Source organism: Prinia subflava, chromosome 1 (genome assembly GCF_021018805.1).
Source record: "Prinia subflava isolate CZ2003 ecotype Zambia chromosome 1, Cam_Psub_1.2, whole genome shotgun sequence".
NCBI lineage: Eukaryota > Metazoa > Chordata > Aves > Passeriformes > Cisticolidae > Prinia > Prinia subflava.
Window position 1 is genome coordinate 121,622,716 of NC_086247.1, and position 72,089 is coordinate 121,694,804.

Sequence of the window (72,089 nt, forward strand, 5' to 3'; positions counted from 1 at the left end):
CACCCAGAAGGTGACACAAACCACCATGGAAAACACTGGATTGCTGCACCTGAAACTTGGTATTTATTTGCCAGCTACCAGGGAAATCTCACCTCACCCCAACACAGTGCCATGTTTGGGCAGCACTGCACACACTGGAGTACATGATGGAGGGTCTTTTTGGCACAGAGAAGTTCAGGGCTGAAAGCATAACAGTGGGCTAGGTTTGTAGGGATGGAGAGAGAAGAAGATAGACAGAATTTCCTGTCCTGGAAGAGAAGATAGGTGAGATCATCCAGATCTCCTCTTTGGTTAAATCAAAGTTGGGCATAACTATGATGTATGTTACAGAAATTGCCAAAGGTAAAGGTGGACAGTCTTTTAAATGTTTGACACCTATTTATGTACATTTCTCATGATTTCAAACCCACAATAAATAAAGGAGAAAATATTATTACCTACTTTTATGGTTATTACTTCTCATTTTTCCTTGTGCTTCCTGAGATTCTAACATAAATTTCAGCCTTTGTTTCAGCAACAAGACACTGTTTCTCATGGTTAGAGAGATAAAGATGAAAAACTTAACCCTGAAGTCAAAATGCAGAAGTCATGCCAAAGAAAACTGGTATTTATCTTCATTTCACAGCTCATTTTTTAAGTCTATCCTCTGATTTGGAGAGCTGATGCATTTTCAGTGTCCTGACCTGTCAAGAGTGGTATGTGAAGTACACAAGGAAGCTAAGAACTAAGTGTGCTTAGTTCATTGCCACAGAATTCATTGGAATGTTGTGTCTGCCCCAGAGAACAAAGGAAGACTTTAGAAAGAAAATAATATCACAGAGTGGATAAATAAATATTGTGTGAGTGTTTGCCTTGCTTCTGTCTTTGAGAGCTCATGAGGTAATAGCTTCTCTATAGAGATGAGCGTTCTCAAAGTTCAGGAAAACTCAGGTAGTTGAGTGGAACAACTCAGCACAAATGTTTAGCATGTGCTAATTCTTTCACTCTCTTTTTCTCCCCCAAGGTACATTTGTAATGATAGTACATAAGCAACATAAGATTAGTTTTTTATCATTACTGATACTGCAATTTACATGGTCATTAGTATGTATAGAGAAATAATAAAAATTAGCAGGAATTAAAGGTATTGTGCATCATATAACTCAATAACTTTCAATTTTCCTTTTAATAATTACTCAGAGCAGAGTAGTCTGTGTAATCTGCCACAGCAGGTCCTGAGAGCACCTGCTCACTCCAGCAACTGGTGGCCATCCTGAAGTCCCTCTGAACACTGTTGCCTGCTGCTGTGGGTGGCAAGGGTTTACCCTGTGTCTTGGGTTACAGTGAAAAGGTGTAACCAAGGTATGTGTTCTGTGACCATCTCCATAAGCTGTTAAAACAGGGGGGGCAGTGCTCTTTATCTCTTCCATGACTCATCCCTGATAACTCCCTCGAGGGCTATCTCTGCTAAGGGGCCGTCAAGGTCTCCCAGCAGACTCACAGAGTTACCCCATTGTGAGATGCCCTGCCCAGGGGGAGGAACCACGCATTCCTACCTGGATTTAATCTGAGGCTTGGAAAACCACAGGAACACTACCACTGGATTCCCAGAGGACAAGAGCTCGATACCCACCACTGGACCTCCAGAGAAAGATCAGATCTTTTTACAGGATCGTGGCTTCAACAAAACCACATCTATCACTCCAACAGGACTGTAGCCACAATTTAAATACATTGCTACCATCACAGGGTGCCAGGTCATATTCTGACTCTGTCAGTTTAAGTCAGTATTTCCGTACTATTGCCTTTATCTTAATTTTCGTATTAAATTGTAGTTCTGACTTGGAATTTCCCACTGTTTATTTTCAAACTAGTACATGCTGGGGGACCAAATCGTTTTTGTGACTCTGCTCTTAATCATCACAATTCCAAGTGCAGCACTACAGAGCCATCACCAAGTCTGTAAGTTAATGTGTTGCTGCTGAAAGCTAAGTCTGCTGATTCCAGTGATACCCAAGTGTTTTATAAAATGGAAAACGGTGTTGTGCTTTGCTGAAAACAGCATGACCACAAAAGCTGAGCAGTCCTGGTAAGCTGGTAACACTTTACAAATGCATTTATAGAAACCTGGAACGTGGTTGCACTGATGCATCTCTCCTGGGTGCAACAGGCACATGAAAGCATTTGAATAGTGGGAAGGACATCTAAATAGATTAAACTTTCACACTGATTCTTTTCCAGTTTGGGACGTCTTTATGTGCTTTATTATGCATTCTTTAGTCAGTGTCTAAAGAAAAGAAGTGGTGTATCAGAACCAGAGACCATAATTTGTGTCACACACAGTCTGGGTCCTGACCATACAGCACAACACACATCTGTGAACTAGAACCACTTAAAAACAAGGGGAAGGTGCTGCCATTCTTGTAACTACTTTGAGTAAAAACTTCAAGTGTGTCTAAGACCTCAATTAGGCTAGTGAGTAAATTTATAAAATCCAAAAATAAGAAAATGTAGACCTGGAGATAGTTGCCCTTGTGCCTGTTCTGTGGATCTCCTTATACTACAAACAGAAACCATTAATAACTCCAAATGAGAGCGGCTTGGAGGGCAAGTAGCCCAGGGGTTGGGATTTATCACTGTGCTCCTTTACAAGGCCTTAGGCAATGTTAGATGTCTCTTCTCTGGCACAAATAATTGCAATCTTGTCTTAAGATTATGAGTTACTTTAGATGTTATTTTCTGCTATTTTGCATATTGCCAAAACAAAGATGTTACATCTGTTTCATTTAAAATTACTAGTTCAGGCTTACAGCCAAGCATCAAACCAGTTTCAAGGAATTAGCAGAATTAAGCAGTGACTTATTGCTGTGCATTTCAAAACTGCCATTAATTTTATTACGTTTATCAATATCAGCAGTAAAAAAGTTTTTAGGATGGCCATTCTGAAAAACTGCCTCTCAGAACACTGTTTTCCTATGTTATGCAGTCTGTGATAAATTATTTTAAACAGTTTTGAGCTGAGTCTGAGGCCACAATACATGATGTCTTTATCTTACTTTACACAGTAATTACTGTAATAACTGTGACTCCATTGCTGTCCACACTACAGGGAAGTTATAATTCAGTTTTAATAGTTTAAAACAATGCTTTGTTACACCAATGACATGGTTGTTCGTTTTCATTTAATATGTTATATTTTGGAATGCACAAATAATTTATTTAAATAAAGGCATATACAAATATGATGAAGGAGAGAATCTCTACAGAAGTCAGTACAATGGCTGCATGCACTGGGGAGGACGCTATGATTTGCTTCAGAGGTGTGGAGTATGAACTGAAAACTAGGAAAAGTTTTGAAGGGGTGCTGAAAATCCCATTACCACATCGAAGGGTCTTCAAACCTGCAACACATATTATGAATAAAAAACCCACATTATTAAACATATTAAAGAACCTCTGAAAAAAAATCAATGTTAAAACTGCCTAAAACGTTCATTAATAGCAGCGAGGAGAAATACATATGCATATTTGCAGTTGAAGATTGTATATGTGACTACAACAAAAGCAGATACATTATTAATTGCCAAAAATCTATACTTTGGTACCAGAACCTGCCTGTACATCTTGCTACCCTGATGCCACATTTTACATGGTTGAGACTAGCTACAAAGCTGCCTCACATCATTAAATAGCACTTAGTGAAATTAAGCTAGAAGACTATAGTATGTTGAACCACAAATTTCTGAAAGATATATTTTTCCCCTCTAACTCAGGAGTAAACAACTTCCAAAGGGAACTCACTGAGCCAAACAAAATCACATCATGCTGTAAGCACCTTTTAAAAAACCCAAGTTCAAGGCCACCATCCTAAAATATTATTGTGGTATTCCACTGCTCAATATCAAGCATTTGAAATGTATTGAAAGGGGTGCTGAAGGCAGGGTTTTATCCAGAGATCCTCTGCTAGCAAGCACATGTTTTGTCTACAAAGGAGAAAAGCTAACAAGTAGGAGAACATGGAAAAAGACCAAGAGAAATGCATTTGCCATAATTTTTCCCATCTAAAAGTAGCACATCAAGTTTTGATTAAATATCTAATCTGCCTCCACAATCACTGGAGAGACATGGACACCTTATAGGGCAACTGAGACCCTGCCCATTTTTGGAAGGAAAGGTCATGGAGTTACCCATCCCTCTGACTGCAGAGGCAACCTAGACAAGTACTAATTTTTAAAGAGCCAGCATCAGGAGATCTACATCCTATTACTGAGTGTAAACATTTTCTCATCACTCCACAAGACAGACAAAATCAGAAACATGCCATGTCACACATTTCTGTCATAAGAAATTGTCCTCAGTTCAAGGCACCTCCTTTTTTTTTTTTTAACCTTTACCTTTCTATTTTGTAATCAGTTTCTAAAAGAGTCTCTCTAAACTTTCTTCATATGGTCAGACATACACCCAGACTACAACACCCTTTGGGGCGTATTTTAGTCAGCAAAAGTGAAATGTCAAAACTGTCAAGCTGAATACAATTAAGTTATTTATCATTATCTCAGTGTTTAGTTACAAAGTTCAGTTCCTGAGAACTCATGAGTTATCTCTCTCTCTGTCACTGATTCACTGAGTGCAAATTACATCTGCTCCATAACTAGCTTTTCGTGTAACTATTTCTAAAACATTTACTTAATATAAGGTTGGGATAGTAGCAGCCTGCCTTTCATTCATTCAGCCTGGCTTCTTCCAGGAGGGAGGCTGAGGCAGGTGTGCTGTGTGTCCATCTGTCCAACCCAGGGTGCCTCTCCTAATCTCCCCCCAGCTTTCACACCCTTTGCACAATTTCAAGTCAGTGAGAGTACACCCATTTTAGAGATATTTAGCTCTCGATGTGCCATGAAACACAGGACTGGATGGAAAGAAAATTTAATTGTGTCCTCACATGGAGGAAAAAGTTGGAGTGGGCTTCAGAATCCACACAGAGCTCTATCCTAGAAAACATATCCTTAGGAAATCAGGCATCATTGTTCCCAGTACTCCCATAACTGTCAGAGATGAGTGAAAAATACCATATTCAGTTTAAAGTGCTGTCACAGGGGGTATGAAATAAAAATCTGCTTCTCATCAATTCTTGATCTTAACAGCAGACTAGTTGGTTATTTTGCTCATGAATTTTTGCTCCCTGGTGTGTTATAAATAGCATTATTGAAACAATAATAATAATCATAAAGTTTTGTGATGAAGGGGTGAAAATTACAGAGAGCATTAGACTATTAGGGAGATATATTAGAGAGTATGAGTACTAACTACCCTGTGTGTTGCCTCAAATTCAAGACAGTGGAAATTTCCCATTATGTGAGGGCTCTCCCTTGTCATTACCAAACACAAAATAGTCTAATACATTTCACTGTACTCCATGCAGTTTTTCAGATAAGCATCTGCAGAGAAAATTGCATCCCCACAGCTGTGGTTAGTCATCAAACCATCAGACAACGCTCTCCCTACGCACAGAACTGCAGGTCTCATGGGTGGCAGTAGGAATTTTGGGTCACCTTTCAGTGTCGTGATCATGCCCTAAATTCAATGCTACAGGCTATTATGTTTAAGTACTCAACTAGTCTAGTTGAGCCTTTGCAGAGCACTTGTAGACTCCTGAGAAGACAGCTGCATAAAACATTTATTTCTGCAGAAGAGGTATTGCTAGCAAACTTCAGACAATAAAGGCATAAACTGCACTCATTCATGCTGGATTGTGAGTAAAACCAGTATTTTCCTTCATGAGCCAAACCTCCCCCTGCATCTCACCTTTTCAACATACTTTTCAGCTGTGTAAACTGCAGCCACTACCACAGTATCTTACATTATTGCTAGTGTGTCATTACCTAACTAGATGAATATATTATGCACATTTGAAACCTCAGTGTTGTTTGAAACACCACTGTTACTTTAGCCAAGTGTAAATGGAAATATAAATGCCTTTTTTTTCCCTTTGTAAAATATTAGATACAAAACCAATGTGAAATATTGTATTTTAAAGACAAGTTACCACTGTGCATTTGTGTATGAGTAAATATAGTGCATATTTATACACTTGTACATCTTTAGAGGAAAAATTTAAACTTGTTTGAGCAGCAAACGAATAGCAATATGCCATCTTTGGAGCTCTAATATGTAAGGAGTCATCATCAGACATCAGCATACAATTCTATTTAAAAATGCCCAGAATGGGGCAAGTGTTGTGGGAGTGCTTCCCTTCCTCTGAATACAATTGGTGTATACAATACCAAAGGTATGGTCTGCTCCCAAAATCAGGAAATGAAGAGTTTGGACTATACCATACTAGTAAGGCACTTCTTGCATTCACAGATGGTGGTATGTCTTAAAAAAAAAAATTAAAGTTTTTTTGGTTTAAGGATATGATTAACCAGCTCTTGGTGACATGTTTTCTCCCTATGAAACATATTTATTGATAACAAATGAGATTGTTAAATCCAAATGAGCTCTTCATACATACCTGGATCTAGGAATGTTTTCTGTGCTTTCCCTCAACAAGAGATCTGAGATCAGTGTATCTGGGCTTGACCTCTTTCCATATCTGAGGAAAAATGTTTAGAAGTTACATTTTTGTATATATCACTTTTTACAAACAAAGACTGAGCACAGAACCATTAGTGATTTTTTTTATCAGATAAAAAAGTTGAGCAGACATAAATATCACTTTCCAGCAAGGGTTTTAATTTGGCTCTAGCCATGTGAGCAAATGTTAATTCTTATTTTATTTCCACATTTTTCTACATTTTTCCATAATTATTTTACATTATAATATTGAGAAACTCTGAATATTTCTCAATTTGATGGCTGCTCCAGGATATTCTAGGATCTTGCACTTTACTGATGAGAGCATGGAGGAAGAATGAAGAAGCTGTGCATGATGTGACTTCTAAGCATGTCCTTCTTGCCTGCAAACCCAACTCCATCATCCCATGAACTTTCTTATTGGTTTAGATGACACTTACCCCTCATCGGAAATTTTGCAACATTTTTTAAGATAGCCAGTACATTTGGGGCTGCCCAGCACATAGCACATTAGTTTGCAAACACTGAGCTATCCCAGGGTAACCACCTTGAACTATGTGGCGATGAGAATGAAAACTTGCTCTTTCAGAGTTCTCCTTCAAATAGGTGGGATATCAGGGGCTAATTTTGACTGATATTTACACAGCAGCTGGCTTTCTATTTGCCTTTTTTTTCCCTAAATCCTGAATACAGTACATCACTCAACAGTTAAAAGTACTGCAATTTCCATTACTTGAGAAGGAATTCGATCTCTTCCTGGGAAAACAGAAATGTCAACGAGCAGACTGCTTGACAGGCATTTCATCACTACAAGGATTCATTAGCCTAAGAGTGATAACTATGAGCAAAGGCTCCCTTGGTTGGAAGGAATTAAGATCACAGTTTAACTTGTGTATGCAATTTCATTCTGAATCACAAACTACATCAGCAGCTTTTGTGAATGCTGCTTGAGTGAAATTCTTATTTTGTAAAAATCAAAGGTGTAGTTAAGGACTTACATTTTACCCATTATTATCATGATGTTTCTCCAGTGACCCCAGTGATTCCAGTGGTTTAGATTAGCAAAAAAAAACCCCAACCAACCCAAAACTTTCTAAACTACATTTAAAAAACTAACAGTTTTAACTGTTGATTGCATAACTTTCTTAAAAAGTGGAAACGTATCTCACTTTTCAATCCTTTTCTTCAACCCTTTGTATTTTTATATTGCTTTAATCATTTTAGTGCATCACCTGTGCTCCAGAAACACAAACCATCAGTTTCAGAAAGTTAAATTTCTTAATCTGAGCTGACTGAAAGCAGGTATTTGCTAAGAACCAGCCAGACACAGTAAAATGCCATCACAGTAGTGCAATCAGGCGTGATGGTGAATCAAATACCTTACAGTCCATCACCACAAAGGGATTTCTTCCTTTCTAGTTCCCTTCTCCCTGATTAATATGTAAGTGACCTGGACTCAACTGAGGAGGAAGCTAATTTTCTGTTATGTTAAAGAAACTGATTTAACAAATTAAAACCTGCTCTAGAACCTAACACTTGGACAAAACTCCCACTAATCTCTCGGGAAGTTTTGCCTGAATAAGAAATAGGTAGCAACCACCTGGAGTGCAGAGATCCACTCAAATAATGAGGACCACTAAGTTGGGGAGATATATTTTATGTGAGCTCCTTCAGCATCTTGGCTACTCCATGCCACTGCCTGTGCTGGATGGACCCACCATGTGCTCACACAGCAAAGCTGCACACAAGATGTTCACTGACTGCAACCAACTGGGCTGCCCAAAGAACATCCATTTTTCCTTTGTCAGTCTCCTGTCTAGCCTGTCATTTTGCCCCTGGGAAACATCCATGCTACTGACTTACTAAATAGGGCTCACAGACAGAGTCTGTCTCCTTTTCCTGATGCAAGTGCCCTGAGATGTCTTTGCTCCAGCTGCTTCATGCCTTGCTCCTTGCTCTGAGATACACATTTATCAAAAATCATAGCTGTTTTAAAAGGCTTAGAAATATCATGATTCCAAGCCAGGTGAAAACACCTGGCCAGTTTTTATACTCCATTTGAGACATCAAGGCCTGCTTTGGGGCATGCTGATAAGCCACAGGTCCAGCTGAAGTCAAAGAGATTTAAGGAGTAAATCTTATTCTGAATAAGGACACAGTATGTCAGTCTCAGCAAAATCTCAAAGCTTTCTATGGAAACTTGGGTGTTAGGACTCAAACCCCATCAATGTCCAAAGCTGGCAACACCTGCTGAGTCATCTCAGAAACATCTGAGGAGGTTCAATTCAGAAAATTGTCAAGAAAACAAAGCAAAGGGAGATCTGCTCCCTTGCCCATTAAAGGATGTTGACAAGAACAGGAGCAGCAGCACTGCCCAAGTCATACACACTTTAATATACTCTCTGCCCTGCCTACAGTTCAAGCCATTTCCAGCAGGAATGGCCTGACTGCTTTGCTACAGCACAGAAGAGCCATGGAGAAGATGCAAATGACAAGGGAAAAGATAATTTGTTAGCAAGAGGGAGCACAGGTAGCAGCAAGTAGCAGGAGGAGAATGAGGGATTCAAGTGAAGATGGACTCTGAAAAAAAGCCTCCTGAACAGTGTGGTAGAGAGGTATGAGGCAAGGACCAGAGCACAGTTCAGGAAATGAAGGTGGAACTAATCCAAAGACACACAGGCATCTGTAGAGCAGGAGTCTGCATCTGTGCTGGGCTCTCTTTTAGGTTATAAAGACCTGGCACATAAGGAACAAGGGATCTCATCAGAAACAAGAAGGTTGCATGACCTGCACCATACAAGCACCCGTTTACCTCAGCTAACCTCAAAGAGGTATGAAAGCTGACAGGCACTGGTGTCTAAAGCTGAGATGGATCTGAAAAATAATTTCAAAGGAGAGAGGGAGCAAACAGACAGATGGACAAGACCTAAATACAAAAAGAGAAGGATGGTCTGGAAGGAAGAACCTCCTGGAGCTCAGGTGAAGACCCTGTGGGTCACAGTAGCTCAGAGGGGAATGGCACTCAAATGCTTGAGTCAGGCCAGAAGCAGAAGGCAGAAAGATGAGCCAGGATGGGGAGAGGATGTTGGGGAGTGGGTGGGTGGTGGTATTCATAATCACAAAAACATCAAGCAAGGCAGGGTAGATGAAACTGAAGAAAAAAAAAAACACATCAGTCTCCTCATCTCCTCCTTTGCCAACATGTTCTTATTGTTACACCTCACCAGCTACAGGCACCAGGTCGGGTGAGATGCTGAGCACAGCTGGTTCACCCACCCACAGAAGGAGCAGGGTGAGCCCCTGGACCTCATCTTCCCCCTGTCACAGGGCTCCCAAGCAGTATCATGAACAAAAAGCAGAGATAAAAATTCTGTAAGGAGAGAGAAAACTTGGAGCACATCTGCTGAAATAGACCTATCATCCTTAAACTGGTCCAAAATGCTTCAAAAGTTATCAATTCATTTTGCAAATGACTGCATCACTGCCCGAACAGGAAACCTCCAGGAGCTCAGTTAAGCTTTCCAAATGGAGGTGGCAATTGCTTTATTTCTGGACTGTTAATTTACCACAGTGGAAACAGCACCCTTTTTTGGTTTTTTAGTTAACCTGTGCAGTCAACTTTTAAACCTGTATGACAAAGTTGTCATTGTACTGCTTTTTTCTGACAATTTTCTTGTACTTCCAGGTCAGCTCTGTTCCTTTAGATACAAGGGTGGGTAGGAAATACGAGGAAAATATAAAGAACAAAATTTAAATTTCCTCCATCAGAAACAATAACTATTTCAGTTCATTTTGGGCCCCAAATCCACACAAAATAATGAAACTAGTCTCAGTGTCTGAGTTGTGTACTTACAACTCATAAAATCGGGATAAAAGCTGCACAGTCGAAATTAAAGCAAGCACACAGGGCACGCACCAGAAGTGAAGGCTGAACAGAGAAAGGGTGGGGGTCGTTTGGTTGGGTTTGGATTTGGGATTTTTCGTTTTTTAAATATGACTTGGCTTTGGACAGGAGCCGCCCTTGAAATGGGAGATGAAAGAAAGAAAAGAAGGGATGAGACACCAGCCTGGAGATCCCACCACATGCAAGAGAAAACAGCAGCAGAAGCAGAATTTGAGGACTGGATTATTTTAGCAGCAATTGAGACAAAAGGTCAGTTGAACACAGACTGCCACACAGAAGCATGCCTCACACATGAACCTGTTGTGAGTATTGCTTTAAAAGTTCAGAACTGAAGAACTGTATTTCTATCAGCCCCTTCATCTGTCTTGTGCTCTTAGTGCGCTGGCAGACAATGTTACGGGCTTGCTGGGAAAGCTCTCAGTTATATGATAGCCACTCTTCTAATTTAATTCTTCAGACTTCTAGAAGGACAAATGAAAGCCTAATTTTAGACCTCTCATCTGGTTTTGATAGTAAACAAATAGATAAATATGTCTTCTGGGTCGCACACTGGTTGTGGGACCTCAGCAGAAACTTCTATCAATCACACAGCCTAACTGGACAGACAGTTTTTTATCAAAGAAGATGATTTCTTATAATAACTTGCCCTTTTTTTTTCAGACTGAGCCTTTACCTGTACTTTACCACGCATAGTCAACCCAGAAAACCGGTTTGGGGCCAGGCAGGCTTGGGTTCACACTTTTTCTGATTGAAGCTTGAGTTCTTCATCTTGCGAAAGGTTTTTGTTAGGACTAGTGGGATTTTTGACACTCACAAGTGCATGAAGCAGCCTACAAGCCACAAAGCATTTGGACTACTACATCTCCACAATGGGCACTTTTTCTCACCAAAATCTTCACTGGACTCAGTAGTAGAAACAAAAGTGGGAAACTGCTCCTAGTGCCCTGTCCAGCTCTCTCCAGCTGCCAGGTTAAGTTATCTTTCTCTTTTGGGGGGCTCTCCCTGCACGCTGCCCTGCTCATGCTCCTGCCTGTGCCACAGCTAGAAGCGGCTGAGAGAGCAGAGGCAGCATTGACACCCCTGCCCCACACCCCTGCCCCTTCTGCCAACTTGGGTGGTGGAAATTCAGCTCCGGACCCGTCGGCAACTCAAGGTTTCATGGGCATTCCTCTCTAAGCGGGATCTGTGCACCACATCCTCCGTGTCCTTAGGGAAAGCAACGGGAGACACCCAGTGTGAGGGAGCACCCCACCTCCCTCCCCCGAGCCTCACCAAGGAAAAAATCAGCCCGGGCAGCGGGAAAGGGCGATGTCTGCCGGCCCGCTCTGCCTACCTCTGCCTGGTGATGAGGTTGATGTAGTGCCTCAGCGCCGAGTAGTATCTGGCCATGTCCTCTGCGGGGGCATCCTCGCCGGGGCTGTCCGGTTTGGAGGGGTACGCCTCTGCCAGCGTCCCCAGGCAGACCAGCAGCGACAGGGCGAAAGTCAGCACCGACACCCACAGCCTCACGGTGCCCTGCATCTGCACGGCGGGGCGGGATGGACGAGAGCTGCCGTCAGCACCTGCCCCGACGGCCGGAGCAGCGCGGCGCCCCAGTGCAGCCCCCGACCGGCCCGGACAGCCCCGCGCCCCGTTCCCGTCCCTATCCCGGTCCCCGTCCCCATCCCGGTCCCCGTCCCCATCCCGGTCCCGTGCCCGCCCCGTCCCGCACTCACGGCGGCCGCTGTCCCGGAGCGCGCTCGGCTCGGCTCGGCTCTGCTCGCGTCCGCCCGTGCGTCGGGGCTCCCGAGTGCGGGGCTCCGCTCCTCGCCGGGGTGCTTTAAGGCTTCCCCGGCAGGCAGGAGGGGCCTCGGGCGATCACGCCTCGCCGGCTGCGGTCCCCCCCGCCCCGCTCCGCCTGCCCCTGCCCCGGGAGGGGCACGGCGGCCGCGGCCGGGCGGGGCCGGGCGGCACCGAGCGGGCGGGCATTGCTGAGCCCCGCCGCGGCCCCCGCGCCGCCCCCGCCGCCCCGGGAACCCGCCCGCGGGCTGCCCCCGGGATGTGCCCCCGGGATGTGCCCCCGGGATGTGTTCCCGGGATGTGCTCCCGGGATGTGCTCCCGGGATGTGCTCCCGGGATGTGCCCCCGAGATGTGCTCCCGGGATGTGCCCCTGGGATGTGCTCCCGGGATGTGCCCCTGGGATGTGCCCCTGGGATGTGCCCCCGAGATGTGCTCCCGGGATGTGCTCCCGGGATGTGCATCCTTCCCCGGGTGTCCCGGACCGGCCGGGGGAGCCTGGCTGGCTGTGCCTGCGGAGCCGCCCGCTGCCCGAGTTCCCCGGGGAAAGGGAACTGCGGGGAACGGGCTGGGCCCGTACCTACGGCCCTGGAGGGCCCCCAGGCTTGAGCTTTGTACCAGTGCTGCTGCCGGACATAAAGCCAGGAAGGCAGGACGGTTTCGGACAACCTAAAGTACCAAATCAGTGCCACAGGCTCAGACACACAGTAAATGGGTAAATCAGAGACTAAGACAATGGTTTGTGTTGGAAGAGACCTTAAAGACCAGTTCCAAACCCTTGGGCCACGGACAGCAACAACACCATCTGCTAAACCAAATTGCTCAGGGACCAATCCAACGTGGTTTTGAGCACTTCCAAGGCATTCACACCAAATCTTGAGGCTTAACTTCCTATGGGACTGGCAGCAGAGCTGCAAATCTACCTCCCTCCACACCTACTCTGCCCCTGAGTTCTGGGCTACCTTCTGAGTACCTGTTCTGAAGTGGCTTTATGCTGTTTCATTTCTGTGCCTGAGCCACCTGTCACAGAAAACAGCTCACCAATGCCATGGGACCACAACAACCTTTCCAGTAGCTGTCCTGACCCGGAGGAACCACTGCTGAATCCTGGACATGGAGCTGGCCCTAGCAACATGGGACTATTGATCCAGCTGAGGTGTCAGACTTACAGGTCTCCTGAAACTTGTCCAGATCTGGGTTGGTGGGGAGAGACAGGCACCCTGACAGTGATCTGGTCCTTCATACAAAAGAGGGATAAAGCAGAGTGGGGATCTTCTGGTAACACAGCCTTCTCCACTGGTGACAGGAACAGCCTGGCTCACTGGGCTAGGATAGACACCTGACTACCAGAGTGGCTGAAGTTGGGTAAGATGAATCCACTTCAAACAAAGCTTCAGAATTTGTCAAAGCATTTGGTAGACTTGGTAAGTGTCCTTACATGTTAGTAAAAAAAGGTTAATTCTTTAGAAAGTGATAATTTGATTAGTGTCTTGATGACCAATGACTAATTCCAATTGGAATGACAAATCACGACTCTCATCATATTTTACTCTTACTTTAATTTGAAGGCAAAATTGCAAACATCCAAGTAAGAACATTTGATATACTAACAAAAAGCTTCAAGACATACTCTAAAACTATATCATTTATATACTACTGTTATTAATTTCTGTAGTTATTATCATATGCAGTTATTGGTTTAATAATAATCCAGCAGATTCTGAAAAACAATATTTAGCTTGCAAAAGCAAAGCCAGGAATTGTTTTCATCACTCCAGAAACAGAATCTCAACATTATCTAAGAAAAAAAAAAAACAAACTAGCAAATGAATGGCTCTTGTGCTGTGCAGCTAGGCTCATGAGACTGTGTCTGTTTCAATCCATGAAAGCAAAGAAAATTCCAGAAAGCCTAATGTCAAGAGGTATTTTAAATCTTCATGACTCCACAGTGCACTGGCCACAGACCTAACAGCCAGACTACAGGCTGCCTTACATCACACACTGAGTAAAGAATTTTAATATGTGTGAATAATCTTCTATGCCACAGGCAGCAGCTCCAGCTCCTAATTTCTGCAGATCTGTGCACAGGGTGATATCACATCTGACAAAGTGGCCTCACTGCATCCCCACACTCTCTGTCCTCCCACCAGCACACTCCTGCACATTCAGTGTTCACGTTGTCCTCACGTCAGCTCAACAGATGCAGCTGATGTGACAGCCAGATGCCTGTGATACTGCAAATGCTCTGAGGAGCAGCTGTGCTCTGGCTCCATCACTTTTCCTTTGCTATGCTGAATCCAGTAAGATGCCTAAACCAAACCTTGTATTGATCCAGTTTATCTGCTTATATGGGGTGTGGGGGACAACTGGTGACAGCACTGGAGACTGAAGCATCTGGGAAGGTGTGTCACAATCACAGCTCTCACCAGCTTCTGCATGATTCTGGCACAACCATCTCCCACCAGTTCACAGAACTGGAGGTGAGTCTCTCACCATTAAACTCTTTCACCACTTATAACTGAGGTTGTTTCTCTCCTACTAGCACCACTCTTTCCACACTCTCAGCCTTCAAGGCAGTCCAAAGAGGAAAAAGCCAACAGACTGGCAGCAGAGCAAGACAAACATGAAGCCTGGCATCTACACACTTACTTGGGCTGTAAGGAGGCAACAGCATCCCCCCATCACCACATTCCTTGGTGTGTCTGTGTTCCCTGGTGCAGCACTGTCACCCTGCCTTGTCTTGGCTCAGACCACCACCCAGGCAGTTAGCTGTTGACATCTCCAGAAACCCTGGACAAATCCCTTCTCTTTTCCTAGTGATGAGGTACAAGGGATAAGCTGCTCTCTCACAGGAAATGATTAAGTAATTGCACTTGCTAAGTCCTACAAAATTCTGGGTCTGGAGCAGCAGCTACCCAAAAAGACAAGGTGCAGGCTACACTAAGAGTCAGTTTGCTTCACAGCATGAGTGAGGAAAGATCTCTCTCTCTAATGTAAAGGAACAAATCAATTTTGCCTCCCATATGAGACAGCAGCTCCTGCAATTGCAGGCTGTTCGGCAGGATCTGGGGAGAAATTCTTTCCCTCGAGCTCTGTGACCCCATCAACTTATTTGTTGTGTTTTCCCTTTGGATGAAGTCTCCAGACTTGTGCTAAATTCAGATCCTGAGTGGCCTCAAGGTTTATGAGATGTTCAACTTTACCAGTCCCACTGCACTTCCAGAAGAACACTTCTTTCCATAGAGTTTCAGCATTTAAATAGGGAAGTCCAGAACACTGAACCCCTAATTTTGAATAACCTGTTTTCCACAGTGCCTATTTCTGTAACAGTATTGAGCCACTGCTCAGCTCCAGACATGTGCCTGTGCCCCATTTCATCATTTCGGAAAAGCACACACCTTTTATCTTTCTTGAATTTGGAAACTTTTGCGTTTGGAACCATCCTGTTCCAAAAAATTCCTCTCTTCTGTTTTGAAATCCTGCAAATCCATACAGGGTCATCAAGTTTCTACCCTAATACATATATTAACCTTAAATAAAAGATAAAACATACTTTGGATAGCATAATCACCAGTATAATCTCAATGCAAAAAATACTGGCATTTTTATATTAATGAAATAAACTCTATACCTTAAGTTACAGATATATGTATGCCCTGGCATACCAGGGGGACCAAGTGTCCTTGGGTCTCAGTGATCTTAATGGGAGTTTTACAACTGGCTTCCTGGTTCAAGGTCCCCTGCACCTTTGATTTTACCTGTTGATGATTCCCCTGCCTGGACACTTGCCTAGTGTTGCTGTCCTTGCACAAAGCAGGCAGGCATTTGTGTTCTGGCAAGTGGCAGAGATGCACTTTCCACAAGCAGCTTTAATATAGGCCATAAAGATAAACAAGAAGGTGGCAAAGGTATTCAGAAAGAAATGAGGAAAACTCAGAAAAGCTGGTGGAGGAAGACAGCAAGGATTAAATGGGATTGAAGAATGTAGCCTGGGAGAGAGAGCAGAAAGACTCAGGCATAGCTTGGGTGTAGCAGCACTTAAATATCCACATTTTCTCTTTGCCAGATATTATGGGCTTGCAGATGTGCATCTGCTAGTTAACATCCTAGCTAATGAATCAAGAGCTATTTAACTACATACAGAGAGAAATGGGTGCTTCAGAGCTCTGAGCAGGTATCAATTCCAGATACAGAACTGATGGGGAAAAAAAAGTGAAAAGGAATATGACAGTTAAATTTGGCTTCTCTTTTAATGTCATGACACTTAAACATTCAATAGACAGCAACTTATTGCACAAGTTTCAGACTATACTAAGAATGGAAAGACTTCCAAGATAGCAACATATTAAAAGATAATATTGTTCTACAAACAGCATAAATGCAAAAGAAAATTCAAGTCATTTATTAATGGCAAAACGTTCAGTTGCACTAAACAGGGGCATGATATTTGCTTCAATTAAAAAACATTAGTGTGCTCCACTTTGGACAGAGCATTATTTATCACATGCATTCTGTAGCAGGCATGGAACTAAAGCTGTTCTTCATTATTACAAATATGCCTAATGTCATTTTCTCACTGTAGCGAAGTAAGGGCGTGTGCATCAGTGATCCTAAACTACCATCCCATAATATCTCATTAATAGTCCCTGTTTCATATATGGGAACAAGATCAATCTCTTGGTAGGGAGAAAGTGTTAAAAACTGGAGCTCCAGAAAGAAAAGATTTATGTGGTACTAGAGACATGGTAATGTCAGATTTTATCAGCTGATGTTGCCTGTGCTCTTGCAGTTAAAATGTCTCACTAAAGGTTTCCACAGCTGAACAAACCGTCCAGAAATGCTGAATCTTTAAGACTGGAAGTTCAGTCAGATAAGCAATGCATAATTATTTGGTAGTCACATGAATTTATCTGAACCTATTTGGACAGGAAATGGGGCTGTTAATCTCACAAACCTTACAGTATTGCTGATTTCAGTCTTCTTAGCAATGCTTTCAGAAAAGATTCTCATTGTGCTTTTTATACATCACACCAGCAACCACATTTTCGAATCCTAAGTGCCCCTTTCAGGAGTTTTATTCACCTCAGCCTGTACCTACCAGTCAGATTTGAACAAAACACCCTCCAATACGAAAGCAACCTCCTTTCCTGTCTGCTCAGCAGTAGTACTACTTTCAAGAGGTGTCCTTGCAAGTCCAGCAAGCGTTAAGCAGATTTTTAATACTCCACCAAATAGTACTAAGCCTGGCTAAGTACAAACAACATGAAAATATAAGAGAAATGAAAAAGTTATTGTATCAAACTAATGGTGCATTTGCCCTTTCCTCACTGAGGTATAAAAGCTGATTTTCAGAACTGTCAGAAAAGGAAGAGCATTTAATGTTATTTGCCCAGTAAACTTTTCCCACCTTCTATAAAACTGGTTTAGGAACACCCTAAGCAGCAGCTGAGGTTTTGTATCAGAGCAAACAATGAGGATCAGCAGTGTCCTGCAGCAGTCCCACAGCATTCCTGCTGTGGATTACAGGGCAGGAATTAAGTCAACAACTGGCACCATCTACCACTCTGGGGTGACTCCCTGTGCCTCTGTGTCACTTTTGCTGAAGCACCAGGAGAGCCCAACTCCAGTCCCAGGGAAATGGGTGACAGGACAAGGGCTTAATGGCTTTAAAGTGCAAGACTGTGGGTTTATATTAGATATTGTGAAGAAATTCTTCACTCTGAGGGTGGTGAGGCACTGGCATAGATTATCCAGAGAGGTTGCAGATTCCCTGTCCCTGGAAGCGCTCCAGGTCCACTTGGATCAGGCCCTGAGCAACCTGGGCTAGTGCAAGGTGCCCCTGCCCATGGCAGAGGGGTGGAACTAGATCATCTTTAAGGCCCCTTCCAACACAAGCCGCCCTGTGCCTGTGACTCCCACACTGAGGCAGGGAGTGCCTTCACATACCGTGGTGATGTGACACCACAGGCACCAAGCTACCACACCGAGCCACTGACCTGTCTGTGTCCACCTCCTGCCCTCCAGCAGAGAAGGGAAGGGAAAAGCAGCTCTCCTTGGCTTGAACAACTGCTGCTCATGAATAAGTGGCTTCTGTACAACTACCTGACAGTCAGCTGCAGACCCAAGATGTGAAACAAATAAATTCTTTGCTGTTTAAAGCAATGTTTTTCATAGCTTTACAGCAAAAGCCCTGCAAGCGTTTGACTCACAATCACAGCAATATATGGCTGGAAATCAGGAAAATAAAGCTTGGTAGAATCTCATAATGAAAGTTGTTGTTTTTCTTTTCCAGAAAACAGCTAAAAAGACTTATAAAATGCTGCAACAAGGTCAGAGGGGCGTAAGCAATTGTCCTCAGGACATACAGTGCAGTGCACAGTTTTGACAGTAACACGGTGATACTTAAATAAGCAACAAAACCAAACTAAACCCAGTATTTGGAACTGTAATGACATTTGTTTTGCTATACCTTCTTTCCTTTTCCATTCCCTCAGGACTACAAAAAATCCTGACAGATTAGTAGGATGGAGATCCAAATGCTACCTCTGGCAACACATCTACTGCTGAGACCAAAGTCAGTATGGAACAGCTTACAAGAAGGTAGTCATTTAAAGCAAATGAATTAAGCATCTAAAGTGAAATAAACAAATTCTCCATGCTGAAAGAAAGTGATTTTTCATGTGCACAAGATGAGGAACTTGGCAAAGTTGTCATGACTTAAAGATAGCCAGAATTACTAGAATTAATCATTCTCTGCTTCAATATACGTCTTGACTTCAATCCTGTTAAAGATGGAAATAAGAGGAAAAGTGAGAGAAATCCAGACAGGTTATACTGCAAGACTGTGCTGAGTGACTCTGCCTGAAACTGAAGCCACAAAGACTTGCCTGAAACATAAGAGATATCAGAGGTTGAAGAGATTGTGCCAAGGACTGAAGAATCCAATCACACACACACAGAGAACTGTCACACTTCTTACCTGTAGGGAGTAAATCAGAGAGGCAGATACAAGAAAGACATCTTTCAGAAGCAAAGGCTTCTGAAAAAACCTGCTATGTGTGGTTATTTGAAGAATATTGCCACATACTGATATGTGTACTGAAGTGAATTCATCTGCATCCTAGGCACTGGAGCTGAAAAACATCCATCTGCTTAAAATGCAGATATTATACTCAAACCCCCTATCTTCTCTCCTAGCAAATCCACAGTCCATGCACATTCAGAATTACTTTTGCTTCCTGTTGCAACATTGACACAGCTGAGAGTTAACTTTGTCTTGTATGGTTTCATAATTTTGTATGTGTTGAATGCTTCGTTTCTTGTCATGGCATGCAGCACAGGAAACCCTAAGTGCCAAAGTTGCAGCATTTTTTGAAAGCAGATCTAAGCCTGGAGAAGGGGTGATAGATTGATTAATTTCAGGGTAATACAGGACGGGATTTCCCTCTGCTAGCTTTGGTTATCCAGGTGGAAATAGGCTCTTGGTTTAAGAACTGGTTCAGGCACTCCTAATGATCAAAGCAAAAAGATGGGAGGCTGCAGAGCAATTCACCCAAGACAGAGGTCTGTTATAACTGGGAATCCTCCAGGAGATCCTACCCTCTCAATGCCATCCTAAAATATAGAGGTCATACATTATTTCATTAAAATTAACAGTGGTATTATTTATGCAAATAGAAGGCATTGAGGTGTGATATGGTGCTGCTGGGCTATCTGTGGTCTCACCTGAGAGAGATTGCTGAGAGATTGTTTCCTGCTGAAAGGTTGAGTGAGGAAATATGGAGTTACCACTCTGTAATCATCACCATTAGATATGAGTTTAAGACCTTGCAGAAATGTCTTTCTTTCTACATTCTCCCGTGAGAGAAGGAACAGACTGAAATACCTTTGGCTCCCTTTAAGCAATATGGTACCTTCCACCCAAAGCAGGAAAAGACAAAGGCGAGCTGTAATTCTCGAATGAGAACCAAATTTTGGGAAGCATCAGAGTGGGTTGGATGAAGGGACCAGCTGTAGGCTGGAAGCCAAAGGTGGCACGATGCCAGCCCTGCCACAGGCACGGCACCAGGGCTCTGCAGATAGCTGGAAGGATGGTCTACAGAGAAGAGAGCAGATCAGGTGTTCACCCTGCTCAGATTTTCCAAGTTTCAAACAGAGCTTCCTGGGAGGATATATTGGTAGAGATTTTAGTCTTTGCTCTGCAAAATGCATCTGGCAAAGCACAGACTTGCTATGCAGGGTGCCTGTCCTTTGAATCCTGAAAGCTTTGGATGTGAGGTAGCACTGTTGTTGTTACACAAGTTTGATCCTTTCCTTCCCATTTATTGCCCACAAATGTTTGAAGCAGTTGACGTGATTAAGGTGTCATCTGCCAGCAGTCTACACAAGCCTCCCCAACAATTTTGTGGCCTTCTGCTAATGGAAGACTGTCATCTCAATGCTAAAAAGTCAACAATCATTCACAACCAACCTATTGGCACAAAACTCATCATTTGTACACACAGATCAAAGTATCAAATAAATATAATCAGAAATCAGTGCAGAAAAATGTACTTAATTCAGGAGGGGGAAAGACATCCACTAAACTCACAAATCTGATTTTCCTAAGGTACCCACACCTTAGGAATACCACAGTATTTTTCTGCATCTATATATTTTAAATCAGTCATACATCTGTTTCTGGCTGTATAAGAACTTGCCAAACATGTGATCATTTGTAAACTTCATTGTGTTCAAATGGAACCAACAAAGCATTGTTCTCAGGAAACAAGATCTCAACTGCATAGTCCAAATAATTTATTTCTTTCATAGAAGGCTTGATGGAGTTTTGTAGTTAGCTCAAGTTTCTCCAGTTATATTTGTGACATGGTCACAAAACTCATTGCAAATATTTTCTGGCATTTGCTTGGATACGTGTTCACTATTTTTTGCGGTCATAATTGTTCAGAGAAGTTCCATGTTTCTCAGAAGTTTCCAGACAACTTATTTTTTTATTGAGCAGAAGAAAAAAATCACACTAAAAATGATCTACTTTTAAAGGTCAAACCAATGATCAAACCAGTCCCTGTTGTAGCTTTCTTACACTCAGCAGTGCTGTTCAACTGTGGTAGCTTCACCATTGTAATGAAACAACACATTTGCTTTTGATGTACTGACCTGGCAGTGCAAAATTAACATGAAATTACCTTTGCATTGCCATGATGGTATTATCATTGAATTTATATTTGCAGGTTTATATATATATATATATTTTTTTTTTTTTTATGCACATGTAGCAGCAATATGGGCGAAAGTCAAAGAAAGTCTCCCTAAACCCAACCAGATAGTTGGAAGTACACAGGAAATCTCCATTTGCAACTACAATGACCCAGGGCAGTTCTCTGGCCATGAAGGCAAGGTACCAGCACAGCTTTTGTCACCACAGCTAAACTGCTTTCTCCTCCCTAAGACAGAGCACTCTTGTCTGAACAGTCATGATGAACAGCCTCTCACAGGTGACACCTCTTGAAAGCTTATACTCTTTACAGAACTCTGCTTTTATTTCACTTTCTTCACTTTCATTTCACTTCACTTATTTCATTTCTTCATTTGGATTACTTTTAAAGGAAGTTGCCAGTCCTCACGAGCCCAAATGACTGGGGATAAAAGTGTGAATGGGTGACTGACCACTGACGTTCAAGACCGCTCCAGCTACAAAACAATCCTTACTCATTATAAAAGTAAAGGTCACATTTGGAAAAAAATCCAAAGGAAAAAAATCTGCTGATTATGTAGACTTGAATAGAGATTATAAACTAGGACTTCTAAAACCAGCAAGCTAGTAAGTGAAGTAAAGAATGCAAATCTGTGGTAAATAGGGTTAACAATAATCAGAAAGACATTTTGAACATAAAGGGAGAAAAAGGAATACTAACAGTGGGACTGGAAATTATAAAATTGCCAAGAATAATCCAGAAAAGGCAGAAGCATGCAATAAATAACTGGTGTATCTTTGGCCAGGGATCAGATGATGTGATCATTTCATAAGAAAATCATGAAGCAATTTTCACTCCAACAGTGCATCAGAAGACGTCAAATAAGAGCTACTGATTTTAGATATATTTATAGCACTAACTCTCAAAATGAATATATGAGAGTCTAAAAGGAGTCTACATGTAAGCCCCTCCAGACCATTAGCGTTGATCTTTGCAATAAATCTTGTAATACCAGGAAAGTTCAAGAAGATGAGAAAAAGTAAGGTAACACTGGTATTAAAAAATAAAAATTAAGAAAGAAGAAATTATACAACTCAGGTAATTCCAGATTTTCAGACTGACTACTATATTGCAAAAAACATTGATTAAGGATGCCATGAATCAACACCACACACATTAAAGGGATTAAAACTGGCCAGGATGTCACTGCAGGGATGTGTGCTTTCAGTGAGGTTCACTGGGGATCCAGTCCTACACCAGTTAAATTTTTTGCTTGAGACATGGAAGGAAGCAGAAAGCCATCACTGATGAGAACTGTAGATAACACAAAGACTGGGTGAGGAATATATAATTAAGATGATGGATGGCTGATGCAGAGGGATTCAGAGCACTTTATGATGCATCAGAAGTGATGTATGATATTACTGCACATCAAAAATTGCCCACTTTCTCCCACATATGCACAGGCCAACACAAAGACATGTAAAAGGGGAAATATAAATATATTTTATATTTATATTTTTTATAAATATAAAAGCAAACAGTCCATGCTTAGCTAAATTTTACCACTTGGCAAGGTGGACATAAGTAAAAACCGCTTTAATCAGACCAGCTGGTGGTCATATGTCCTTGAAACGTAGGAAGTGAGGGATCTCTAGAGATTCAATTTGGAGAAATAATGTTCCTTATGAATATGAGATCTCATCTAAGCAGGAACATAACTCCTAGGAAAGAACATATGTTCTCAGTTCCATTCTGTGGGCAAAAAAGGAGCTCCAGGTCTCTTAAAAAGATGTGGAGCTGGTCCTGGTTTTGCACTGAACATCCATGTAATCACAACTGGAATATTGTGTTCTGGAAAGGACTTTGGTAACTGAGAGGGAACAAGACAGCACAGAGGAAGATTAAAGAACAAGAGAAAGCATCTGTTAGGAACACTGCAGGAACCTAATCTATTTAGTTAACAAAGGAAAAGGTTAAAAGAAATTTGAAGAGTTTGTAAGTACTTACAAGGGAATACAACTTTGTTAATTGGTTATTCAATTCAGCAGACAATGTAAAGCAAGTAAATGAAAGTTAAGGCTAGAGCTGCAATGGAAATAAGATGCAAAAACTGGTTGTGACGGAAACACATCTTATGACAAGATGCGTTTTAAACAAGGAATGAATATACTTCAAAAGCCAGTACTCTACATGAAGCACAAATCAACTCAGGAGGGTCCTACAGCATGAAATACACAACAGGTCAGACTGTAGGAGTTACTGCCCTTACTACATATTTATGGGAAAAAACTGAATATAACTTGAAGGGGAAATACTATTAGGTTTGTGAGAATAACTTGCAGCAGATGAACAAAGGAAGAAAAACTGCACTGAAAAGTATAGAATGACGTTTGTAAAAAGGGTGTGAGCACAGAAATCATGTGAAGATAGAGAAAAAAAAGCAGTAAGAGGAATAATTCCTCATAGAAGCTATTTGCAGGGAAAGGAGAACCCATATCTAAGACTGTATTGCATGGTATATAATTCAAGACTTAATCTAAATGTACCAGTTTCCTTCACGAAACAATAGGTGATATTCTAAACTGTCAAATTAAATGGAGGGAAAATACTATCTGCCACCCACTTCTTGCTGCATGCTGATAGTTAAAAACCTTCACTTTACTTGCAGAGTGCTTTAATTTAGGCCTTATGTTTTCAGTTTGTCTCAGATCAAGCTCCTCATCTCCCCAAATTCTCCATAGATTTGAGACTGGCGTGTGAATAAGAAGCACTCACTCACTGTTAACAATGGCAAATACAAAATAAGCAGGAAAGAGATATGTGCCTTGCCAGGCCTTGTAATTGCAAATTTGGCTTGGTTCATGAAATTCAACTCAATCCAGATTCTTCCGTAAATGTTGAGCATCAAAATCCAGCAGAGAAATGTTGCTGGAATTACACAAAGGGCGCATTTCACTCAGACAGCTTAATGCCTGTGTGTTTCTCATGTGCATGTCTCTGTTTGGTTCCATCATGCAGGAAGCAAACGCACAGACTGTAAACCATTGACAAAAGCGTTTTATGAGGAGCAGCTGAAATGTTTGCCAGTTCCAAATACATTGCAGGTATGGCTCTTTTCAGTCAACTCACAGATTTTTTTTCATTTTTTGTGCTAAATGATTTAGTGCCTGGGCACAATCCAGTTATACATTTTACTTTTTTCTCTTGGTGGGTTATTTTTTCACAGCCCCACCAGAGTGAAAGTCTCCCTTGTCCTTGCCCCAGCAATACTCAGTGGAGCAGCTGATGTGAGAAAATAGATCACTGAACTGGTGCTCAGTGGGAAGAATTTGATTTGAAAGCAGATGCTAGCTACCCCAAAAAAGGACATTTCCAAAGCAGCATCAGACTCCAGAAACACACAGAGGATGAGGTGAGCCAGGGGTGTCCTCCACCCCAGAAGTGTGTGTCACCCAGGCACATGACACTTTTCAGCTGCAATCCAGGATGTTTGGTGTAGCAAATGAAGGGTGCAAGCAGAAGTACAGCCAGGATACAAACAGACAAAGTGCATACGGGTAAAATCAATGAGTCTTTATTAAACATACAAAGTCAGAGCCTGCTTTAGTCACATTATATATGCCTGCACCTTTCCTAGAGTTGCACATGGCATGACTGTGGGCTTACGCATGCATGTTTAGCATAAACAGTTTAAAATTTCTGCTGGATGCATCAAAATATGATAATTCCTTCCTGTGCACAAGCTATTTCTTTGAAAGTTTTCAGCCCCTTTTTGGCATTGTCACTCTTTTTCTTTGACCAAGAAAAAATAACTTTTCCCCCCTTTCCTTTGTAGCACTAATACATTTGTTATAAAGAAATTACTTTTTTTTTTCCAAGCCAAATCCAGCATATAAATTACCTACTGGATGAGAATTTTACAAAATCAATTAACAAACAATTATTTTTTTACTAATAGTAGTATATTTAAAGTGCTTAAGACAGGACTTAAAAGGCCCAATATTTAATGAAGTAACCAATTTCCACCGTATTAACTGATAATTCAAAGGAGTGGTTCAGCTTCTTTGTATTCTGGAGAGGTTCATTAATGCTGTGAGAGTCTTCAGCTCTCCATACTAGGGATATTTCTTAGAACCTACATGGTCCTCCATCAAAATCCTATTACGTTTAAACTTTGGAGAATTTCTTTATCAGTTCTTTTTCATGCTAAATATGTCTATAATCATCTCTGTGGCCTGTTAAATCTTAGAAGTTATGAACATGAAACAAGGAGGGAACTTCCTTTATTCGTCTGTTTCTGCACCATACAAATCTCCTTATTCTGGCTCAGTGTGAGTTGGTTAGACTGTGTCCCAGACATTTTGGGACAAGACTAATTCTGAGTGAGTCACAACCTTCTGGTGTCTTGCCGAGCAAGGCTGGGGAGATCTCCCTACAGAGCTATAGGAGGAGTATCCCTGCTTCCCTAGAAGCTCTACAGAGCTTGCCAGTAGTGGTGCCACCCTGGGACCCCATTATCCACCTTTGGCTGAAAGTGGCCCTGCACAGAGGAAGAGGCTAAGTTAACATTGCAGGTTTCAGAGGCCACAGTCTCAAAAAACAAGATAGTGAGTGCACGGACAGCTCCATCAATAGTCATTACAAAGAGGGTACCTAACTGATTCTGGGAAATCATATTCAAATATTTAAACAAGACTCTTACCATCCATAATGATCATAAAAACCCCTACAACGAAGCACTACCCACTTGTAATTGCTGATTATATGCTGGGGTTTTCAACGGAGGCTTTTTCCTTATTTGCCTTATTATCACAAAATTGGGCAGAGATAGTTAATATAATGCACAAAAAAAAAATTAGACCTTGCACAGAGCAACCTGTACTTTCGTTCCTCATTTTCAGTTTTATTACAGACAACACTAAGCAATTTTATGTTAAGGCAGAGTGAGGCAATTGAATACATTTTTCTGTCATTGTTTTGTATAGCAAAAACATGAAGAACATATTTTCCTTGAACAAAAACAAGGATCTCTTCATTAACATCTTAAAGCTATTACCAAGAACAGAGGCAGCTATGAACCTGCCCAGATTCTCTCTTTGTTTTGTTGTTGTTCTTGTTAGTTTGTTTGATTTGGTTTTGGTTTGTTGTGGAGGTTTTTGTAATTATTTTTGTGCATTTTTTTCTCCTCGTTGCTTGTACATCCACTTAAGAAAAGCTTGGAAACAGCTATGCTTGCAAAACATCTCTTCCAGAACAGAGAGTTGTTTACGTTACAGCAATGTTTACCCAGCCAAAGTGCTGTGACACTTCATTAGGACACGCAGCAGGAGCAGCAGTACCCTGGCATCTACCTGCAAGATGCACCAGGACCAGACTGCAGTCCTGGTGCTGCAAGAACCCCTTTCACTCTTGCCTTTACATTTGGGTGTTGCCTTGGTATCCTTGTATCCTTGGTGGCTGAGCTTCAAAGACAGCCTGCAACAGGGCAGAGACAGGTTTAAGTTCGCTACAGCTGCTTGCTCCCAATCCTGGCCTAAAGGGTCTCCATGTTCTTTCTGAGAGACCTGTAGAGTGGGAGGCCATGGTAGAAACCAGAGGCTCCCCATGTGCTTTCATTCCTGAGCTGAATGCAACCCTTTTAATCAACTTCTTAGTGACAACTCTTGGGTTCCAGGGTTGCAGCTGGCAGCCTGCTAACTCTGTTGTGCAACAGTATCTGCTGGACACATGTGTTTGGATATAACAGTACCAGAATATATTTTTAGTGAGTGTTCATGAGCTGTTTTCTGGATGGTAGCCCAGCATGCCTTCAGGTTCAGCTCAAATAAAAGAGAGAAATGGGGTGCTTCAGCAATGTCAACAGAAACATCCATGAATGGCCAAATCCTCAGCATGAGAAAAGAGAAGAAAACACAGGCATTTGGGTTTAATCAGCGAGTTTCCATGGGGAGCTCTCTGCATCATTGTCTGCTGTCCCCTGTCTACTTTGACCTTCAAACAAGTAGTTGGAGAGCAAAAACTTCAAAAGTCACTGTGAAGCTTGGTCCAAGCCTGACAGCAAACACAGCCTCTGGGTGGCCCTTTCTGAGAGCCAGTGAAGAGGGGCAGGCAGAAAACAGGGAAGTGCAGGTGCTCTTTCCCTCCAGTCACTCGTCATGAACTCGTGAGTAGAAGAGGAAAGTTAAGCTCACTCTCACAAAGGCTGCAGTAACTTGTTTTTCCTTCCTGCCAGCTTGAGAAAGGAAGACCTGTGCCTAAGAGGAAAGGCTCAGACAAAATAATGTTTGTATGTGGATGAGTGGCAGACAGATACCTTCCCTCTTTAGGATGGGTAGTTGTTTTACTGGCTTATGTTGAGTGCCTTCACTGAAGAAAATTACTCTTTAAAAGGGATCCTCAAATGCCATAACCAGATGTGCACTATTCCTGAAATATCTCAGCTGGTTTTCAACCTCTCACCTATTTTTCTTGATCTCTCTCACTTTTAGCTGCATAAACAAACATATTTGCCATATTTCCCCATCAGGGAACTATTTCTCCTTTGCTTCTTATTGATTTTGTGGAGGAAAAGAAGAAACTCTATTATTTAGTATCCATGCACTGAAAAAGCACCAGAGTTTTTTTGCAAGTATAATTTTTGTCAAATAAGACATCTGAAGGCTGGGTAAACCTCTGTTGTTTAAATTATTTAAGAACTAGTGCATTACCATACTAGTATGTGTGCATTAAAGACATACAGGAGAAAAATAGCACATTTGGCAGAAAAGTGTTCTAGTAAGCTACTAATAAAAAAGAAATTAGCATGATGTAGCAATTCGAATTTAATAATCCTCAGCTTGCTATGATATGCAGCACAGTAAGCAAGCCTCATTTGTTTCTTACATATACACATTTTATGTGTATAAATATATTTGACATCAGCTTATATCCACAGCTATGTTCTTTCCTAAGGATATATCAAATTGTATCTGGCTCCAAAAAAAACCCTGCTGGGATATCCAGCAACAAAATGAGTTCATTCAGAAATATTAGTGATCATTTTCAAACAGGAGTTAAAGAAATAAGGGACTTCACATATTTTATGTGATTAATCAGGGCATTTTATCTGCCAATACTTCTTAGAATAGCTAATTGGTTTTCCAGTATCTGTGCATGGTAGTTCTTGGTTAGCTGTGCATTAACAAAGGCCAAGTCACTGGCCCTGCACTGTCAGACATCATTATTTTCAATCAGACCAGTCAGTTTCTAGGGTAAATTACAAATCCATCGAATATTTGTTTGTTGAGCCAGACACGGAGCTCATACATTTGACCCAAATGGAACCTTACTTGCTTTCTGGCATTAAGAGATAAAAACTGAATTGAATTTCTTGTTTGCTTGATGGCGTCTTTAAAAAAAAATTGCCACCAGCCTTTTTGTTTGGAAAAAGTATCTTTCCCCCCCGCCTTTTTTCCTTTTTTTCCCCCTTTTTTTCACCTTGAAGTGAGAAGATACACCTCTGATAACAAGAGTATCTCCCCACCTTTTAAAAATATGCCACTAGAAAGGCAAACTTAGCCTTGATTGGTTGATATATTTGAAATAAAGTATTTCTCTAATTATCTGTTTAAACCTTTGTATCGAGTGAAGTATGTCCCAGGAACAGATTCTGGCTTGGAGCAGGCATGTGTGCCTGCAAAAGTGCATGAAGTCGCCACTTCTGCTATCAGGTACAATTATCCTGGTATTTTGACTCAAGAGAATAAAAGTAAGTGGACTGCTTATGTCTGAACTCTTCATAGGAGCAAATAAGCAGAGAAAATGAAAACATCCTTTAAAACTGTTCAAATCACAGAATCATGAATGGTCTGGATTGGAAGGGACCTTTAAAGTACATCTTATCCAACCCCCCTTGCCAGAAGCAGGGTCATTTTCAGCTAGATCAGGTTGCTCAGAACCCCAACCAACCTGACCTTGAATGTTTCCAGAGAAGGGGCATTCATCATCTCTCTGAGCAGTCTCTGAGCAGTGTTTTTACCCTCATTGTAAAATGTTTCTGCCTTGTATTCCATCTAAATCAACCCTTCCTCAGCTTAAAACCATTACTCCTTGTTCTATTGCAGCAGGCCCTGATAAAAAGTTTGTCAACTCAACTGCAAACCTACTCTTTCCCTTGCACTTCTCACTTTTCCTTCATTTCCTATTTCAAAGAATAACCAAGAAAGAAATTATGATGAAGGCAGCTTGTTTTTAGGCAAGAAATGACCAAAAATTTCTGTTTATATTGCTAACCTGGAAATAAAAATAATGGTAATCATGTGTTAAGAGTCAGCCATTTTTCCTCAAGCACCTGGTATGATTTTTTTCACTACTTGTTTTCAAGTATTTACAGATTTCTTTAAGCATATTAAGTAACCCTTGGGAATAAAATATGTGGCTCTGGTACGTGGAAAATCATGTTGGTTAGCAGTCAGCAGCCTGAGAACAGCCAAGTGAAGGTTTTGCTCTCTCAGCTCAGGTACACACAGGGCGCTCCCCTCACCTTCTCCCACATCACTGTCAGCATAATACAGGCATTTGTGGTAGGGTGCAAAGTGTATTTCCAGGAGTCAGGACACCAGCATACTTGGGGACAGGAGATCAGAAAACTGAATTTTGAATGCTCAGTCAAAAAGGGACACCAAAGTACTTCGGCTGTGGCTACATCAGCCATGAAGTTACAGCATGGGCTGCTGTCATTTCTCCTGTTTGCATCCTGGAAAGAGCTACATTACACACTAGGGAAAGGAAAGGCATAGCACCAACATCATAACTTATGCAGAAAGGAACCTAACTCAGACACTGAGATATCTGTGCTGCAGGAGTCTTGTGTCTGCCATGCAGTGATCAAGGAAGGCCCCACAGAAAAAGGGGCCTAGAAACACCTCTGCAGGTAGGTGGGGCCATCCAGCTTAGAGGTTCACCTCTCTCCAGTGACTTCATAGGGAAGTTAGACTTGAGGTTACCATCTTCCAGCCTCAGGCAGAACTTAAGAAAACTGGACCACCCAGTTTATTGCTCTAATAAACCATTACTTCTCCCTCCTCCACCCTCTTCACTGAGTTACGCTGAGGATTAGCTACCTGTGAGCTGGACACAAGGCTTCATCTGCCAGGGCAGCTTCTCCCAGGGCTTTTAAAATGTTTCAGTTTCTTCAGAGTCCATCTTCTCAGTGTAGGTCAGGAGAAGCTGCTGTGTTACAGATGGATCTTATTGGCTGCAATATGAATGAATTCATGAGCTAAAGACCAGATCCAGCAGTTTTCCAGGGAGACAGTACAGCCCTGCTACCTGGGCATGAGCTTGGGGATTATAACAACCTGCCTTCCCTCTCCATTTCACAACAAACCTTCTCTGTGACCATAAACAATTTGCTTGATCCAAATCAAAGGAGTACAGCTTCCCTGTTTTTAAATTCCCATCAGTAAAATGAGAGTCATGGCTCTTCTCCACTTCAGAAGGATGTTGAGAGGATATTACAGTAAAAATTTTGAAGCACACAAACATGAGTATTTGGGAGAACATCAGAAGGTATAATTCCCTCCATGCTTCCAGACTAGCCTCCTCCTTCATCTTTTCATTGCTGATGAGCTGAAGTAGAAACTGTAGCTGACAGATGTATTTCCTTTAACAAGGTGTTGAACCATTCCTTTTAGAATGATGATTCCTTCACAAAACCCATTTCCAGACTCCCAGCTTAAGATCCATGAAAGCCTATTTTTGTGATTCAATTTCTTTTGGGCTTGCAACTTTCAAAGGGTTACAGCTTTGCAAAAACACTTTTACTGGAAAGATTTCATGTTCCTACCAGGAAAGGAAGAATTGTTTCAATGCAAACATTAATTTCCAGTAGTACCAGCAGTTAAAATATTGAGAGATTAACACAATACTACAAAAATTACAATGTGACATTGTTTTTCAAGTAAAAAGTTAGACTCATTCAGCTTTTAAAATTACTTGAATCAGAACCTCAGTCACTGCTAGTAAAACATTAACCCATTTCATAAATATAGAATTTTTACATTTTTCCTCCCATTTGATCAATATTTAAAGTTATTTTTACAGCTCAATCCATCTTTTTTTGTCTAAACACGTCTGTTCCCTGCCCAAACCACTATAGGACATGGCTCTTCTGTAGGGTCTTACTCATCTTTGCCGTCACTGTGCTTCCATCCAGTGATGGAGAACACGGCCCACTCTTCCCTACGGTTGTACATATGCATTAAATGAAATTATACTGCTTTTATGACCTATTTTTAAAACATTCAATATTATTTACTGTTGTGTTTATAAAATTGTGAGTAACAAGGTACATATTTTGAAAGGAGATGAAGGGTAAACAGGCTTGTTAGCATATAATTATTGTACATGAGTTTCTGGTTAGTTGTTTCTATTTCACAAGCAAATAGGATGCACTTGAGAACTTCAGCATCTATTCATCTCCAATAGTGGCACAGCAGATGAATACCTTCAAGGAGGGGTAGAAATGTCAAATCCAGTAACGAATTTACACTATACACTGTACGATGGTGGAAAACAGTGTTTATGGATTGCTTTCTCCAACATGGTACTGTTTATCCTGCAGAAGAACACTTTAAAAGCATATTGACAAAATGTTTCTCTTCTCACTGAAGAGCCTGTATTTTTATATTGCAGGCTTATTGTATTTGTATATGTAGGTTGATTTAGCAAAACTGCACAGCAAAATACTATGAGAAAGTGGCAGAAGTGAGGGCACACTGCAGAAAACAGAGTCTAATCCTCTAAAAAATGGTTTGTCCAAACCAAGGTCACCAGCTTGAGTCTTCTCTCAACCGTCCGGTCACTCAGCTCTGTGCAGTTTTCCCCACTGACTGCCACTCTCTGGAGCAAGGGCTGTCATCTCTGACCTGGCAGGTCATGAAGCAGACCAAGACTTGGGTACCTGCTCTGTCATGATGCTGCATACTACTTGGGCACAGTGCTGCACCCACTGAGTTTGGCTCCTGCAGCCTCCAGCCCAGATGCAGCACAGGCAGTGCTCAAAGAGCCCAGAGCCTGAGCCCAGGGATGTGCCCTGCCATCCCCCGACTGCAGGGATCCTGCTCTTGATCCATGTTCCTACACCAATGGTAAACTACTGAAGCAGCAGCAAGTACAAAAATCAGAGGCTGGACGTACTTAGAAGGGATGAGCATAAGTCAGCACCCTGTCAGGAATGACAGGAAGCATCAGACAGGTCTCTCCATGCTCTACAAGGTAAAACTCTTGCATCTAGCAGTTCAGCAAATGAGCCATCATCTCTGAGGGCACCAGCAGAGACATGAGATTCAGGCTCCAAAGAGACTCTCTGCATCCAGAATGAGTTTGTCCTTGTAGGGAGCAAGAAGTCATTGCTCTTGCAATGCACAGCCTACGTTATCCTGCCTATATTTGAGATTTGGAGAAATGTTTGGCAAACCAGCCATTTAGGTTTTGATCATGAAAGTGTGCTGAAGAAACAGAGCAAAGGAATTTAATCTTTTGAAGTCCTCATCACATTGGATTAATTTAGCAGGCCATGCTTCAGTTCTGTTTGCATTATCACAAAGTGTTTGATTGACTTTGACATTAGAGTGAAATAGATGGATATTAATGAAAGGATAGAGATAAGGAGCTGGAGAGACAGATACCGGGATCAGATTGTTAATGCTTTTACACTCACACTTGTCTATATATAAAAAATTGCTTTTGCAAACATCAGAATGTTCATTACACTATTCAGAAAGAGTTTTACTGTGACAATCTGCTGAAGACTGCCTCTGTGATGGAAATCAGTCACTTATTTTGCTGGATTGTTCATAAAACTGACAGGCAGGCTCTGACTGAATCTGAGAAGCCTGCACCTGGTCAGAAGACTGTGAGATCTGACAACAGTCTCTCTGTTGCTAATAATTATGCACCAGTTTAATCACCAACCTCATGCTTAGCAAATTGAAAGCATACAACTGAGTAAATGATGAAGCTATAGGTATTTAAATCATACAGCAGTTTTTGTTCCATTGGCATGGTGATGAGTTGCTCTCTTTTTCTAAATTCTAGATGATGCTGACAGTGTGTAAAACTGAGGTTAGAAATTACAGCAGAAGAATCTGACTTGTGACACATCTTGTAAAATATGTCATTGTGCCCTGAACTAAATATAGATTGTTGATCAATTAAATCCATAGCTCACAACACCTGCAATGCACATAAAATTAAATCTCTTTGTTCTTTCCTATGCACAATGGTCACTACTTTGATTCCTATTTTGCATTCAAATTAGTTCAGCTGAGAAACATGGAGTACAGATGCAACTCTGATTAAATCATTAGTAAGTTGTCCTGGATCAATTTTAATCTATTACTCTTCAGAAATAATTAAGAAAGATCTCTTAAGGGTGAGATAAAAGGTATTTTCAGGCACAAGTCTCATCTACTGTCAGATGTGTGTGTGTGTGTTCTGGTTCGGGTTTATTTTTGCTTTCACCTACAGGGGCAATGCACTATTATTTCTTTTAAAACTTCATGTTCTTTTAACCATGTTACTCCATCACAGCAAACTGTCTTCACTATTGCCATGCCTTTCATTGGACTGGCCTTTGGTACTAGCAAATAGTCACAGGGAGAACTTAGATAAGTACACTGAAAGTTTAAGGGATCTAACTCCAATCTTAGTGTTGAACTAACATTAGCAAGTGTCCAAGCTCCACTTCCCTGTGGCTTTCAGAGATACCAGAGTGCTCTAGTATTGCATAATGCACTGGGAACTGCTGGTGCAACTCCCATGACTGTAAAATGCTGCTAGGAGAGGCTGCCCTGCACTTGAACTGCCCCCTTCCTTGGAAGGTCATGTACCTCGTACTTCCTGAGTGCTGCTGGCTTAAGGGGAATTTAGCAGCTTCCAGGAAGGAAGGGGGAGAGGAAGGGGAGACATGAGACCTCTCATTGCCCCTGGAAACAATGGGGGGATAGCTGAGCTAGGCTCTTCCTGCACCAGACAAGGGAGAAGCAAAGAATATCATGCAATGTCTGCTGTCAGAATTAAAGCCAGTCATTGTCTCAACTCTCCCACCCCACCAAACACTCAAAACTTCAAACAGCAGCAGAAAGACAGGCTCTGCTCCAGGCTGTGACAAGTTGGATAACATCTTCAGCTGTCCTAGCAGCATTTTAAAACAATCTGTCCAGTTGCTTAGTTTTACAGTCCCTAAGACAGTCACATGTACAGAACTGGGGCTATATATCACATCCGCAGAACTGGGGCTGTTTGACACGTGACAAATAGACAGTTTGAAATTTAGATAAGCCAAAATATGCATGCCAGATGAGACTTGATTTATTCATCTTAGACCTTCACAATACACAAAATAAAACCCTAAAGTAAATGAAATTAAAATACAGCTGTATCATATGATAAATGTCTAAGTTTGCCTGAAGGTGTCCTACTGAACTGCCTTCCAGCTGACTGCCCAGCTCTGAAGAGCTGCTGGGCACAGACAGCAGCAGAAATCCATTACTTACATAAAATTATTCTCATTCTTCTGGAGTAATGTGTTTCCCCGGGAAAAAGAGATAGAAAATGGCTGGAGATTTCCAGAGCATCATGTCAGAGAGCCAGAGACCTGGTTACATGTAAGAGCTCAAACTGAGCTAGAAGGACACACCACTGCCACATGAGAAGGATACAGGGATGCAGTGCTGCCCAGGCACTCAGGAAATGAGGAATAACACTGGAGTGCCTCCCATCTCTCAGTATTTTCAAAGATGTTTAATCATCAGTGTTTTAAGCATAATGCCTTTGTGACACAGAGGTACATTTATTGTATCATTTCTGTTCTTTTATGTCTTACCAGCGAGGTTAAACCACCAGCACAGAGACTCCCCAGCCTAGAAAATTCGCCAGGGACGTGCCTGGAGCGATGGCTGTGAACACTGTCGGGTTCTGGGGCAGGATGCACTGAGAAATCTCTTCAGAGGAACAAGTAAGTGGTGTGTGGGTCTCTCCTGGTCTTGGGGTGCCTGATAAATAGTCAGAAGTTGAGAGCAAACCCTGTCGTTTTAGTGCTAGTAATAGAAATTAGGTTAAGCAGGCTTCTCTGTCTTGGAAGCAGGTGAAACCAGTCACACCAAGAGATGAGTATTCAGAAGGGCAACGTACAATTTTTTACCCCACGTCTGCAGTGAAGTGAAAGGTTATGATGTTGCACTAAACTGCTAATGATTATTTTCCATCTGGTTCATCCTTGTTGACTAGATATCTGCCACAATGCTAAATATATCAGAACTGAAGAGGAGTAAGAGGTGTTTAACCCCATTTTAACAAATACACCTTTTTAGGACATGGGCAAGACCCAGTGGATTTTTCAGTATTCACTATGTTTCATGTTATTAAAATCTTCATTGTTTAGGGGAAAAACCTGAAGGTTTGGGAAAATCAAAAGAGCTCACACAGTACATTGTTTTTAAAAACTTCACAGCATAGTCAGCATGAGGTTTTTATAGATGTATAATGATGTATCAAAGTTAATTATTGTTATCAATAATTATAACTATTTAGGGTAAGTTTCTTTAAAGGGATAGTTTTGTTTTAAAAGAAGGCTGCTTTCAGCCCTCTGTACTTCTATTTGAAAGTTACTGTTAAATGGCCAAATCAAGTAGAGCAGTAAGTTTTAAAGACTTGCTGTTCTATGAATTATATTGCAGCATGTAACATTTCTGCACAGGGACCTTCTTCTAATATCTCCTAACCCACCACCTCATGAATTTTAATTACCTGTGGCAAAGAAAAGCTCACATCATTAAGACCATAAAAGATGTATTGTATTAGGCCCCCTTGCAGTTGCCACTACAAAACAGGACCTTGGAAAAGCAACGATCCCCCCTCCAACTCCAATTAATTAAAATGTCAGTATCTCCAGAATTATTAGGTTATCATCTGGTGACAGATGATAGCAAGAAAAGACAACAGAACAGCTGAGTGTGTTATGTGAGAGGTGTCACAGGCAATACTGCCCTTCATTATGTTGTTTTCAGATGATTTATGGACATTTCCTTTGACAAAAAAAGAAGTGAGGAGGGATTTACTGAAAACTTAAATAAGGGCAAATCTGAGATATACATAAGAACAGGTTAGCAACACATTGAAAATATTTTTCAGTTTTGCAAATCCCTTTGAAAAAGGCTGTACTAGCATCAAAACAAAATAATGCATTTTTTCCTATAGGGCATTTACAGGGACTACAGCATATGACAGAAAAACTTAGCAAGAATTAAGAGTCCTTTCACTTTTCATCTGGAACAGGATTTCTCTGTGAACTTTAATGTGAATTATTTCATAATTTTAATAACCTTGCCCTCTTATACATTTATGTGTATGTGTATTATGTATAGCTCTAACAGTTTCTGTGAATGAACCAGGAACAGACAAAAAGCCAAGGAGAACATGTGAGGTTCTTTTAAAACAGTCTCTCCTACCAGCTTTGTCCTTCCTCTTCTAATGGTTATCTATAGGTTTATTTTTACATATTACCCACAAAGCATTACAGCCTTCCCCCTGGGGAAACTGCAGGGCTTTGTGACTGGCTCTGTGAGCTAGCCAAGGTGAATCTCTACTCTAGGCTCTAGGTTCCTCAGTTTTATCCAGTCATATTAAGGACAATATGTCCTCTGTTCCAATACCAAAAGGACAAGAGCCTAAGCATGACCAGCGTTATCACATGCAACTGCAGCATGCTGCAGCATCAACATATCATAGATGGAAAACTAAGCAGGCTCCTCAATTTAACATAGAGCTATTTATATAAATACACTCTAGTGTTTTGGGGGTTTTTTAACCTGGTATACCTGCTTCCAGGTGTACTAACACAACAAAGACTTGTCCTCTGAACTTTTGTCTCTGCCTTGTGCTTATGGAAGAAACCCCTCAGAAATGGCAACCAACAGAGAGTTCAGTTCTGCCTTCCAGCCTTCACTCACCTGGCATCAGTTTAGCAGTACACTGCTTGATAGGATGTTATCAGACTTCTCCTGTACTGGGAAAGGAGGCAGAGTTTGTGAAGGGCCTGAGGAGAACAGGCCAGCTCGTGTGTAGATATGCTGACAGACAGAGAGGGGCCACCCAGCAGGTGTAAATCACTGCTATCAGAGCAGCAGAGGAGAGCTTGTCTTTACAAGCCAAACATTTCACAGAAGGTGCTGTGTAGGCAAGCTATGTCTGAGATTGCTAAAAGGGTTTTAGACCTTAAAATCTGTTGCATTTCTGCTTATAATGGAAGCATAATGTTTCCAACTAATAGTTCCATTTTGCAGCTCGCATAAATTAGGTGCATTCAAGTTCCAGATAATTAATTGTATGGCATTTAATAACCTCTTCAAAAGAGGTATGTAGTAGATTTACAGCCTGGGTGTTTAATGGATTAATGCTTAATGCCACATTACTAACCTTGGCTTGCTTAAAGTTCATTGATTTAGTGTTCAATGAAATAAATGAGAAAAGGGCAACATGGAGCTCACATGGGTAGGTTTATAGAGAGATAATATGCAAAACTGCAAAAAAAAAAAAAGAAATGATACCCTACAATTATGACAATTACTAAAACAGGTAGAGAGAAAGTGAGTTATACTTGCAGTGAAACAAATGCTGGAAACTGGCACTTTGAAGTGTAGACATAATGAATGTTCATTATATGAACCCATCTTTTAAAAGGTCTAAAGCGTTGCCATTTTGAAAATGAAAGTGTGTAAAGACAATCCCTACTTTTACATATCTGGAAGCACAAGGCTTTGAATAAAATCTTATCTGAAGTGTCAAAACTGTTTGCTGTGCAGTTACAAAGTGCTGCACAGAGCTGGTGAGCAGACATTCTTACACCCAAATACATTCTTACACCAAAGCTGGGTAACAGGAGTCCTAATCAAAGTCAGCCCAGGGGTTAAACATCTGCCCTGTAAGTGATAGCTGTTGTTTACAGCATGCCATAAGATCTGAAAGGAAGGTCTTAATGGTCTTCTATGGCTAAGAAATGCATGCAACCCCAAGAGTTCAGAATCAAAAAGACAAAATATTTATTATCACAAATTTTTAAATAAAGCCATGATTAAATGGGGCTGTAGCCTATCAAACTGGACTTTGAATATCCCCAGTTCAAGCTCAATGTCATAGCAGTACATCTATCTTTTCACAGGAAGGAAAAAAGTGCCCAGCTGGAGAAATACTGAGGATGTGCAGATATTTAGCTCCAATCTGGCAGCTTTTTTCCAAGCATGATTAACATTAAGAGGTTTGCTTCATGGGGAATACAGTGCTCAGCACTTCCTGAGTTCCAGTATGTAACTACTACTTTGAAAAAAATAAAAAATAAGGACCAAAAAAGATCAACAAGTTGTAGGACACAGTCATTTGCAAGGTGAGTTAATGGATAAAACATTCCATTTGAAGATTTAAGTGTATTTGAAGGAAAATTTTGATAATGTCCTGAGAAAATAATTTTCTTGTGTTAGTGAAGAGCTAAAACACTCCTGATTGAACAGCTCTGTGAAGCTTTCATTAAAAACAGAAAAGAACATTTGGAGAAAACTTTTCACATTTATATTTATATTTATATTTATATTTATATTTATATTTATATTTATATTTATATTTTAAATATCTATAACAGCATTTGTATTCACAGAATCAATTAGGTTGGAAAAGACCTCTGAGGTCCTCGAGTTCAGCCTATGACCAAACACCACTGTGCCAACTAGACCATGGCACTGAGTGCCACATCCAGTCTTTCCTTAAACACCTCTGGGGATGCTGACTACACCATCATCCTGGGCAGCCCATTCCAATGCCCAATCTCTCCTTCTGTGAAGAAATTCTTCCTGATGTCCAACCAAAACCTCTCCTGGTGCAGCTTAAGCCTGTGTCCTTCCTCCTGTCACTGGTTGCCTGGGAGAAGAGGCCAACCCTCATCTGGCTACAGCCTCCTTTCAGGCACTTGTAGAGAGTGATAAGCTCTCCCCTGAGCCTCCTTTTCTCCAGGCTAAACAACTCCAGCTCCCTCAGCCACTCCTCACAGGGTTTGTGTTCCAGACCCTTCACCAGCCTTGTTGCCCTTCTCTGGACACATTCCAGCAGCTCCACATCCTTCCTAAATGGAGGGGTCCAGAACTGGACAGAGTGCTCAAGGTGCTGCCTAACCAGTGCTAGGGACAAGAGGAATCACTTCCTGATTCCACTTGTCTGTGGAATCTGTTCCTGATCCAGGCCAGGATGCCATTGGCCAAGGCTTTATATTCACAGCTTCTCTCTTTAAATGCAAAATCATATGTGAGAATGGTGCTTACTGTCAGCACAGAAGGAGCCAGCTGTTCTTAGATCAAACATTCACATTAAATATTTTCTTTGGCACGCATGAATTTTCCAGTAGGCTACAAACTCAGTAAAGTAAGTCTGGAGCCACATGTTACAGGATCAGAACATCAGCATGATTAATTTTGCAGTGTACATATCTCTCAGGAAGAACCATGCCAGGTGACAAATAGGAAATGCTTTACATATTTCCCTACCTACAGGCTATGCTTCAGGTCCTGTCTGTCAGTCCTTTCTCATGACAAATTCCCTAAGAATTCAACAATTTACCTGCAGAGTGCACAACTGGAGTTACCAATAGCATCAGTAAAAATAAGAATTATATAAACCTCACAATTTTAATTTTAAATTGTCTTCCCAAACACCAAATAATGTCCACTCAAAGAAGCTGTGCTTTCTTCCCATTTTTAGGTTCCAGAAAGACTCACTCTGGCAAAACAAATCGTAGACAGGGCAATGTTGTTTCCCTTACAGACTTCTGGCATGGTCAGTCGAAAAACCTGCGAGATTTGTAAGAGTGGCCCAGAAAAGAATTACTTCTCATGTGTCCCATAGCAGGCAACTGCCACATGATCATAACCCAAAACAGCAGCAAAGGACCATGGAGCACACTTTGCCCCATGTGCAAAACACCAAATATGCAAGTAAATATTGTTGGGGATAAAAAAATTCTGGCTTTGGTAGACAAGATTACAAAAAAAAATATTCTTAAATATGAGGTAAATTGGGTTGCCAAGCAATTATCACTAAATATTCATACTGTCACTACTGTCTATCAGTGAAACAAGAAGAGACTTGCATTTTTAAAAAACACACATGCAGGTAAAAACAGAAAACAAATTTTAAGATATTTTCCAGACTCGGTAGTCCTTTTTTTGATGTGAAATAATCTGGCTTTTTTGAATGTTTGAGTGTTAAATTTGATCAATTAAAATCTCACCAGACATAAACCAAAAAAACCCTACAAACAGTGCCACTGTTTTACTTTGGCTTTTTGCTGTGTTCTGATGTAACTACAACCATTAATTTAAAAAAATGTAAACCATTCTCTTTGTATATTTATTTTGTAAAAAAATGTTGTATTTCCAGATGCAAGCAAAGAGGTGGCTGTGGTTGTTCAAAATAATTAAAGTTTGAATGAATTTTCTGATTTATTGGGTTAGAGGGGTTTGATATATGCATAGGGAATGACACCTGCTTTTGAAGTAAAGTGTAATTTTTTTTGGAAGTTCTTCACTTAACAGATAAAGGACTCTGAACCTGTCTTGAAATATGTACCCTATTTGAATAGAATAGAGACATCATCTTATAAGAATGTAGTTAGGATACTTTCTCATTTTAGCAGTATTTGCAACTCTCTCAATAAATTCTCTCCTGTATTACGTGGAGAAAACAACTCTCTCACTGCACTGGTGAAATTGGTTCACATGAGCAGCCCCAGCTCCTGCTAAGGCAACACCTTATTTTTCCCAGAAAACACTCAATCCTGCCTTAACATGAAAAAACGTGTCTGCAGGTGAAGAAGCAACCTGCAAGCTCTCCCTGGGGCAAAATAAGGTGGAACATTTCATTTCTGTCAGACTGCAGCTCGCAAGTCCTGCTACACATACGGATCTCACTTCAGGTTTATGAAGCAAGAGCGGGATGTCAGGAGGGACAGAAACCTCCCAGTACACAATCATTCACTTCCACATAAACTGTTAATGAATCACAGAATCACAGAACTGCTTGGGTCGGAAGGGACTTTTGGAGAACATTTATTCCAATCCCAAAGGAAGGGTCATTCAAAACAAGTATCTCTAGAAATGAGACAGCACAGAAATTCTTTCCAAATCTCCATTACCAATGCCATAGTACTTTCAACTTAATTTCTCATCAAAGTAAACTAAATACAGAAAATTAGTCACGCTCCCTGTCTTGAGATGTTTAGCATCGTATCAACCATTTATCTGTCAGAGGCTTCAGAAACAAAGATCCTGTGCTGCTCTTTAAGTGATTAATTCAGGTTTAATTTAAAATTATGAGGTTTTATTAAAACAGCTGGATTATTGTTGCAGCCTGTAGAAGCTGAGCAAAAGCAAAGTATCACCACTTGTATCACCCCAGTGTGCAGAGGCCCTGCCCTCAGCAGAGCCCCGTTGTGCTGGGTGCATCCCATCCTTGCATGCACAGCCTGAGCCATGCACTACAGAGCAATTTCTGAAGGAGCCTGCCAGCACTGCCAGAGGGATTTTGAGGCCCAGGTAGGAGCGGTGCTCTATACTCCTCATTTTTGTGAAAACCCCTTTCTACAGAGTGCCAAAAGAGCGTGAGAAAGCAACACCTTTTCACAGCTGTCCTCACCTGTAGAACAGTCTGAGTGAGGAGCAAATCACCACCACCTTCCAGAGGGTGTTTGAACCTACCATCATCCACAGTCAGTGACAACAGCAGTCACAGCACCTCAGCTGAGCAGTGCCCACTAAAGGCAGGGCACGATTCTTCACCCAGGTCTTCCCAGTACCTGGGAAGAAAATTGGAATCATGGCAGCAGAGAACAACAGTCCAGCTGAGCTGCTTCTTGCTCTGTTGATAGCAGATGCCACAGTGATACCAAAGCTCTATCTCACTTGCAAGGAGTACACTCTTAATTGACTTCAGGAAATTCAGAGGATTCCTGTGACAGGAATTCAATACAGCCTTCAACCCAGTGAGCAGATAGGGCTTGAGCTGTTAAATATGGCTACCTGTAATGCTCATTTTTAAGGGACAAAATGTCATTGTTTAGATCTTTATTTATCACTTTAGTTCCTAAGGAACTTAAAGCCCCATTTTTCCCAGCTAATTTCTTATTCAGATTTAAGATTGGCTGTTATTTCATGACTCTTGTTTCTTTTGAATTGCTGTCCACAGTTTTATGTTTTGGTCTTTTTTCTTGTATGGTTACAATTTAGATCCTATCATTCACATGGGTAGTTCAGATCACAGATCTGTCATATCTTTATCCAAAATTAATCTTCATCTACCATAAACTTTAAATGTCACTGTGATGCCCAAATCACTCATCCTGGTTAGGTCTTTAGGATTCCTCATATCTTTTTGTAAATTCTACCTAAGTAACATTATGCCCTCCTCAAAATAATGATACATGATCATTTCTGCTCCTTTGAATTACCGGAATACAAGGCATCAGCTTTAGTACACACAGTTGAAGCTTTGCTCATTCTCACTTGTTAGAAACCTGTGTTGTTTTTGCATTTAGTCCAGTTCTTTACTTTTGCAGAGGATCTCCGGTTGAACTCCAATGACCACCCCAGCATGGCCTTGTTGGGTGGCAGCAGACTCCGGGCTGGGCAGGATGCCTGCTGCACACTGGAGCCCTGCAGGGAGCCCCCTGCAAGCTGTGAGTACTGTCACTTGGGATGGCTGTGAAACCAGCAGAGCAGCTCATCTGGCTGGGAGGAGCAGCACTGAGCCACATGAAAAATCCAGGTGTGCTACTTGGTCCAAAGAAAACCAACCTTTCCTTTTGTGGTCACCTCACAAGTAAACTCTGACTAGTCTTCTCCATCTCAAGTTCTGCAAATCTTTGACTTCATTCACGGAAGCACTGGCATTTATCCTGGAGCTAGGAAAAAAAATCATAGGTGTCTTTTTCCTGATTTTACATTCATTAGTACTCATATGACCATCAGATTCCTCTCAGAACTAGTCTACAAGGTACTCCAGACTCTCTTTCATTTTATTGTAGACCTGCTTTCATTTCAAGAGAGAACTCTACCAGTGAGTTAGCTGTAAATGATCAACCTGTACCCAGAAAACTGCTTTGCAAACCTCTGACATTGTCTAGCTCTTTGGAGTAACTTCTTCCCTCTCTGTTTGAAATCTCTACTATTTCCTGTAGAAGTAGAGGAGAAATGGACACTCATAAAGATCTAAGGTGAAGAGTTCTTCATTGAACAGTGTTTTAATGTAGAAAATAATTTGCAGTAAGTTGTATATACTCGAGCATGCTGTCAGGTGTATGTCTGAAGGCGACAGTTTTCCTTCTCTAGCTAACAGTAACAAAACCATTGATGGTCCTCGTCCCACAAAACTGGTTTTGGTTTTTTTGGGTTTGATTATCCTTGTACAAGGACAAAAAATTCTTCTCTCTTTTTCCCTATTTTTTTTCACTGAAAGCTGAATTTAAAAGAAAGTTAACTGTATGTTTCTGAGAACACTTGTTTTGAACGTTGGATGTTCCTTTGTTTTTAGCATGAGTAAAGGTCAGCCACTCCATTCCATCATTGACAGGCTCCAATTCCATTTCTCCCATACATTCCACTTAGCATCACATACAACAATCAGACATATTCTTAACACTAGGAAGTTGCAAAAGAACAAAAGGCATGTGTGTGCTATCCAAGATTTCCTTGGAATGAATTACACTGGATGAATTATTCGGAATTATTCAGGAAAAGAAATTGTTTACTATTCTATCATAACAGATGCTCCAGACAAAGAAAAGAGGAAGCTGTTGCAGCCTCTGACTGAGCCATAGTTTTTCACAGCTGAACATGGTTGTGCAAATTAGCTGGTAAAGTTTATGGAAGCACCCAGAAAGAAGCAATTAGAATTACAGTGCTGGTTTGAGAATATGTAGTTTGTAATCAACCAAAATTGTGCCGTTTTCCATATTCTTTGCTGATAATGCAAATGCAACCTTTGAAGGAAACTGCTCTGTAGCACATCCTGAAAGCAAGAAAAAACACTTAAGTCCAAGCAAATACCTTTGAGGACAGTATGTTGTATAGGTCTCAGTCAGATCATTTATGGCCATTGCACAGATTATGCACAGACTCTACAAAATGTGTGTTTTGGTCATTGGCACGAGTTACGGGGCAGAACAAGACCCTGAGAGCAAAAAAAGAACTGTGAGAGAACCTGGAATGGCTTTGGACAAGGGACTGAAGAATCCCAGAAAAAGACTACAGTCTGCAGGGCTGAGTTTAGAGAGGACTCAAGGGAGATATGACAAGAGCTTTCAAAACTGTGAATGAATGCTGCGAAGGAGGAATGCTACAAATACGTCGGAACTGCTTAGACGAGAGAGAGCAATGAGCTTGAAATGTAAGCAGAGGCAGTATGTTACTATTGGGGAAAACCTTCTAATGGGAAGAATGGATAAGTGTTGGAAGAGATAGTGTAGGAAGACCGTAAAATTTCAGGCAGTGTGGTCATACAGTGGATCATATTTGCCAGCTCACAGTTATGTAGAGGACATCCTCTATGCCACCAAAGTGCCATGGAGTAAGGGAATGTGTGAATACCTTACGGATCTCTGGCAGATTGCCCTGTCCTATTTTCTTGTGTTGCACCAGATAAGGGGAAGAGAAATCATCACTGAGCTTGTCTGATTTCAGCCCTAATGAAGAACTGAAGTTTTATCTGAATTTTGGCTTTTTTCAACACATTTGCTCAAATGCAAGATGGAAAGTATTGACATCTTCGTAGGCCACTTCTTGGAAGACAAATATGATATTTAAAGATAATTATCAGTATTTTCTGATAATTAGGCTGTACTTTCTTCTACACACACTGAAGAATCAGTTCTTGATCTGATGTTACATTGGCAAAAAACAAGTGACTTCCCATCAGAGGAAGCATTCTCACTCTTCAAACTCTTATCACATTCTTCTGGCACATTTCTTGTATAAAATCAGATGATCACAAGGTCCAGTCCAAGGCAAAAAGAATGAATGAATGGATGGTTGGTGGTGACGTGGCTAGTGGAACCAACCCTCTGATATCATCTCAGGATGACATGAAACTACACAGGGCACTGCGTCTCAATGTCAGCTGGTGCTACTGCAGGGTTGCTCATTTGAAAAGCTGTCCAGGACTAATGAAGTTCACAATCTGCCCATGAAAATATGCTGCAAAATTTGGAGACTGGAAGTTTCTACAAGTGCAATGTAAGCTGTGCAGCAAACCGGCAAGGATCTCCAAGTACCTCCAATCTGGAAAAAAAAAAAATTGAGATCTTGAACTGAGTCAGAGCAGTCTCCACTGTATTGTTTTAGATTTGACCTCTGCCACCTCCAGGGCTCATTCTGAAACAACCAATATTTCACTGCTAATAGTTAAGGCACAGGGATGAGGCCAGGTTGAAATAGTGTTGTCTCCTGCTTTGAAACCAGCACAATCCATCAGTAACCATTATACAAACGTATTTTGTTTTTCCATACTTAATAGCTTTCCAGGTCATCAAATTAATCACTGGAGTTTTTCAAGACTCTGCCTTACAGCATGCAGGGGTTCTCTTTGCTTCACCATAAATTAGTATAATTCAAATTTCTGTCCTATTTATAGCAGAGACAGATCATACCATAATACTGATCTGCCCCCCCAAGATTTAGGGGGGGTGGTGTTGGTTGTGGTTTTTTTATATGACTGTTCTAAACTCCATTGTCTGGGTTTGGTTTAGGTCCTGTTTACTAATTTTTAGAAGGTTTGTGTAGTTGCCCAGAATACCCATTGGAAACTTATAAAGGGAAGTGAACAGTCAGCTGCATTATATAGCACTGAGATACAAGGTCCCTGAAGCAAATTAAATAATTGCTGTCCTTTTCACAGTCACTGTTGCAAGGTTTTTCTCCTCTGTGTCTTGATATATGGTATTGGATGCAAAAGAATTTCTTTGGATGAAGAAGGATAAATGTCAAACCTATAAAGAAAATACGTTCAGATGTTGCACATCATTAGTATGTGTCATTGTTTTGGCAAGGAAAGAATATTTGTTGTTGAAGTATACTGCCAATGCTCTGAAAAACTGGCTGGTTAGTAAAACTTTCTTATTTTTGAGATACCTTCATTAAAAGTGTATAAAGACAAGTTCCAATAGGCAACATATAACCACAGCTGTATGATCTGGATCAGAGAAATATCCATAAATAAAATTTTTCTGTAGTCTAAGTCTGCAAAGATTAAAAACACATCAGCATAAACCAGCAAAGATTAAGCTGACAAATGGTGAGTCCTTGATATTGATATCTAATTTGGCTTACTATACCCTATAGTATAGACACTCCCTGAGGAACACTGGTATTGTCTTTATTTGGAATGATTTAAGACATTTCCTGGGATATTCTCTCTCATTCTTGCACTGGCTACGAAAGAGAGTGAAAATTATAGAGTATGTCCAACAATTAAAATACTTCAGTAGTTAAACCACCTTCAGAGGCAGGCTGCTACTGCTTGCTACACCTTACCCCTGGACAGCTGTGTTCTCTGGAGGAGTCTTTTGGTAACATCTCTCTTGTACTTTCAATTCAAACAGAAACCTCCAGTTAAACCTGCCTGCAGGGTGCTATAGAAAGCCAGTAATGCTGAGTACTTCTGCTGCAAATCTCTCCCATTTCCCTGTTCACCCACATTTCAGACAAACCTGCTCCTGTTTATGGTGACTGGACATTAAGGTATCAAAGGCCAGTAAGGGGAACAAATCATGTCCTTCCCCACAATCCTTAAGCTCTCTTAACTAACATGCCTATTGAGCTCATTCTACACATCTTGTTCTCTGCTTGGCTTCTTCAATTATGACCTGCAGAAAACAGCATTAAAAATGTCATAAATCACGCATCTTGGGAAACAATAACTTTGCAATCATCTTACTACATTTGTAACATTAATTTGCCTGAGAGTTTAATTTAAAAGCTGAACATGACACAACAGATGGCAAAATTGGATTTAGATGCTTAAATCGAATAAACACAACCTAATGCCCCCGCCGTATTTTGTTCATAAATATTAGTTGGTTTAGGGTGACCCCATCACACTGACAAAACAGAGAGATTTGTTTGAACTGTCTTCTATATCACTTGATACTTGGCATTAAGGAATAGCAAAGGAAATTAAAATTTTAGAAATTTTAAAGCTGAATTAAGAAAACTAGCACTATTGCGTAAATATATATTTACTTATGAATAAATGTTGTGAAAAGTTATGTAAAAGTCAATTTTTTCTTAGAATTCTTGGACCACAATGTTGGAGAGTGGAAAAGTTTAAAAACATGCAATTTAACAATACAAGCAGACCTTTGAGCTCAATTCCAAAATATCTAAAGGAAATCTCCTAAAAGACACGGGGAATCTGCTGAAGGAGTGGATGAAGCTAAACTGGGATACAGGAAACTTGGACACAAGTTTTGACCACAGTGAAGGTTTAACTTTGTCCTCTTTTGTTTGAGACCTGCAGTTCCCAAGCCAGGAGGTGAATCCACACCATGGGAGGTACACAAGGAGGAATCAGTGGTGCCAGTGACTCAGAAGGAATGCAGGCTCAAGAGATGGATTGTGTCATCCTCCCTTAGCTGGGGCAGGACCAGCCCTGCCATGGGAAGCACACAGCATTCCAGGAGCTCCTTAGGATCCCCATTCCTGCATGCTGTAAGTGGTGTTAACTCCAGGCATGTGCTGGGGTACTCAGTGACAACAGGGCAATGGAGGGCTGGGATTGGGATTTTTCCATGAAATTACATGCATAGCAGCACAAGGGAAGTTCACTAGGGAACATGGCTATGGATGTGGTGACCTGTAAGGCAAACTCTGCATTGGCTTAACTGTCCAGTGGTGCCTATGTGCATTCTCCTCTTGACAAACTTTCTGTTTTGTCTCACATAGCCCCCAGTGAATAAAGGAACAAGAAAAGAGAACCTCTCAGTGCCCGGTAAGGCAGAGTCACTGCTCACATCAACTGTCTTCATGTCACGACAAGAGGAGCAACCACCACCTCCTGCACCCCACAGCTCATCACTTATGGTGTCCCAAGTGCAGACAGATGAGCAGAGGGCAGGAAACCCAAGAATTAAAAAAGGAGTGCTGATGGCCAGGTAGTCAGATTGTCAGCATCAGGCACTCTTGGCCCAAGTATTGCACTCATTATAGCATTCAGAAACCTTTTGCACTGGTTCCTTAATGTCACACATGGGAAGGAAGAGCAGCAATGGGCATACTAACAAAAAATCCGAGGATATGGGCAACATGGCATTATGTCTTCCCATTATATAACCACAGCCTCACTGAGAAATGGGCACTGAATAGGGAGAGTACATGCATTTCAACCCTCTAATTGTACAGGGCTATTTCCACAAGAGGTGCCAGCTCACATGGAGCTTGAAGAAATTCATTAGCAAAGGGAAGGGAACTTACTTCACCTTAAGGAAAATTCCATTTTGGAAATGGGCAGAAAAAGCAGGAAGGACCAGGTCTTCAACACCTGAAACTGTCCTGCTGAGACAAAAACCGTGACAGAAATGAAAGTATATTTTATAATATAGGATCCACAAAAAAAAAAATGCACTTCAGAATCTGTTGGTCTAAGCATGAGGTTTTTACCTGTGGCTTTCTTCGTGCCTCCCTTTCCCCACCTTCTCTGCTGTAGATCATGTGCAAATTGCTGTGACCTGTGAAACAGATCCATGAAGAGGAAATTTAGGGGCCAACAAAAGAGGACACAAAATTATGATGATGTCCTACTAAACCATCCAGAGAGGTCAAAGTGAGAAGAACAACTTAATCCTTTGAGCCTGCTTGTAACTGCAGGAAGCTCCATTAACTTTGATGGTTCATCGTAAAACATTAGCTCTGATACTGTGGGGTGGATGCAGAGCTGGCTGCTGCCAGGAGAGAGAACAGCCACGCTGTGACAACTACCACGGTGCAACAGCCACAGCACTGCCACTGGGTCACAAAGATGCTCAAATTTATCAGCAGAATTTACAGTCACCTGGGAGTGCACCAGTTGCAGAGTCTGCCACAAAAGCCAGAGTTAATATAAAAGATCTGTCACAAGCTGCAAAACACTCTGCCCCTTGCAAGCATTAATCTCAGACTACTCACACATGCTGGATGTGGCATCATAACTTATCCTGGGTTTGGAGCTCAGGACTGCTGGGACTGGCTGCTAAGGTCTCCTTAACTAACTCACCAAGGCCCTTCATTACAAACACTTTGGTTTAAATCTAAGGCATAAAAAGGACTATAATAGCAGCTTTTAGGAAAGGCTTCAGCCTGTAGCTGGGACACTTCACAACATATGAAAAAATAAATTCTCATTCTGGGACAACTAACTGTCATAAACTAAACTATGACCAAAACTTCACTGGAACAATCACGTCCTCAGGTCACCCTAGGGTTCTATAAAACTTCTTCTCAGATTTTTTTGGACCTAAGGTGTTCCAATATTTCTGTTTAAAATCTGAGCACATAAAAATCTTTCAGAACAAACTGCACAAACAGGATACATCTAAATTCTATCAATTTGTTATGATGTTGAGTAACAACAGTTTCACAGAAATCTGTGTTCCTGAATGTTTGTCACACTCTACAGGAGATGCAGGTACACTCTGATAAATTTTTTTGCAACAAGTTCCTTTAAATACATGTTCTGCTGCATCTAGAAACCCCTTAAGTACACTATACAACAAATGCCTGAACACTGCTATCATGATCACATTTTAACCACCCCTCTGGTGTTTTTCCCTCATAACAAGGCTCTAAAATCATGCAAACTGTCTTGTTAGTAGGCCACAAAAGCAAGACAAAATGCTGTTTTATTGGTGAAGTTTAATTGCAAATCCCATGTAGACCAGCCCTGTCTGTCTTCACAGTGGGTTATTTATCATGTGTCCCCTTTCAAACATTTCCTATAGGCAATGTTTTTCCCCATATACGGGCACAAGAACTGAAACAGCACTTCAGAAATTGAAAATTGATTTTAGACCCAAAAATCTGACTGTGCATGAAAAAGAAGAGCAAAGGAAGACATCTCTATCTCTAAAGGCTGCTTTAAACATGAAAAGTGTCTGGAACTTTTTTTTGCTGGGTTGTTTTCCCACTGCTTATGTCTCTTCATATTTCTCAGGATGACGACAGTCCCTTTTAGAGATACAATTTGTCTCTCATTGACTGCTGTGGCTGGCTGCTAAGGTCTGCATAACTAACTCCTGAAACCTCTCATTACAAAACCTTTGGTTTAAATCTAAGACATCAAAGGAAATTAGTTAGGCAGATGCAAGATAGATGTTAGCTGTCCCTTATGAGAAAAAATATATTTAATAGTCTTAATAGGAATAAAGTTCATTATCTTCTAACCCACAGATGGCTTTGGTACAGAGCATAAAGGGTTGTAACAGGGTTATAACAGTCTTAGTTTCATGTTTTTAACTGGATTCAGTAAAGAGAAGGAGTCAGAGAAAAACTCAGGGTAGTTTTAACTTATATATTTGTACTTTCTGTATGTTCCCATTATGATAATAAGCAAAATGGATTAGTTGAGCTATAAAAGTTGTTTAAATTACATTTTACAATACAGCATTAATGAAAAATACACATCAGAAATAGGTCAGGTTTGGTTTAGAATTCAAACAACGTTAGAAGCAGGGTTTAATTAGATATTTAACTTTTTTTTATTATTATTTAAAAGGAAGCTGGGAGCGATCTGTGCACTTAACTAGTCAGGGGCTGTGGTTATTAACCACTTGCTTTACACAGCTCCAGCCCAGGGATCCCCAGAGCCAATTCCATGTGAGTCCCACCATCCTGCAGCCAGGATTCCGCACACAGTGAGGTTCCATGCAACCAAGGCTTCCATTCTCCCACTGCTCCCACTCTCTCCTTGACAGATAAGTCACTGACTCCATCCCTTCATGACAACAGGGATGACAGAAATTGTAAAATATCCAATAATTTTGAGGGCACTCATTTTCTGGGTGCCAGTAAAACATTTCACATCGAGCAACTAGGACTGGAGGTACCCAAAATTCCTGACCTGGTTGTAAATGACAGTCTTACATGTCTGAATCAAAATACTGCATTATTTTGAGTCCTCTGCCCTCACTCTACTTCCCAAGTCCTATCCCCTTGCTTCACAGGGTGTTACAAACCCTGGTGATTTGGGGTGTTTGGCAGTCGCTGGGCAGGAGCCAGCAGCCACTGGAAGAGGCGCTGCCTTGGCCACCGCTCCTGGGTGCTCCCTGCTGCCTTATCTCAGGGGGGCACTGAGGTGGAAACACTCAGGCATTGCCTCCCACCAGTGCTTAAAGAACTGTCTCCCCCTTGCAAAACCTCACCTTCATGAGCAACAAATCTTTACTCTCAGGTATTTATTTCCTCTAATGGCTTATTTCAAGTTACCTATTACTTTGCCTTAGAACATTTGTTTTCCTTTTCTTTCCAAAGGAAAAGCCTTAGGAGCTAAGTCTGTTGAGGATTTATGGGTTATATATGTTCTGGCCTATGACACTGGGACAATTATTTTTAGCTTACAGGCATTTCTTGGAAGGTACTTCTCTCCTGAGGACTCTATGAAATTTTGTTAAAACAAGGAAGATGCGCTAATGACAAAAGGCAATCAACAATACTGTGTCACAAGATTAAGGGCACCTTTCTTGCTTTTCACAGAGCCCCTTTCAAAGTCCTATTGTTCAAAAAAGCCTGCAAGAAATTCATATCTCTCTCCCACGAGAATTAGTCAACAATTATTCTGCTTCCAAGAGAAATTTATTTTGAGTCAATGTTTTTTAAGTCTATCTGTTCATCAGGCTTACTCATGCATTAAGGATGATTTTCAGTGTTCAATAGCAACTCCTGAAACAAGGAGCAATTAGAGACATCTGATTTCATGATGCATATTCTCTCCAGCAAACTGAGCCACTGTTTCCACAAGGAAAATGCAAAGACTCTCCGTCTTCCATGCAGTTATTAAGAGTACAGCAAAAACAGCTAAATTTCAAAAGCTGAAATACAACAATAGCTTGGCTCATGATGAAAGTTTTCAAATGAGTGAATTTAGTTGTACGACAGTAGAATAAACATAAACATTAACTCAGCCCAGCCCAATCAGGGAAGAAAATGGCCAACAATACAAGCCAGAGCAGCCAGCCAAGAGCAGGGGTCAGAAAGTGCTCCCTTTGCCCTGGCCTTCTTGCCTGAATCCAGCAAGCCCTGCAATTACTTTGCTCCTGTCCTGCAAACCCACAGCAGTGTCCATCCACAGACACAGCTTACAAACTCACCAGATATCTTCTGGGTGATGTGAAATGATGTGAATAGCTGCTGAGTGTTATTTAAGAGTGAACATTAAGAAGTTAATGGCATCTTTTAGAGGCACTAAAAATTAAGTGTTTAATATTAAAATAGTGAAGTGTTGCACTGCTGCTGTGAGCCCATCTTCTGCCTCTGACCCCCTCCCATAACCTCTGGTCTGAGCACAGCAGGAAAGGCTGAAACATCCAGGTGTGGGGGGGTCCAAACTGCACCCTCTGACATGGATCTACATGTAGGAAATGCCCAGTCTTAATGATTGAAAAGCAACTTGTTTGGCCTTTTTCTTTTGCAGACAGCAATGGGCTCACCAGGTTGTCTTAGTTTAACAAAAGTCAGAGATTAAATGCAACTTATAATTCTATTTCTGGCAAGAAAATAAGTGTTAAACACTTTCATCACTGTTCTAGATGGAACTAGTTAAAAATAAGAAAAACAGGTCTCAAAAATATCCATAATGGATAATGGTTTCTGACATTGTAATTTCTTAGACATGGTCTGTAACTAATAGCTATAAAAGCACAGCCTTCCTTGGTCAAATTGCACAGCACAGATGAAAGAGAGCTGATCCACAAGGCCACAAGGATATTACATTGCACTTTACACTGAAAACATGAAGAGTGAACAAGCCAGGGAAAGTGAAACATTAAACAGCATGGCTCGCTGAACCATTTTTTTCTACTTGCCACAACCAGGAAAAAGATGCACATGGGGCAAAGGAAGCAATCTCTAGCAGGGGTCTTGGAAAAGCTACTCTTAAAACTTCAACTTTTGGGCTCTGCCACATAAACAGATGCAGAAATGTTATGGCACAAAATACATCTACTTCTCCTATTTTCTTCTCCTGGCTTTCTTTTGTGATTCCATTTAATTTCATTTCTGTCTTCTCCAGATGCAGAGAATTAGCCCTGTGGACACACCAAGGCAGGTAATGCTCATAAGTGAACAATCTGTCTTGCAATAGCATGGACAAGCTTTCTCGAGGGGGAAATGTCAGCATAATTCATCAGCAAGTAAATAAACAGGACTAATGGGCAAGGCCTAAACACAATATGTGCTTTCTTCTCATCATCACTAAGAAAAGGAGCCAAAGCAAAGTGAAATGAAAGCAGGCAGCAGCCCAGAGTGCTAAAATAAATATAATACTTTAGAACAGAGAGAAAGACATGGAAAAAGACAAAGAGAAAATTACTTCAAAAGCTAATTTGGAAAGAGTATTATTTTTACAGAGCGTCCTGAACTGAGATGTGCTCCATCTAAACACAAGAGTGGAGTATTAAGCTTTCTTAATTTGATGTCTAAAAGCTAAACAGCTCCATCAAGAGGGTGTAATTCTGCAGTAGTCTCTGCAGTGGGAGTCACAGGGGCAAACACCCTCACTGACTGCGAAATGAGACGCTTCTCAAAGCCTCCTGTGATATGCATGCTGAGAGCATTCATGGACTGCACCCAAGAATCCCAGAAAACTTTTCCATTCCTGCATCCTGGGAGAGTCCAGGGCTCAACTGATCTGCACGTGCAGCACCACAGTTATGTATGTTTGATGTAACAGCATCCAAAGTGACCCAAGGCTTTCCTTGCAGGACAGTAAGGAAGAGAGAGCTCTCCTGGTGAGTTCACAACCTCAACATGTGAGCAGTGCTGTGGCTTCCCAGCAGCAGGGGGAGAGTCATCCAAGACATCCAGCACTCCTCAGGGAGCACCATCTGTCTTTTCAGCTGGGACTTGCTGCTTTGTCACCATATTTTTTATGTGTTTTGCCCCTTGCTTATTGAAAGAGGCTGAAGGGGCTGTCCTGTCATACAAATGAAATCTCATATTCTACCACAAAAGCACATTAACTTCACTCAGAATGATTCCCACTTGCTTGCACTGCTTCATACTCTCCATATCATCTATTATCTGAGCATCTCACAGCAGTTTAGCCAATTGACCACCAAGTCAGGGAACCAAAAATATCACCAGATGGCTGGGACAGAAGTATTAAATGACTGGTTTAAAGATGCATGCTAGGATGCAGCAGAAGCCCAATTCCCCTGAGTTACAGCCCTGTGAGGTCACAGCGTTGCCATGGTGAGAACAACTGAATAATGACATCAGCAAAGGGGTCAGGATTCCTACTGATTTTTTCTATCCCCTGTACATGAAGGCTGCCATTTCCCTCTACTATTCAGTGATTGTACTTATGCCCAACACCAACTCACTCTTCTGAGAAGTCTGACAGAAAGGGAATGAACAGCACTGTTAATCACTGAAAACTATAAATCTAAACAATATTTTTTCTCACAGTTTCACTCTGCTGTTGTCTCACTTAGACTGCAGACCCCTCAGAGCTGAACCAGACAACATTTTCCATCTTATTCAGCATGCTGTGGGCACCAGTGACGATGTTTAAAGCCAGTTGCACTGTTCAACCAGATAGCAGCCAGAGAAATTAAAGGGACTTTTGCAGCTGAATCCTTTAGTCATTCATTTATGCTTCCTTTTCCTCATAAATCAAAGGACAGGAAAGCAATTTAATCAGAAATAAACATAGAATTAACAGCACAATTCAGCGCCTTCTGCTCTTTTCTCATTGCTTTTGATAAGTAGAATCAGCAAACAACCACACAGCAAAAGAAAAAAAAATGAAATTAAAAATTGAAACCCCCACTTAGTATCAAATTGCTGCAGATTTAGTGAAGGCCTGTTCTAGTCTTAAATATAATTTTCTTCTGTCTCCTCTCCTTTTAGTCCACCACAATCTGGTTAAACAACTGAATTTTCAACTTCTTGTTAAGGATCTGACACCAGCTGTATTAGTGCAAAGCTCAGAAATTGCAGAGTGTATTTAAATATTTTTTTAATACAAATATGTAGTCCAGTCACAATGATGGGGCTGGGTGTCCTTTACCCAGCCTTCTGTTCTGATGTGATATGTAGATATCCTTGCTAAAGGACATGGCCAGGAGGTCACTAAAAAAGCTTTGCAAAAATGTAATGGAAACAGACAATGGCAAAAAAAAAAGAAAAAAAGCTAGGCAACTATTAAGAATATGGCAATTAACACATAAAATCTTTCTGAAAACTCTCTTACCTTAGAAAACTGTGTTTCTCTATGGCCCTCTCATCTCAAAAAAAATGCTGTCAGAAGAGAATCCATCCTATCAGTACAAGTCAACATTTAGGTGCACAGAAAGCCTATAACAAAGTGTTGGAGACATTAGAAATATTAAATAATAATTAATGAGAGGATAGAAAAGAGATGTGTGAATACAGCGAATGCCATTAAATTAGCTCTTTACCCTCACTGAAAACATAAGCATCAGGATATGGAAATAAACTAATGAAAAAAAAATGTATTCTGAGTAAGTGGCAAAATGTTTCCCATGTGATTATCTGGGGAAAGTTGTTGTCCAAAGATACCATAAATGCTAAGTGTCATTAAAGGATTCATCAGACACCATTTTCACAGAAAAAAAGAAGTCCCTAAGTAATATTTGGCATGCAAAAATATAGATGAGAGATTGAAAAAACAAATTTTAAGTATTTTAGTGACTAAGTCGAAGAGTAATTGTGCTGAATTAGAAGGCAACTTCCCATCTAGGAAGATTATTCCTCAGCATCTATCAGTGACAAAGTAAACTTTGCCCTTCAGCATCTGCCAGCAGTCTCAGCCAAAGAAAGAGCTGTTCTGAACCCCCTTATTTCACAGCAAGCCTTACTAACTGCCTCTGGCAACTGCACTCCTGGGAATGACAAAACGCTGTACCTGCACCAAGGTTTACACCAAGGGGATGTCAACACAAGGGAAAGCAGCACACACTTTGCTAGAGGCTTGTGAGGAAGAGCACGCGTGCAGCACGTTCAGCTGCCAGCACCAGCCTGCCCAGGCACGAGGGCTGGCTCCAGTGCACGTGACATCTCCAGCAAAAATCCCTGGGAGCACTGGTCACCCCTAAAGCAGCTTTTTGCAGTCTCCTCTCGCTCCCGGCGCTCCACGCGCCCTGGCAGTGCGCATCCGTCACGCCCGACCCCGCAGAGCCCTCTCCTGCAATTATCCTATTACACCTAACACACTTAAAAATTAATTAATGCTCCTCTGCGCTAACAGGCCATAATTAAACTCTTTCTCTTTTCATTTAAGAGTGAGTTTAAATGAGGGTTTGGTGGCACTGCAGTACAGTAACGCTCACAAAGACAACACTGACCCGAGACCTTTGCAATGGGTTTTGGCCAAATAATTGCCAAGGGCTTCCTAGAACACCAAGATTTTGACCTTCAGCAATTTACATTTATAATCACCCTAGCTTTCAACAATATGAGCTGAAACATATGCATGGGTGATGATAGAGATCTCTTCAAAGAGAAAAGTAAAGTCTTCAGGATTTTTACCCCAAAAGGAGCCTCTCTTTCTCTCACACATTCAGAGCAGCGACCCAGCCTTTGTGATTGACAGTGGAGAAGAGTAAGATGACATTTCCTGACCTTTAAGAAGCATTTGCTTCTACCTGCACCATTTCACTCATCTTGTTACTTAGTAGTTTTGTTATAAAGTAAAAAAAGTAAGCTCTATTTTGCTCTTTATGGAATATCTCAAACACTGACCTGTTCTTAGTGCCATCACCATATATCTTGAAAAGAAGGGAGAAACCCTGGTTTGTTGTTTACATTCAACTCCTACTGAAGACAGGAGGGCTGGAAATATCTGACATCAGATTAATGTACATACATAAGAGAAGTAGATTTAGTAACCTCTGCTTAAAGAAAAAAGATCTGGTTTTGGTCAAAAGGGACAGGACATCTTTTTGGGTTTTTTTTTAATTTTTTTTAATTAAAGCCAAAACAGCAGTTAAAAACAGATAGTCCAAATCTGAAAAGGGTTTAGTTTGACTCCATATAAACAGTCTAAATATATCCATAGTCAGCCACACTAAGAAAGTACGTCTTCAGTGCAGTCAGAACATGGGACTGCTGTTTACCTCCAGGCATAAAGACAGCTCTGAATCACCTGGAGTAGGTCCTGCTCACCCTGTGGTCAGAGCAAGGTGGATATCAGTACTGACTGGCTCTCCAGGTGTTCAGCCAGGACCCTACACAAGCTTTGCAACTTGCATAATCACAGCTGAAGGTCTCTGTGCCCAAACCCACAGCTCTGGGCCACTCAGTGGATGCACTGATTCACCTGGACACAAAAGACTTTTGGGCACCCAAGAGGGCACTAACACACTGGAGGCACTGCTATGCCTTTAACTTACTGCGAGAGATGTTTTTGGCAGTTCAAGCAAAGCCTCAGAGAACACAAATGACTACTTTCTTTCTCAGAAAGGCTAACTTCAGCTGGAGCTGATGCTGCCTGGAGATTGCTCCCAGTTATTCCCAGGGAGTGTCAGTCCTCACAACACTGAACGTGGACAAACAAAGCCTTGTGAAAGGCCTTTTAATGTCCCTGTGGCACCCACCATGCTCTACACATTAATAGATATAAACAAATAAGAGGGAGTTTGAACAAGGCACCGAGTTTTGCCCCAAAAATCTACCTGCACCACCACTGCCTGCCAGCCCTGGGAATGGACTCCCCCCAAAGAGAGCAATGCCTTCAGCCTGCAGGCCTGAAGAGGAGTTAGGGAGGACAAGAAGTACAGCTGGGCAGGATGGAAGAGAATGACCTCATTTTTTGATGGGAGATTCTCAGGAGTGGGAAAAGGAAGCAGTCTTCTTGTCTGGACAGCCACAGGATTAGTGCATAAGAGAATGCATTTTGTCTTCTGTTCCCAGGTCTTGTCTCTCATATGTACATCTGGATTCTAAATAGAATAATCAGGAATTTATAAGAGTTTTCTATGACCAGAATATTCAGCTTCTTTCCCTCTCTGGTGATCACTATACCACCAGTAATTTATGAGGGTAGACAAGCAAGAAAACTATTAATAGTTGTGATATCAGGACCATTAATTTCCATATTTTCACACTTTGATTACTCCATACTCCACAGCTCCTTCAGGATAGACAGACTCTTTCACCTATGTCATACATTTTACATATATGTACCCTCATACACACACACCCCCACACCCTTTTTTGTTTTACATATGCCACATATTGATATCTTTTATGTATCTACTGTTGCATTTTGATCAAACAGCATACTAGCAAAACCAGCCTTGTAGGTTTTAAAAGTATGTTGTACAAAGTTGAGAAATAAGATTTAACTCCTAAGCAATGGGTTGGAATACTTGGGAGTGGCATTTACAAATACTTGATTTGGAACAAAGAACCTAAACCAATAACAAAATCTGGGGATTTAGAGTTATTTTTTAGTAGTTCTGTTTTAAATTATTTGCAGTTCGTTCTTATAGGTCTCTATTGCCCTTCCTAAGAGCGTACCCTGTATTCACACTTTTAATGAAAACAATTTGTTATGGGTTTTATTGAGCAAGAGTGAAAAGTCACAGTGTCCTGGAGGAGCTGAAACCTGCTCTGGCTGTAGCCCTGTCAGAACAGGCTCATCTGCTCTGACTGCTTTCCTTTGCAAACACCCAGGGAGAAGTGTGTGTGGGACTGTGCCAGGCTGCAAAACTCCCTGGCCTCCCTCCTGAAGCTATCAGCTCCAAGCTGTCCTTTGGGAAGGCCATTCCAGTGACTGTTCACTGGTTCATTAGCTGACAGACAAATCCAGTGAGGATTTCTCTCCTGTATCCGTAAGAAAATCAGATCCCTGGATTCTCCTCTTGTCTCAGTGTATTTCCTTCCTGTTTTCCTCCTTCCTCTAAAAATGTATTAAATATCTTTCTCCATCTTCACCCCTTCATCCCATTAAATTCAGGTCATCCGAGGTTATTCCTGCACTTCTCAGATGCACCTAACAATGCTACATTCACAGTACTTCCATTTGCTTGTCTCTTAACAAAATGATTCACATAGTCAACATAGGTTTTTATCTAATGAACAAAAAAAGAAATCATCTCTTTCCACTATCTGTTCAGTGGAACTACCTGCATTTATGGTTTAATATTTATGTTCACCTATGCTGTGCAGGTTTGTTGCCTCTTATGTATACTATTATTGATGGATTAGGTGTGCAAGATTTTGATACTTTTTACACAAATCAATAGAAACTTGGAGCCTAAATCAATACGGAACTAAGAAAGAAATTAATGTTACTTCATGGTCACATGGACTGGAAGGTAAACAAAAAATGAGATTAACAGCCTTAAAAACATGAAGCTGGAAGCACAGTAAATAGTACAGGTCCGTCGCCTCTGACTTGTGACACCTCTTATAGTGATGAGAGGGAATCAGAAGAGTGACCTTGAAATAACGAGGTAAAATTGTCAGAGAAGGCAGGAATACATAGATATACACCTGTGGAAAGGAAGGGAAAGGAATATAAAGCAAAAGTTCATTTCCACCACTGTGCCAGTTACAAACCATGACCAGGGAACCAAGAGAACACAATTTGTAGCATCAGTGGCCTGCAAGGAGTGTGAAAGCCGAGAGCTCAGCTCATGTGGGTGAGTGACCACCACTCCTTGGTCAGCTGCCATGGCCCACCAGGCACCACAGCAAGCTACAGTGAAGGTTCTGAGTAGTCACTGGATTTCAACAGAGAATTAAAGATCCTATTTCTCCCTTCCTTGATTTCTTGTGAAGACAAAGCATTCCAATCTCATTCCGCATGTATTTCCACCCTGTTTGGGGGATTGGTTTGTATTTAAATAGCAATAAAGTAATTGTAACCAGCCATCCTAAGATGAAACTGTTGCATCACACTTCTCTCCTTGATCTTCTGGCTTAGCTCAGTCTCTTGGCTTTTCTCCAGCATTAACTGGTTTTCCCTCTGATTTTTTCTCATTTCCTTCATGTCTTCTGTGCACAAAACTATAAATTATTATTTTTAAATAGACTTTTGCAATACAGCTTCATCCCATAACTGCCCTAAAAAGCACAAGGAACTCATTAAACAGTGCACCTCTCACCCAGAGCAGGCATACCATATTCTGTCTCATTTGATGAATCTAATTAAAGTTTTCAAAGTGTGATATGCAAACTGATTATCTGCTCTACATTGTTTCAGAAGGAGAAGAATACATTTAAATCTCCTAAATTTGGACTTATTTGATTAAATGCCCTAAACATGCTTCAAGTGTTTTGAATTTCCCTTTGTTAAAAAAAAAATATATGTCTGGGGAAGCAGGGGTGGGGCTTTGGATTTTTGTGTTTTGTTGGGGTTTTTATACAAGATAGCTATATTATTTATAACTATCTATTTTACATAAATATTTATATAGAGATCATCTTCTTCCACCACAAAAAAAAACCAAACAAACAAACAAAAAACCAACCAACCAACCAAACAAACAAAAAAAAAAAAACCAAAACAAAACAAAACCAAAAAAACCCAAAAAAAACCCCAACCATGTACCAAGTCAATTCCTACTTTAACTGTCAAGGGAACTTGCCTTGTCATACTATTTTTCAGCATATCCTTTTTTGTTCCAAATTTTCAAGATCTGAATAAAAATGAGAAGCTATTATGCAGCACAGAATCAAAAGAGATTGCTCTGTAAATTTTCTTAGAAATTACAATGTTTTATTCAAATCAGCACATTTCAGCCAACAGATTTGTTCTTCAGCTTCAGGGTATATAATTTGATTTCATATCAGCTTCTGGGCATTTTTCAGATTAATATCCCCATATCTTTTGGACACATCATTTTAATGTACAATAAAAATCACAGTAAAGCTTCAGTGGTGTCTAAGCAGTCTCAAGAGGTCACAGTTCTCCCTGAAGACCATAGTCCAGATCTAATTTCAGAAAAACTGGGTAGCATTTACATTTCTGAATGTACATATTAGAGATCTGAGTCCATTCAAGTAAAATGACACAGCTTCTTCCAACAGTATTTTCTCCCAGTTGTGCTGAAGCATCCTTATTACCAAGATACATAAGCAATCAAAAGAAAAGTTTAAGGATTAGGATTTTTTATTTGTTTATTTTTAAAACATATATTATGTATTCAGCCCATTGCACGGTTCTAATGCTTTAGAGGGAAATGAAGTTTTCTCCATTCTTTTTGACTTCTACACCTTTTTTCCTGAAACTTCTCAAGGAGAAACAATTCCTCTGCTGGATTAAGGACAGGTGCAGTTACTGTCCCAAGAGTGCTCCCTGTTTGCATGCATTCCTGTGAGAGACAACATCCCTTAAGAGGGGTAGGATTTCAGCCTAGGAATCTGATTCTCTTTAACAAGAGATTCTCTTTAACATGACATGTGTGTCCTGCCTCTGACACGCACCTTGATTTCAGTTACTTTTTCAAAGAACATAGATTAAAGGAAAAACACAGCAACCAGCAATTACATCAGTGCCCATAAAACACTTACCTATCACTGCCTTTCTGTTAAATTTCATAGCATTCGTAACATCCAAATCCTTCCCCCCAGGCTCAGAAATATCCTCTACTTCTTCCAGCTCCACATCACAGCAGTTTTTGTTTTAGAAGAAAGTGCTGGGTGAGGCAGAGTCAAACTTTTGTCCTTGTTTGATTGTAAAGGTCTGAAACCTCTGAGTTTTCCCTTCCTTAACTGTACACTGGTGAAATATTTTGACAAAGCTGAATTGAACTTTGGTTCATAGAGTATGGTTAATTTGATCTTCTTTCCATCACTGAACTCTCAAAAATTAATTTTCTTATCTCTAAACCACAGAAATATGAATTAGAAAATTGTGGAGCAATTTATCTTATGTCAAGATAAACTAGCAGACTGAGCAACACTCTTTCTTCTTTAGCTACTAACACCCACAAAGAAATCTGCTGACCTGGTGTCAGGACATTCTTGCTTTTCTACTCACCAGCTGAAGCATTCCCTGGAGCCCTTATTTGTCATTATCATTGAAAACTGATTTACAAAATCTCTGGACAAAAAGCCTGTGAAAAATCCACATCTATGTATTGATTCAATAAACAGAAGTTTATCACAAAAAGCGAAATTTTACTTATCATTAAGTAAATTTTACTGTCATTAGCCAGTTTTCATCAAGATCTTTTCAGGAGGCTGATTGGAGCCATTTTCTGTAAAACTGCTTTGGCACCTTCTCTTTAACAAAGGTTTACATCATAATACATCAAAATACAGCTGGAAATGCTGTATTTTATTAGGACTAGAAGTTCAAAGTTATGATTAGGCATAGGCTTCCAGGGAATAGTAGGAGCAGGATGTCAGGCACCTTCATTAACACGTTCCAGAAGAGCACACAAAGACATGTGAAAGTGGATGACAGCCCAGCTGTGCAGGCACATCACTATTGCATAGAGAAATTACTGCAGGTAAAATCCAGAACTCCAGGAACAAGTGATACATGAGATATCCATCCACATTTTTGCATGTATGGACACATGCATATAATCTCATTTGAAAAAGATTTCTCCCAAAGCTTTCCATTAGATTTATCATCATAGAGCTACAACATGACTGATCACACAGGTGCCATTGCTCCAACACTGATGTTTTAACCAACATCTCTAAGGCAGAAAGGGCTGATCATCTAAACCACCCTCCTCCTCAAAGCATCATTGGCTCCAGCAGGATACACAGAACTGTGGGTCAAGTTTTTAATCTCTCTGACAATCTCATCAGCCTCTCTTGGAGACTTGTTCCAGCACTCACCACATTTACAGTAAAAAAGGTTTTTCTTATGTTTGGGTGGGAGCTCAGTGGATTTCCAGTACTTCAAATTGTGCCCATTGTTTTTGTCCTGTCACAAAATAAGAATGAGAAGAGCCTAGCTTCATCTTTTTGCAACCTCCCTTTAAGTATTTGTACAGATTGATGAGGTTTCCCTGCTCTGAGTCTTCTGTTCTTCAAGCTGAACAGTCCCAGGCCTCTCAGACTCTTCTTATGTCAAATGTTGCAATCCTTTCAGCATCTTTGTGGCCCTTTGCAGGACCTCCAAAGTCTTTTCTACAAGCTGCTTGTTCACTTATGCAGATTTCCTACCACCTTTCATTAATTTCCTTCTTGTCAGGATGGGCCACTCTTAAACTTGGAGGTGACCCTTGAAAAATCAACCAGCTCTCCTGGCTTTAATCACAAGCCTGTGTGATTATTAGTGCCAGTGTTACTGCAGACACACCTACTCCCCTGACCAAATCACCAAACACACCAGCAGCAAAGCCTGGCCTGCTGTAAATAATGAAGAATCAAACTCAAAGTCAGCCCTGTGGGGTCATCAGCACACTGCTAAAAGTCCTTAACATTTAGGTGTGCCTAGCTATCCTGAGAAAGTTGACTGTAAAGTTGCTGTGACATCCCACAGATAAAGCTGATGTGAAACTTATTCCATGGATATAATGAAATTCACACTACACGTTATATTTTAAGCCCAAATAACCTAAAATGAATCATGTGTGATATGAGTTTATCCATTTTGCCATAGGAACCATAATTTCTGAATTGTTTGACATACCTCTGTCTCTGAACTCTTAATTTTCACATCGGACACAGCACTAGTTTTATTCATGGCTAGATTTGCTATAAAGACAGCTACACCATGTCAGACAAGCCTGTTTATTCCTGTATCTTCTCTTTGGCAGTCAACAGACCCCAAAAGAATGTGAGAATACTCTCTATGTGTCCTGGTTCTTTCTGAATGTGTGTTTCCCACTTTCTACAATCAATACCACAGGACTTTCCTACAAGGTTCCATGCTCTTTGAGAAGCAACAAGTAGTCACTTACCTCTCCACCTCTTTGTTATTCCATAGATTTTTCTCATTTCTGCCTTAGTCTCTTTACAAGCTGAAGTCCTAATCCAGTTAGTTTCAACTCAAGATTCTATGCACCAGTTCATTCCTCTTTCCCTTTTTTAGTGCAGTCCTCCAGCTCAGCTATCTCTCTTTTCAGATAAGGTAATGTTCAAGATATGAGGGCAGCATGTGCTTATATAGAGGCAAAAAGATATTTCCTCTTCAGTTCTCACTTTCCTTCTTAATTAATTTCTAACAGCTTATTTGCCTTTCTGACCACTGGAAAGCACAGAGTTGTTGTTTTAAGAAAGTTTTTTAGTATAATTCCTAGTAGTTGGAGCCCATAATTGTCTAGGTGCCCTGTGGATTTTTTTCCTCACATGTGTTATCTGGCATTTGGTGGCCTGGAGCTCTCTCAGGCAGCTAGCACTTTTCAACTTTGTCCGTGGTCTGGTGACTCTGACTGCCCATATTTGTCTGTTCCTATAAAAATACCATGTGAGGTGTTCTGAAGCTGCTGTAGCTGTGTGGTCGATGGCCACTAACACCAGGGAGCAAAGTGTCCTTTCTCATCAATCTCCAGATATCAACCATCTCTTTGCTATGGCCTCTCGCTGTTCAGGGAGACCACCACAGGGTCTGAGGTGCTCTGATTCACCATGGAAATCACCTAAAACAGCTGAAACAGAACTACAGGGGTCCTGACTTAGGAAAAACCAGTGTGATATAGCCTGTCCTCATCACAGTGTGGGAGGTTCTTCAGCCAGCTCTTAAGACCCAGACTATGGCCTCACTTGTATCTTTTCACAGACTCTCAGCCACTGGAAAGCAAGACCTGAATTAAATGGAAGAACATATATATTATTCCTCTGGTACTGCAACAGCAATTAATTTCCCAAATTTTTCCATGAATCTTGTGTCCACTGTGTGTGTGTATATATATCATTGCCTTTTCCTTCAAAAGTATTCAAATTTTCTAGAGCTCAGCAGACCTTTATTAGTCTCCTACCAAGTCATCTTGCCTTACAGATTCCCCTGTTTAATCAAGGATTTTTAGAAACAGCTTTTTAGAAAGCTCTGGGAATAAAAGTTCAGCTTTGTCACAGGCAGACATTTCAAAGCCAGAGATACACCTGCACCTTCACACCTGCACATGCACAAAACTACAGTGCTGTATATTCATAACCACATGGCAAGTCCTAAAAGCTTCAATATTTAAAAATACACTCTTCCCTTAAGTTTTTTGAGAGTGCTTTATGAGATGTAATTCTAAGTGATCTGAACATGAAGGAAATATAGCCAAGAATTCTTTCATTTTCTACTTTTCTTCTCCATTCCTCCAAAGTATTCTTCTCATGCTCTCTTTAGCCAAACAGAATTGCATGGACTGCTATATATTTGAAAATCCAGCAAGAAAAGGCCAGCAAGAAACTTCCCTCTAGAGCTATCATCAAAAAAATTATCTTCACACAGGGAGTTTCATGTTTTTGTGAGCTCATAAAAAAGTACAATATTTACTCTTGCACTCTATAACATTTACTCTTGCTTTAATTTTTTGCCTAAGCTGAAAATACTAGTTTTGACATTTTTCCTCAAGAATATGTTGCTAAGTTTGCCAAAAGGGAACTAGCATGAGCTCAGACTTTATTGAGGAGGTGAAATTTTATTTTGCTTCTCCAACCTTTAAATAATTCTGTGTTGTAAAATTTGGCATTATTGTTCCAAATTCCATATGTACCAAACCAGCTAATTTAGGACAATGCAGACCAGATAAGCCTTTAAGCAGAAACTATTCCTGGAACAAAATCTGACAGGTCTGCACAGCTGGAATAGGTTTAAGTCCTGGCTCCAAAATATTTTGGAGAGGTTTTCTCTCACCATATGGACTTAAGGAACAAAAATTCTCTGGAGTTGATGTAAACTTCCAAGACCAGATCCCTGAAATTTTAGCAAAGAGGCTGAAAGCTAATAGCAAAAGTTGACATCCACAGTGAAAGGAGTCCTGTGGCACTACTTTGGGATACATAAATATATATCTCCCCATATCCATTAGTATGTGGAAGGTATATTCAGAATGGAATTTGTGGTCATTGCTTGTGGTTTACATCATTGAATCAGCTGTCTGCAGCTAAAATCTACACCCTGAATGTTTTATTCCTGCAGCCTCTCATCATTTACTCTATGTCCCTGAGAATTCTGCACTACTTGCTGTCTCTCATAATATATTTGTTTACTGTTCAGTAAACCTCTTACCCTGCTTTGCTGTAAAAGCAGCTAGGGCCCTCCTGATTGTTTTGTGGCTCGTGTAGTACAAACAGCTCTATTGGAGTGTAGGAGATTTCACAATGCGACTACGTAAGCTGTATTAACATTGCTGGATGCTCTTGTTTTTGTCCAAGGTAAAAACCCACCCTTTCAGTAATGTACATAATGTTGTGTCTGAACACATCCCACTATAAAACACAAAGATGTGATGATCTGGACCCTGTAAACTTGCAGAGCCGCACTGCTCTCTCCTTCTGCACGTATTCACTCACCCTTCCCAATCTACCATCCTCTGTGCTAATCCTCTGAGCCACCAAGGAGCAAACATAGGGTGGGATGCCTTTTGTTTCACTGTCTCCCCAGACAACACATTACTCATTCTTAGAAAAGCAGTACATTTAAGGAATATGTTTCTCCAGAGACCCTTGCAAAAATAATCAGTAGTGTTGGGGTTTATCTGTGTAATCATTCTGTAAGCTGGGTCAAACCCAGAAATCTAAATGGCTCCTTTTCTCCTATGAAAAATGTTCACCTTCCAATCCAGAGTTACAGCATTTCATATCTAAAGGATCTGTCTCACAGATCTATAAACACTCCTCAAGACCCTGAGTTTGGGTGCCCAGTGCTCCTACTCTACCAACAGCATTGTTTTGTCAAATTATCACTCCAGACACAAGTGAGAGCCCCATGGCCAAGGTACTCCATGTGAAATAAAGCACTCTTGGTTACTCCCGGGCCAGAGGAGACAGCAGAGTGCCATTGCCACCAGGAAACACCACAGCTTTCAGCCAGAGCTGCTTCTGACAGAGCATTTTTAACCCATCCTGTGGGGAGACCTGAGTCCTGCTACCTTGCTGAGGCCAGCAACTTAGTTGACTCACCCTAAGTAGCAAATACAAATGAGGAAAAACTTCTTAAATGATAAGCCTACAGCTGGGCAGAGACAATGTGGAGATCTGGAGGAGCTGTGCTGAGGAGAACACTGGGAACAAAAAACATCCAAGCCAGCTTGCAACACAAGGGCACTCACAGTGCCAGCCTTCCAACAGTACAGAGTTAATGGGAAGCTGTTACATTCTGCCTCTGTCTCTTTCTTGGCAGTCCCTCGACTTCATAATTAAGAATGATGCAAGTGTGATTAGAATATTCAGCAAAATCTGAATAATTATGGTTTCTACTAAGTTATTTCCCATGAATCCGAAGAGCTCGTAAGATCCTTCTGAATAATAAAATAAGTTATTCTTATAGGGACAAGGTATCATTATTTAATATTCATCATGACAGAATATAGTCATCTCACAATTTATGCTGCAGTATCCAAGATATTATCTAACATCCATTATCAGCTGTGTCTTGAATTGCCTATATTACATTTATTTAAAGAAATTCAGACAGGTGAGATATTCTACAAAGAAGCCATTCTCAAACAAGCAAATGGGGGAAAAGGCACTGACTGCTATAAATGTAATAAACTCCTACTGACGTCTCAAACTCGTTACAGTTCGCAAAAAAGTATCAAGGCTGATTATATGATAAAATAAACAGAGAGAAATAGCTTCCTTTCCTTTATAGGAAATGAGGTGCAACAGCTACTCCTCATCTGCCCAACATGTTTCCCATATTCTTGATTAATGCTGCATTCATAAAATAACCCATTTTTCCCCTCGATTTTGTAAAGCTAGGCTCTGAATACAATTTAGGATATAGGGAATGCGATTTGAGAGCTATATTTACTGTTTCTAGGGAAGTAATTTAAACTGATCATTTCTTTTTCAGACCCAAAAAGTTAAAGAAAGTTTGCAGTACTGTTGATATGCCAGTTCCTTCCTCTGTCGTACTGATAATCAGATGCCAATGAGATGAAATTTAGCATCATGCAACTAGGCAACTAGGGTACTAAAGAGGTTTTAAAAGATTTAATCCTGTCAAAATCCTCACAGAAATATAAAACCCACCAGGTATATAATCAGTGCTAGAAGAGTTAGATCATTCTAATTAATCATCTTCTCAACACAAACTAGCACATCCAAGCCCTCATGATTTGATAGCCCTGGGGGGGAAAAAGCTATTTTGGAATAATAATGGTTAATATCATTTCAGGTAAAACAGACAGGATCCTGGTGTCAAAATATATATTTGAAAAGACTTTTTTGTGGTGAGTTTGCTCATGTTTTTTCTCTTGCACATCATGAGGATTTAATCATGCCTGAAATTTTCATCACCACTTTCTTATTGATGATGTTAAAAAGACAAAGTCAGACTTGGTAGGGTGCCAGAGAAGAAAAGGCTTCCCTGAAGCGTGGGAGGGGCCGAGCCAATTGATCTCAGCCCATGGATGAGCTTCAGTACCTGCCTGGGAGCAAGCAAAGCAGGCAGTGAGGCTGAGTCCTTCCTCCTTTCTCTCTACTCTGCTTCAAAATCCTGCTCCTGCCACTATAAAACTCGGTTTGCTAGTGATGCCAAGATGCCTGAGGAGCAAACAGGACAGATTTACCATGCTGAGTGCATTTTTTCAAAGTCTTTCTGGTTTTGTCTTTTAAATTATTGAACAGCAGAGTGAAGTAAATGAAAAAGGGATATCAAAACACAGCTGCAGTCAGACATCATTTAATGTTTGTTTTCCTCAAGGGCAAACATGTATCTTGATGTTACATAACGCTGCTATAAACTGATTAATAATTTGACAAAATAAATGAGTTTTTGCTCATTTGAAGATTGCTTTTCCTTACGTCAGTCCCATTTTGATGATGAGACACGTGCATCAGGTCCTTCTTAATCTCAAGCCACAGCCATAGTAGCATTTCTCTAAACCAGGGCATGTGGAATCAAGGATGCAATACCTGGGTGACAGCACACCTCAGAGCAGTCTCATTTGAAACATTAGCCTTTTAGCTTTCTCCACTGAGAAAGAAAAGGAACGGAATAATTTAAACAAACAAACAAACAAACAAACAAAAAACCCAAAAAAAAAACAAAACAAAAAAAACCAAACAAAAAACAAACAAACAAAAAAAAACCCACCACAACAACAACACACTCAAAAAAACAAAAACCACAAACCCAAGAGTATTATGGTAATTTGAAGTACTTCATCCCCTTCTTAAAGTGTTCAAAGAATGACTGTGTGTGGCACTTCGTGCCATGGTCCAGTTGACAAGGAGGTGATCAATCAAAGGTTGGATATGATTATCTCAGAGGCCTTTTCCAACCTAAATGATCCTGTGATTTTGTGAAAAGGTTTTTGGCAGTGCCCCAAAACCAGCACCTGGCTTAATGCCCTAGAAAGGCCAAGGGAGTGCTGGCCTGCCAGCACCACCAATACCCCAAGCTCTTTGAAGCAAGGATATTCCATCACTGCTTCCAACAGCCATTGCCAGGGGCAGGGACCCACAAAAATGCTGGATCTGTTTGGCCACAGGACTGGGTTTCACATATCTCACAGAACTAAAGAGAAAAAATGCTGCAGGGGGTGTAAAAGGAAGGCTCCAGCCCTGCAAATCTTTGCATGGTGGAGGGCCCCTGTGCCCACAGTGCAACTTAAAGGTCTGGGGTCAAAAGACATTTGAAGACATCCTTTTCCCTATTCATTCAAGTCTTTTTCATGCTGTTTGCAATTATGGGATAATGCATGTAATTACAAATTGCACCAATCAGTTGTGACTTCCAAAAAAGTCAAAGGAAAGTTGCTTTCCCTTACTTCCACTCCTGTAATTGGCAAGCACAAGCCAGTGTTCAGAGTGAAACAGTAAAAGCAGTGGGTTTATCTATTGGAGTCTATATCCTTCTTCACTTGCACGCTGCTTTGGTGATGGTGATTGTGTTCTGGCTGGACTTCTGGTCCCTTGCTGCACAGTAGTTCTAAATTGACAAAAAAAAAACCAAAAAAAACCCACCACACACCACAGAACAAATTTTGCAGAGCCAGCATGTCTTTTATAAAAATACCATCCTATCTTTAAAAAACAAAATATAAAGAGAAAAGCAAATATGTGAAAGAAAAGGGGAAAATGTTCAATCTCCTAAACACAAGAATAAACACCCAAATCTGTCTGTAAATTATTTTGGAAATATGTGCTGTGGTTCAGGCTTGGCTGTAGCACAGGAAGCTAGTCACTCTTGAGGAGAGATGCCAACGATTTTGCAGTGAGCAGTGTCATTCAAGTCTTCCATGAGAGCTGCAAGCCTTGCAAAGAAGCTTTATGGTGTTTCTGAGCTGGTGGTGTTATTAGGCAACAGCATATGTAAGCATCCTTGACACATACAGCTTGTCAACACATTTCAATGTCAGGAGGAATCTAAATAAAACCTTTGCCTGGTACATTCAATACTGATCTCAAGAGGCATGAAGGGAAGGGGAGGGCAAGATTAATGCACATAAAATGTGGGGATCTTGGATTTTGAATCATCCAAAGCAATGAAAATCAGCAGTGGCTTACTTAATCTTTTATTTCCTTTCCATAATGAGCCTTCCTCTATGAATGCAGTTCTCTTGCCTCTCAGCTGTTTTCTGCCACTTTACAAAGCAAACAGTTTCAAATTTGACAGTTTTGTTGTTGTTAGTCTGTGTTCTGGAACAAAATCTCCTGTTGATCTAAAAAGCCGGTAACTCTCAGTCCCATCCTGCCCTCACTACAGTCTTGTCTCTTCAGTGCAAAGACTTTCTTCAACTTCTTGTTTTTCCAATGCTTTATGTCACCCACAGACTACTTCTAATTGCATTTCATCCTTAAACTTAAAAAGAGAAACCAATACTGGCAGTTCTGCAGGGCAGTAACACCTCATCCTATAAACTGTCTGGTCCTCAGCTGATAGAAATTTTTCTGACAAAAATTCAACAGCAAAAAATTTTGCAGGACAAAGACAGCCAGTAACAAATTCTACCAGTCACAGCAGAATTATGAACACCCACAGAAAAATTGCTTGCTTCTTCTATCAAACAGCTTCTGAGGGAGGACACATTTTGGGAGTTGTCGCTTCTTAAAGCCTACACTGTATGAGCAGCATTAGCCAGGGTTGTAGCCTCTTGTTGGAACAGCTATATTTAATAAGAACAGTCCCTCTGAATGTGACAGAGGAGCTGTCTACTTCACATCCAGACTCCCACAGCAACAAGCAGCAAATGCCTCTGATACAGAACGAGTACTGGGCAAGGATACCTCCCCCAGTGCAACATCCCTGCTTCAAACAGCCTGAAGTTTGGGCACATCCTCAAACAAATATATGATCTACT

The 72,089-nt window shown here is 40.9% G+C and overlaps 1 protein-coding gene across 1 annotated transcript; it reads right to left on the minus strand.

Moving 5' to 3' along the window:
• Positions 1-2,098: 2,098 nt before the first annotated feature.
• Positions 2,099-12,362, minus strand: NPY (neuropeptide Y). The gene is made up of 4 exons (XM_063420731.1): positions 12,172-12,362; positions 11,790-11,977; positions 6,491-6,571; positions 2,099-3,380 (listed from the first exon to the last, which is right to left on the minus strand). Exons 2-4 carry the CDS (start codon positions 11,975-11,977, stop codon positions 3,356-3,358), a joined length of 294 nt encoding a protein of 97 aa, XP_063276801.1. The 5' UTR covers positions 12,172-12,362; the 3' UTR covers positions 2,099-3,355.
• Positions 12,363-72,089: the final 59,727 nt, after the last annotated feature.

Coding starts and splice junctions, on each gene's coding strand:
- NPY (XM_063420731.1), bottom strand. CDS start 11,977: ATGCAGGGCACCGTGAGGCTGTGGGTGTCGGTGCTGACTTTCGCCCTG. Junction 6,572..11,789: donor AACCTCATCACCAGGCAGAG/GTAGGCAGAGCG, acceptor ATTTTTCCTCAG/ATATGGAAAGAGGTCAAGCC. Junction 3,381..6,490: donor GAAAACATTCCTAGATCCAG/GTATGTATGAAG, acceptor TATGTGTTGCAG/GTTTGAAGACCCTTCGATGT.